Raw genomic sequence first — 72089 nt, forward strand, 5'->3', positions numbered from 1 at the left:
GTACCCTGTAACTTTCACTTTGGCTGGGTGAATTTTAGATTTTACTCTAAAAGTCTTATAGTCTTGAAACAATATTAAATCCACCTGCGCGCCAGTATCAAGCTTAAAGGGAATGACAATCTCATTCACAGTTAAAGGGACAATCCATTCTTTCTTATCTGCACTGCAAAGTTCAATGCAATCCACAAAGAATTCCTCTGTTTGTTTAATAGCATGCACTTTGGTTTCACTTTTTATTTTACAGCATTGGCAAAGTGATTAAGTCTACCACATTTCATGCAGGTTTTACCATAAGCAGGGCACATTTTAAGATTGTGAGCATTTCCACATCTACTACACATTTCCTTATTAGACTGTGGCTTAGACTGCTTCATTCTTGAGAATGGAGGTTTGCTTGGCTCTGTTTTCTGCACAACATGGACAGCAGCATAAACATCCTTGTGTAACGTTTTGGCTTGAAATCTAGTTATTTCTGCAGATCTACACATAGTCACTGCCTTGTCTAGTGTTAGGTCTTGCTCTCTCAGCAATCTCTCTCTGAGTCCATTATCAGGTATTCCACAGACAATACGATCTCTAATCAGTGAATCCTTTAAATCACCAAACTCACAGGTTTTACTGAGTGATTGCAGCTCTGTAACATACTGATCAAACCCATCTACAGACTTCTGATCACATGTGAAAAACTTATATCTTTCATATGTCACATTTTTCCTTGGCACAAAGTAATCTTCAAACTTTTGCATTTTAGAAGATAGCACCATATTCTGCCCCTCATCAAACTGAAAACTATTATAAATGTCCAGCACATCCTCTCCTATCACATGGAGGAAAATGGATGCCTTCGTTTTGTCAGCCTCTGTATCAGCTCCACATGCAGAGGTATGCAGGGAATGGGGGGAAGGGGATATGTTCTGCACCAGCTATTGAATTATAAATATTTGTAAGAAGAGGCCCCAATAAATGTCCATCAGTTACATTAAGTATTAATTGTAGGACGTTCGGGGGTGCTACCAGAGACAAGTAATGTTATGCGGGAAAAGGAGAAGAGAAAAGAATGTCTCTTTTGCTGGCGCACAAATGATGATTTTAAAAATTAACTTTTAATAAATTAATTAAAATTGTCTAAACACGAAATAAAGTACAATAAGTTTGTGTAATGTAATTACCATATATAGTAAATGGAAATAATCTTATTAATATCAAGGTTCGCTACCTGTGTCGTGTCTTTATTGATCCAAATTGACTATATCAATTAGTCTGATATTGAATTACTGGACACTATATAATATTAATTGAATGTATATTAGTAATTCACTTGACAAATGTCAGAACCTGGCAATAGTTCTACATATTATACACTTGCAGCATTCTTTCCAAAATATTTTCCCTTATTCCAGATCAAATAGTGTAATCCCCTACAGTAATTATTCCTGTTATAGTATAGTACAGTATGGTTGCTGGGGATGGCTTTAATTAAAAGAAAGGGAACATCTAATGTATCTCCTTATGGGTAAAATACTTGCAAGCTAAGTGCTATGAATAGCACCAGCATGTAGATGAATGCTGAGTGTTAAGTGAGTAATGCAGATAAATAGGGATATCTAATAATTCTCCCACTATTCTATACTTTTTGCACATGTACATATATCTTCATAATTAGTGTTATTCATGTGTCCCCACTAAAACAATTATATGTGCATTTAAGCATGTCCCTATATGTTTTTCAAGGAGATGGGACACTGAAAATCACCATTATATTTGCTATAGAAAATGCTTTGAGTGGGAAAGGATATAGTTTTCCACAAAAGCTATATTTATTAATAACATGTAGCAACTGAATTGTAATGACTCCCTAAATTATGAGTCAGTTAATATAATGTTCCACAGTAGTTGTTATTATTGTTGTAATTAAATACAATATAGCTGCTGGGGAGAGCTTTTCATAAACAGGAAGGAAGCACCATGTGTGCCTGCTTATAGAATATTTGTAAGCTAAATTGTTATTAAGTTTCTCTATAGTGCAGCCTGTGAATGCATTTATTCTGCTGGGAGAATCACCTTAAATAAGTGGAAACATATTATGCTACAGTAACTACATTTATTACCATGGATACCATGTAACTATTGTATCACACTAATGTGTGTAATCCTTGTAGTTCAGTAGCTGTATGGTAATTCAATTATTCCTATCACTAATTGATACACATGAGAGCACATAAAGTTAGAAAAGTATACAATTCTGATCTCTCATTAATTTTAAAAGAGATCTAATACAAATTGTATATTGTGATTCACATTTACGTTTGCTAGAGATAGCACTTAAATAGAGGAGGAGATAGCTCTCCACACTGACCGGCAGCAGTGGCTTCCTTAGCTGCAGGTCAGTTAATATGATCTCCCACAGCAGCTGTCTCTCATATATAATATGCTGCTCATGCACATCAATGGTAATGCTGCAGTACCCTAGTTCCCTATTCCTTCTCTGCAGTAAAAACTATGCCATTAGATATCTCTGTTACAAATCTAAATACATTCTTTTTGTGACCAGGTAGCGGCCATGACGCCGCCAACACGTGTTTCGTGCAATTAAGACTTTTTCAGGGCTTACGACAATAATAACAACTACTGTGGAACATTATATTAACTGACTCATAATTTAGGGAGTCACTACAATTCAGTTGCTACATGTTCTTAATAAATATAGCTTTTGTGGAAAACTATATCCTTTCCCACTCAAAGCATTTTCTATAGCAAATATAATGGTGATTTTCAGTGTCCCATCTCCTTGAAAAACATATAGGGACATGCTTAAATGCACATATAATTGTTTTAGTGGGGACACATGAATAACACTAATTATGAAGATATATGTACATGTGCAAAAAGTATAGAATAGTGGGAGAATTATTAGATATCCCTATTTATCTGCATTACTCACTTAACACTCAGCATTTATCTACATGCTGGTGCTATTCATAGCACTTAGCTTGCAAGTATTTTACCCATAAGGAGATACATTAGATGTTCCCTTTCTTTTAATTAAAGCCATCCCCAGCAACCATACTGTACTATACTATAACAGGAATAATTACTGTAGGGGATTATACTATTTGATCTGGGATAAGGGAAAATATCGTGGAAAGAATGCTGCAAGTGTATAATATGTAGAACTATTGCCAGGTTCTGACATTTGTCAAGTAAATTACTAATATACATTCAATTAATATTATATAGTGTCCAGTAATTCAATATCAGACTAATTGATATAGTCAATTTGGATCAACAAAGACACGACACAGGTAGCGAACCTTGATATTAATAAGATTATTTCCATTTACTATATATGGTAATTACATTACACAAACTTATTGTACTTTATTTCGTGTTTAGACAATTTTAATGAATTTATTAAAAGTTAATTTTTAAAATCATCATTTGTGCGCCAGCAAAAGAGACATTCTTTTCTCTTCTCCTTTTTCAGCTCCACATGCAGCAAGATATATATTAAACCTTTGCTTAAATCTTTTCCAGTTTTCAGACAAGTTACCAGACATCAGCATGCCGGTTGGAGGAGCCAGTTTATCCATGGTTACTCACTGTTTGAAGAGAGGAGCACACGGCAGGCTATGCAGACACTGAGTATCACAGCATTACAAACTTCTGCAGGATTCTTTCACACTCTGAGAGCACTAGCAGTCCAAGTTAAACTTCTTCTGACACCATGTTTTGTTCATATGTTTGTAAATCCAGTCATCAGGACACAGAGACATGTGAGTTCACTGCTGTGCTGTTTATTCCATCACCAACTCCAGACACACTGCACAGTGGACCACCCACTTCCCAGCATCCCCCTGGTCCTAGGGACCATCACTGAAGATTCAGACTTACACATATTAGTGAGGGAATGTCTACAAATATTAAGCATTCTAATACACTAACATCACAAGAAGTAACCCCGCTACACAACTACAAGCAGACAGTGAGACATATAAAAGGGTGGCAGAGCTCCGGCATGTGCCGGCTGTCAGTGTCTCCTGCTGTCGCCTCTGGCCTATTCTGTTCCCTATCTAGCCTCCGAGTCAGTGTCCTTCCCCTCTGCTTCTCCTCCTCCTGCTCTGCGGCTGTGTGTACAGTGGCCCGCAGTATAGTGGACGGAGGGAGGGCGGTGGTCAGGCGGTGGTGCACCCTCTTACTTTTCCAGCGCCCGGAGATCACGCTCCACTGGAGCCACCCTCGATACACCCCTGCTCCCAGTAAGTGGGAGGAAAAAATTAAGGGAGCGCCAACCAGCGGAAGGAGACCAGTTAGTGCAGAGAAAGACAAATACCGCAACGGGAGAGGTTAGTACATCCCAAACTCTCCATTGCGGTTGCTCAGCGCTACGCTTCCCTTGTCTGTCATGCATGCGCATATGACACTGCATCCTGACATGCGTACACTGGCATGGGGAGCGCAGTGCTGAGCAACCGCAATGGAGAGTTCAGGTCAGAATGGCCGTGGTGGTGAGGAGGCAGAACGTAGTGATGTCTAGCAAGTGAGAGGAGAAAACTAAGGGAGCGACGGCAGCGCAAGGAGACCAGTTAGCAAAGAGAAAGACAGATACCGCAGCGGGAGAGGTTAGTACATCCCGCCCTTTGTTTGTTTGATTTGGTTCTCTTTACTTTTAGGACTGAAGGGTTCACAAACTTTCAAGCACCACTGTTGTTGGATGCATGTCTGTTTTTCTGTGACTTATGATGCAGATTGACCTCTCATGGCATAATAATGAAATTAAACACTTTTTATTACACTATTAGACTGTGTACAAATAGCATAGTGGCACACCTGCATTGACTGCAGCCTCCTGCAGCACATCGCATCTGCCAACACCCACAAGCGGGCGGTCCGATAGCATGATTTCGCTGAATTGTGTCATCAAGGCCCTGTCCCCTACCTCACAATGCCGGTAATCTTTGCAGTGTGCAGCGGAGGTATGGCTATGATCAGGCCCGGTACTAACCGCCAGGGCCGGCCTGACGCATACGCGGGCTACGCAGCCGCGTCGAATGCCAGGCAGTGGAGGGCACTGCTGCAGACAGTGAGTCACAGTGACTTCACTCTCTACAGCAGCGGTGCCAGCAAGCGGCTCGATCCGCTCCCGGCCACCGCTGCCCAGCATGCACAGATGTCTCCGGCTGCAGTGACTATCTTAAATTCGGCGCCGGCCGTAGGCAAATCAGAGCTCGTGGACTGGCAGCTAAGGCTTCTGATTGGCTGCCAGACCACAAGCTCTGATTGGCTCACGGGCCGGAGCCGAATTGAAGATAGACACCACCGCAGAAGACTGAGGGCCCGGGGCAGGAGAGGCTCACGCTGTGCTCTTCTTCTCTCACAGCAGCGTGGTGAGCAGCACTTTTGGGGAGGAGGCGCTGTGGGGATATGTGTATCTGCGCTGGGGGCATATTTGGCGCTGTGGGGGCATGTGTATCTGCACTGGGGCATATCTGGTGCTGTGGTGATATGTGTGTCTGCACTGGGGGCATATCTGGCACTGTGGGGGCATGTGTATCTGCACTGGGGGCATATCTGGCACTGTGGGGGCATGTGTATCTGCACTGGGGGCATATCTGGCACTGTGGGGATATGTGTATCTGCACTGGGGCATATCTGGCACTGTGGAGAAATGTGTATCTGCACTGGGGGCTTATCTGGCACTGTGGGGATATGTGTATCTGCACTGGGGGCATATCTGGCGCTGTGGGGATATGTGTATCTGCACTGGGGCATATCTGGTGCTGTGGGGATATGTGTATCTGCACTGGGGGCATATCTGGCACTGTGGAGAAATGTGTATCTGCGCTGGGGGCATATCTGGCGCTATGAGGATATGTGTATCTGCACTGGGGGCATATCTGGTGCTGTGGGGGCATGTGTATCTGCACTGGGGGCAAATCTGGCGCTGTGGGGATATGTGTATCTGCACTGATGCATATCTGGCACTGTGGAGAAATGTGTATCTGCGCTGGGGCATATCTGGCACTGTGGGAATATGTGTATCTGCACTGAGGCATATCTGGCACTGTGGAGAAATGTGTATCTGCACTGGGGCATATCTGGCACTGTGGGGATATGTGTATCTGCACTGGGGCATATCTGGCGTTGTGGGGATATGTGTATCTGTACTGGGGGCATATCTGGTGCTGTGGGGGCATGTGTATCTGCACTGGGGGCATATCTGGCACTGTGGGGGCATGTGTATCTGCACTGGGGGCATATCTGGCACTGTGGGGGCATGTGTATCTGCACTGGGGGCATATCTGGCGCTGTGTGGACATGTGTATCTGCACTGGGGGCATATCTGGCACTGTGGGGATATGTGTATCTACACTGGAGGCAGGGCCGTAACTACATGTGTGCCAGGTGTGCCTGGCACACAGCGCAGTTGCCCTGAGGGCGCAATGGCCAGCGGCATGTAAGGAGTCAAACTGACTCATTACATGCCGCCTCTGCTGTGTGACATGTGCCGCGCTGGAGAGGAGAGAGCAGCGCCGGGCAGCGGAGAAGGAGGAGGAGGGAGGGGGACTGGAGCCGCAGCAGTGCTATGTAATTGGTAGTAGCTCCGCTGCAGCAGCCCCTCTCCTTCCGTATTGGCTGCCCGGCGCTGCTGTGAATGCTGGGATGCAGTTCCTCCATCCCAGCATTCACAGCAGCGCTGGGCAGCCTATACCGAAGGAGAGGGGACTGCTGCAGTGGCGCTACTACCAATTACATAGCGCTGTTTCTGCGGCTCCAGTCCCCCTCCCTCCTCCTCCTTCTCCCCTGCCTGCACCGAGGGAGCTGCCAGCACGAGGAGCCTGACTGCCAGCGGGGAGATGGTAAGTATCTCTCTCTCTCTCTCTCTCTCTCTTTCTTTCTCTATCCTTTCTGCCGCAATGTGTAAAAAAGGGGACACAGTCTGCCGTAATGTGTAAAAAGGGGGACACCTTCTGCCGTAATGTGTAAAAAGGGGGACACCGTCTGCCGTAATGTGTAAAAAGGGGGACACCGTCTGCCGTAATGTGTAAAAAGGGGGACACCGTCTGCCGTAATGTGTAAAAAGGGGGACTGGCTGCTGCAATGTGTAAAAAGGGGGACACTGTCTGCCGTAATGTGTAAAAAGGGGGACTGGCTGCCGCAATGTGTAAAAAGGGGGACGCTGTCTGCCGTAATGTGTAAAAAGGGGATGCTGTCTGCCGTAATGTGTAAAAAAGGGGGACGCTGTCTGCCGTAATGTGTAAAAAGGGGGACTGGCTACCGCAATGTGTAAAAAGGAGGACGCTGTTTGCCGTAATGTGTAAAAAGGGGACGCTGTCTGCTGTAATGTGTAAAAAGGGGACGCTGTCTGCCGTAATGTGTAAAAAAGGGGACGCTGTCTGCCGTAATGTGTAAAAAAGGGGACGCTGTCTGCCGTAATGTGTAAAAGAGGGGACGCTGTCTGCCGTAATGTGTAAAAAGGGTAATCTGACTGCCGTAATGTGAAAAAGGGGCACTGGTGGCGCTACTGTGCGGCGTAATTTGAATAATGGAGACTACTGTGCACCATTGTATGAATTGGTATTATTTTGTGGCCACACCCCTTTCCCGTGAAGCCACGCCCTATATTTTTTGCACGCGCCTACGGCGTGCACTACCGCCAGTTTACGTTAAGGGGGCGCCGATGCCGTTTCTTGCACACATCGCTAAAATGTCTCGTTACGTCACTGACTGGAGGTATATCTGGTGCTGTGGAGACATGTGTATTTGGCACTGGGGACATCAGTCACCCACTATCTCAATGTCATCCTGTCTCAGTCACCCACCATCTCCCTGCCACCCTTGCCTCAGGCACCCACCATCTCCCTGTCACCCCTGCCTCACCAGTAACCTATTATCTCCCTGTCACCCACTGTCACCCTGTACCACGGGGAGTACAATTGTGTAGCCACACCCCTTTCTTGTAAGTCCACTCCCCTTTTATCCCATCAAGGGGCGCCAAAATAGATTTTTGATTACTAAAAAAAATAAGCTTGGGCCGGCCCTGCTGACCGCTGCGCAAAGGGATACAAACCAGGTAGGCACCAGGCTGGAGAGGCGCTCTCCCCACTCTGCATTCCTGTGCTGAGCTGCTGTCCCTGCTGCTGCCGGCTGCTGCGCCTGTCACACTCTATGACAGACAGCGGCGCCGGCATCATGAAGCCTCCTCTCCCCCTCCCCTGTCACAGACTCACACTGCAGTGTGCTGGGTGGATCTAAAGGGGGAGGAGCTACATGGGACCAAGCTGCAGCCTGCAATACAGGAGGACGAGTTGCCAGACTTCCTTATGTAAGTGGCTGGAAAGAGTGAGAGAAAGTGTGTGTGAGTGTATATGTATACAGTATCTGTGTGTGTGTGTGTGTGTGTGTGTGTGTGTGTGTGTGTGTGTGTGTAATCTATGTACAGTATGTGCGTGTGTGTATGTATATGTGTATGTGTGTGTATGCGTGACTGTGCGACATAATGTGTGTAAGCGTCATTGTAACAGTAAGCATGTGCAAGCATCACTGTTACATGTGCAAGCATTACTATTACAGGGGGCATTGCATGTGTAAGCATCACTTGTGCAGGGGGTGTTACATGTGCAAGCATCACTAGTACAGGGGCATTATGTCTGTAAGTGTTACTGGTACAGGAGGCATTACGTCTGTAAGTGTCACTGGTACAGGGGGTATTACGTGTGCAAGCATCACTGCTACAGGGTGCGTTTCGTGTGAAAGTGTCACTGCTACAGGGTGCATTATGCGTGTAAGCGTCACTGCTACAGGGTGTGTTACGCGTGTAAGCATCACTGCTACGGGGTGCGTTACGCGTGTAAGCGTCACTGCTACAGGGTGTGTTACGCGTGTAAGCATCACTGCTACGGGGTGCGTTACGTGTGTAAGCATCACTGCTGCAGGGGGCATTACGTGTGTAAGCGTCACTGCTACAGGGTGTGTTACGTATGTAAGCGTCACGCTACAGGGTGCATTATTTGTGTAAGCATCACTGCTGCAGGGGGCGTTACGTGTGTAAGCATCACTGCTGCAGGGTGCGTTACATGTGTAATCGTAACTGCTGCAGGGGGTGTGTCACTGCTACAGGGTGCGTTACATGTGTAAGCGTCACTACTGCAGGGGGCGTTACGTGTGAAATCGTCACTGCTATTGCTACAAGGTGCATTACATGTGTAAGTGTCACTACTGCAGGGGGCGTTTCATGTGTAAGTGCTACTACTACAGGGGGCGTTGTGTATAAGCGGCACTACCACAGGAGGCATTGTGTGTAAGGGTTTGCAGGGGGCCGTCGAACACCCTAGCACTGGCCCTGGCTATGATGATGCAATTACATGGTAACAAATAGCAACACATAGGGCCGGATTCAGTTAGTCGCGGTAATTAGCCATGGGCTATTTGGTCTGATGGGATTATTCAATTACAGCCCGCTGTAGCCTGCGTTAACCCATAGCTCCAGGTGCTTATCCTGGCAACCTACTGGTTGATGCATGTCAGCTGTGAATTTCCCGCACAAGAAAAAGGGCCTGTAAATGAATAGCCTTCTGCGTAAAAGCCAGAAGATACCACCCTGTTTTATTACTGTGGGTTTTTAAGGGATTTCCCTCCCCTACTCCTCCCAGCACTGCCGATGACATGGCTGCATTCATAGCCAGATTAAGGGGGGGATGCAGGGCATACTGTACCCCTGGCCCCCTTTGTCAGGGGCCCACCCGGCCAGAGCACACTAGCTTTCCCTCTTAAGCAGTGCAGAACCGTCAGCCAGAATGCGAGCAGGACAGTATGCAGTGCAGGCAGAGACACAGGAATATCATGTTACATGAGCTACCGACAGAGGTTTCTGACGAGAGGAATGATAGGAGGGTGGAGACAGCTGTAAGTGACACAGGGATCCCAGCTTCTCCTCCTCCCCACCTGGGAGTCTGAGTCCTGTGTAAACTGTTATGCAACTAAATCATTTAGGTCTAGAGATAGAGACAAACACAGAGAGTTCTCCTGAGTCCTGTCACAGTGTGTAAGTAGTACAGAGGCTGCTGCAATTCTTGCATGTGACAAGATAAATTATTATATTTTTGTATGTGTATTTTAAGGTTAAGTTGTCTTTGTTACGCCACAAGAAAAGTTTATAAAATAGTTGTCTTTCATTTAGGTGGAGCTATAAACATTACCCAGGCATTATTAAACTAAAACAATATACACCATTGGTTTAAATTTAATATACACAATCTGTACCTCCCACCATGACCCATTCCAGGAGCGTCAACATGCTCTCTACCTGAACTTCCTTCTTAATTTATGATTGCAATCACCTGTGTTGAAATCCTTTCTTAACAATTAAATAGTTCAACACAGGTGACACCAATCATATATTAAGTGGGAAGTCCAGGTAAAGAGCATTTTGTCCCCCCTGGAATGGATCATGTTGGGAGGTATGCACAATTTAATATACATCCCCGACCATCCATCGGGGCCCCGATGTTTTAAGTGCTCCAGGCCCCCAAGGCTTAATCCGGCCCTGGCTACATTTACTGTCTAATTATATATGAGTTTCTTTTTTGAGCATGTAATAATATTCAAATATACTGTACTTACCTCTGATATTGGTGCTACTCTCCTTGTCCTTCCATCCAGCAGCCATCCAGCATTTGCCAGTGCCCTATACTAGAATGTAGTGCTGCAGCGATATTGAGCTGCTGCGCATGTGCAGAATGATTGCCAGTAAGCAGAGCAGAACACATGCAGAAAGTAGTGATGAGCGGGTTCGGTTCCTCGGGATCCGAACCCCCCCGAACTTCACCCTTTTTTGCACGGGTCCGAGCAGACTCGGATCCTCCCGCCTTGCTCGATTAACCCGTGCGCGCCCGAACGTCATCTTCCCGCGGTCGGATTCTCACGAGATTCGTATTCTATATAAGGAGCCACACGTCGCCGCCATTTTTCACTCGTGCATTGGAGATGATCGTGAGAGGACGTGGCTGGCGTCCTCTCAGTTTCTATGTTCAGTGTGCTGCAAATATCTGTGCTCAGTGTGCTGCAAATATCTGTGCTCAGTGTGCTGCAAATATCTACGTTCTCTGCCTGAAAAACGCTCCATATCTGTGCTCAGTGTGCTGCAAATTTCTGTGCTCAGTGTGCTAATTGCTTTATTGTGGGGACTGGGGACCAGCAGTATTATAAAGTAGGAGGACAGTGCAGAGTTTTGCTGACCAGTGACCACCAGTATACGTTCTCTGCCTGAAAAACGCTCCATATCTGTGCTGCATTGTAGTATATAGTAGGAGGACAGTGCAAAATTTTGCTGACCACCAGTATATATATAGCAGTACGGTACAGTAGTCCACTGCTCTACTTCTGTGTCATCAAGTATACTATCCCATCCATACCTGTGGTGCATTTAAGTTTTGCACAGTATATATATAGTAGGAGGACAGTGCATAATTTTGCTGACCACCAGTATATAATATATAGCAGTACGGTACAGTAGGCCACTGCTCTACCCACCTCTGTGTCGTCAAGTATACTATCCCATCCATACCTGTGGTGCATTTAAGTTTTGCACAGTATATATATAGTAGGAGGACAGTGCATAATTTTGCTGACCACCAGTATATAATATAAAGCAGTATGGTACAGTAGGCCACTGCTCTACCTACCTCTGTGTCGTCAAGTATACTATCCCATCCATACCTGTGGTGCATTTAAGTTTTGCACAGTATATATATAGTAGGAGGACAGTGCATTATTTTGCTGACCACCAGTATATAATATATAGCAGTACGGTACAGTGGGCCACTGCTCTACCTACCTCTGTTTCGTCAAGTATACTATCCATCCATAACTGTGGTGCATTTCAGTTGTGCGCAGTATATATAGTAGTAGGCAATTGCTATTGATATATTACTGGCATATAATTCCACACATTAAAAAATGGAGAACAAAAATGTGGAGGTAAAATAGGGAAAGATCAAGATCCACTTCCACCTCGTGCTGAAGCTGCTGCCACTAGTCATGGCGGAGACGATGAAATGCCATCAACGTCGTCTGCCAAGGCCGATGCCCAATGTCATAGTAGAGAGCATGTAAAATAAAAAAAAATAAAGCTCAGTAAAATGACCCAAAAATCTAAATCAAAATCGTCTGAGGAGAAGCCAATGTGCCATTTATGACACGGAGTGGCAAGGAATGGCTGAGGGCCTGGCCTATGTTCATGGCTAGTGGTTCAGCTTCACATGAGGATGGAAGCACTCATCCTCCTGCTAGAAAACGTAAAAGAGTTAAGATGGCAAAAGCACAGCAAAGAACTGAGCATTCTTCTAAATCACAAATCCCCAAGGAGAGTCCAATTGTGTCGGTTGCGATGACTGACCTTCCCAACACTGGACGGGTAGAGGTGGCGACTTCCACCATTTGCACGCCCCCTGCAAGTGCTGGAAGGAGCACCCGCAGTCCAGTTCCTGATAGTCAAATTGAAGATGTCACTGTTGAAGTACACCAGGATGAGGATATGGGTGTTGCTGGCACTGGGGAGGAAATTGACAAGGAGGATTCTGATGGTGAGGTGGTTTGTTTAAGTCAGGCACCCGGGGAGACACCTGTTGTCCGTGGGACGAATATGGCCATTGACATGCCTGGTCAAAATACAAAAAAAATCACCTCTTCGGTGTGGAATTATATCAACAGAAATGCGGACAACTGGTGTCAAGCCGTGTGTTGCCTTTGTCAAGCTGTAATAAGTAGGGGTAAGGACGTTAACCACCTAGGAACATCCTCCCTTATACGTCACCTGGAGCGCATTCATCAGAAGTCATTAACAAGTTCAAAAACTTTGGGTGACAGCGGAAGCAGTCAACTGCCAACTAAATCCCTTCCTCTTGTAACCAAGCTCCTGCAAACCACACCACCAATTCCCTCAGTGTCAATTTCCTCCTTAGACAGGAAAGCCAAAAGTCCAGCAGGCCATGTCACTGTCAAGTCTGAAGAGTCCTCTCCTGCCTGGGATTCCTCCGATGCATCCTTGAGTGTAACGCCTACTGCTGCTGGTGCTGCTGTTGTTGCTGCTGGGAGTCGATCGTCATCCCAGAGGGGAAGTCGGAAGACCACTTGTACTGCTTCCAGTAAGCAATTGACTGTCCAACAGTCCTTTGCGAGGAAGATGAAATATCACAGCAGTCATCCTGCTGCAAAGCGGATAACTCAGGCCTTGGCAGCCTGGGTGGTGAGAAACGTGTTTCCGGTATCCACCGTTACTTCACAGGGAACTAGAGAATTGATTGAGGTACTGTGTCCCCGGTACCAATTACCGTCTAGGTTCCATTTCTCTAGGCAGGCGATACCGAAAATGTACACAGACGTCAGAAAAAGAGTCACCCGTTGTCAGGCCCGGGTGTTTTTGTGAATCCGTTAACCCGGGACCAACCACAGGTGTAGGTGCTGGGCTATGAAGAAAGCAGGGAGGACGAAGAAAGTTCAGATTCATATATTTATTCAAAATAACAATTCAGTAAAGAGTTAACTGACAAGTTGTTAATCATCATATTATACTGAAGTATTGCAGGAATAATATGCAAGAGAAAACTCAAAAATACATAAAAGAAATGTTCATGGAAACATATGCAAAACAAGCTGATGAATAAATGTTGGATTGTCCAAATATAAACGAGCTTTGATGCTGAACTGCAGAATATGATTAACTGGATAATGCAGACATGAAGAGATAACTGTAAGGATTTGCAATGGAGTTTTGAGAGTTAACTGAGAGACTGTGAAGAATTATCCTTGTTATGACAACATAGCAAATATAAACAAGCTTTGATGCTGAACTGCAGAATGTTATTAACTGGATAATGCAGACATGAAGAGATAACTGTAAGGATTTGCAATGGAGTTTTGAGAGTTAACTGAGAGACTGAAGAATTATCCTTGTTATGACAACATAGCAAATATAAACAAGCTTTGATGCTGAACTGCAGATTGTGTTTAACTGGTTAATGCAGACATGGAGAATTAACTGTAAGAATTGGCAATGGAGCTTTGAGAGTTAACTGAGAGACTGTGATGAATTATCCTTGTAATGACAACATAGCAAATAAAAGTACTGAATTGGGTTACTTGCGGGTTCCGGAGATCACTGTGAAACTGTAGTAGAAGACAAGGTGATGAATGGGTTAAATGCAGAGTTGAACAAACGAACAGCTGAGAGAAACAGAATCCTCCAGACTTTGAATGATAGGCAGACTGACAAGGTAACCTCATGCAGGACACTGGGAATCCAACTATTTCCAATAGGAGTGCAATTAACTGACAGCACAGCAGAGAGCCGGTGGATCTTTCAGCAGTGAAGGCTGCAGACGGACCTCTGGGAACGGAGGCGATATCTGGACCACGGGAATCACACAGGAATGCACGGAGAGAGCTCAGAGCTAGAGCACAGCTTTGATACAACAAAGCACTGGCCCAGAGTAACATAATCCCAGCTTACTTAAAGGCAGCACAAGCACGGGATTGGCTTACACCTGCCCACAGGTGTTTTCACAAGTGCTCTGTATTAGCTATTTGGTCTCCAACATGGCCACCTCCTATACAGCAGACACACCGCAGTGCCTTAGGCCATTTGGTCCCCGCACTCACAGTTCCCAGACTCTGCATTACCTGTGCCATTGATCACGCCGTGTCCCCACACGGGCGCACAGCACCGCGAGCAACCGCACTGGCAACGGATGAACCCCAGAACCCGCAAAGGTGAGAGACCGGTTCGTGACAGTACCCCCTCTTCTACAGGTGGTCTCCGAACACCTTTGAACCTTGTCAGGATTTTTGGAGAAGTATTTCTGTACCAGACTTGGAGCTTGAACATCTTCAGAGAAAACCCAGGATCTCTCCTCCGGACCGTAACCCTTCCAGTCGACCAGAAACTGTAAACGTCCATATCGGAAACGTAAGTCCACAATCTCTTTAACTTCAAATTCCTCATTCTGCAAAGAGTGAACTTTAGGAGATTTGGACTGGGTAGTACGGAACTTATTGAGAATCAAAGGCTTCAGTAAAGATGTATGAAAGGCGTTAGGAATTCTCAAAGACGGTGGCAACTTGACTTTGTATGACACAGGGTTGAGTACCTTTACAATGGGAAATGGACCAATGAACTTGGGAGCAAATTTCTTAGAAGGAACTTTGAACTTGAGATTGCGCGTAGAAATCCAAACTTGGTCTCCCACTTTGTAATTCGGTACAGTTTTACGTTTTCTATCTACAAAAGATTTATAACGAGCGAAAGTTTTGACCAAGGACTTACGTACACAACTTCAGATGCTAGATAGACGTTGAAGCTCTTGATCTGCTGCTGGAACCTCTAGGGCTGGCAATGGATGAAACCCTGGTGGAGAACTTCTTGGACTCTTATGTTGGGCACATTTAGGACATGCTGCTATAAACTCTTGGACATCGGCTTTGAGACGTGGCCACCAATAAGACTGTTGAATAAATTTGAGAGTCTTTAGAACCCCAGGATGACCCATGAAGGAAGAGGAGTGAGCCCAGGTAAGCAGCCGTTCTCGAAGACTTGTGGCGACAAAGGTCTTGCCAGGCGGAGGAACTGGAGAGGTTCGAGTCATTAAGAAGGACGTAGGATTCACAATGGCTTGATTCGTGGTAGCATCATTTAATTCAGAAGAAGCAAAGGACCGGGAAAGGGCATCTGCCTTTTTGTTCTGAGACCCTGGACGATAGGTGAGTTTGAAATCAAATCGTGAGAAGAAAAGCGCCCATCGAGCTTGTCGTGGATTCAAACACTGAGCTGACTGCAGATACAGAAGATTCTTATGATCAGTATAAACTGTAATGCGATGTTGAGCTCCTTCTAGAAGGTATCTCCACTCCTCAAATGCTAACTTGATGGCAAGTAACTCTTGCTCACTGATTGCATAATTACGTTCTGCCGGGAGGAACTTACGGGAGAAATATCCGCAGGGATGGACCTTTTTATCTTCAAAGACTTGTGACAACACAGCTCCTACTGCTTCTGTAGATGCATGCACCTCTAGTAGAAAGGGACGATTCAAATCAGGCTGTCGAAGAATGGGGGCTGACACAAAGGCTTGCTTTAAATCAGAGAAGGCTTTGATTGCTTCAGAAGACCAGTTCGTAGGATTTGCTCCCTTGCGAGTTAGGGCTGTGATAGGAGCAGCTAACGTAGAATAATTCTTAATGAATCTCCTATAGAAATTAGCAAAGCCAAGAAATCGCTGAATCCCCTTGAGAGTTGTAGGAGTGGACCAATCCCGGATAGCTCGCGTCTCTGGGATGGATAGCGGATGAATTTGTCCCCTAGGAGGGGTCTTGCCCGGAACCAGGACGACTGGGCAGTCCCATTCACGATGAGGAGGTAGAGAGTCTGCTGCTTGCTTACTGGAAACATCCGCAAGGGATTGATACACCAGAGGTAGATCGGAAAGGCTAATTGACCGAAGAGGTACAATTGTAGCTACACAGTCCTTGGTACAAGATTTACCCCATGAAAGGACTTCCATGGTTTGCCAATTAAGTTGAGGATTATGTTTCTGCAGCCAAGGTAAACCAAGTATCACATCTTGAGAGGCTTTGGGAATCACGTAGAAGGGGAGGTATTCGGAATGGAGCTCACCAACTTTCATCTTGAGACATACGGTTCGATGAGTAATTATACCATCTGGAATTCGACTTCCATCCACTGCTGTAACAGCAACTGCTGCTTCCAGGGGCATGGTTTGAACTTTAGACCGTATGACAAAGGCTGAGGAGATGAAGTTCTTGGCTGCCCCGGAATCTAGGAGGGCTGAAACTTTCACTGTAGAACTTGGAACTTCTAATTGAATAGACAAGGTTGGCTCTTTCCCAGAACGTGATTCTAAAGTAACTCCTAGCTTAACCTCTCTTGAATAAGCTAGGAGGCGAGAGTTTCCCGGTCGGAGTTTGCAGAATTTAACTAAATGTTCGGAGGACCCACAGTACATGCAGAGGTTACCCTGTCGACGACGAAGTCGTTCCTCCTCTGTGAGGCGAGAGTGCCCAATCTGCATAGGTTCTTCAGTCATTACTGGAGACTGTGATGAAGAATCTTGTCGAGGTCTAGGATGATCACGTGGACTGGATCGCTCTGCCCTGGATTTCTCTAAACATCGCTCACTGTAACGTAGATCAAGTTTGTTACAGAGAGAAATCAATTCATCCAGTTTAATTGGCACATCCCGGATAGTTAAATCATCCTTGATTCTTTCTGAAAGTCCATTCCAAAATGCGGCGATCAGGGCCTCCTCATTCCAGTTTAACTCTGAAGACAACGTGCGAAACTGAATAATATATTGACTGACAGGACGTAAACCTTGACGTAGACGGAGAATCTCCAAGGATGCTGAGGTGGTCCTGCCTGGTTCGTCAAAGATTCTCCGGAAGGAAGATACGAACTCTTTGTAATTAGAGAGGATAGGATCACCTCTCTCCCATAATGGTGATGCCCACTCCAGAGCCTGACCGGAGAGGAGGGCAATAATATATGCAACCTTAGAACGAGCTGATGGGAAACTGGCAGACATCAGTTCAAACTGGATCTCGCATTGATTCAGGAATCCTCTGCAAAGTTTTGGAGTTCCGTCAAACTTACTCGGAGAGGGTAACTGCAAGCGGGACGTAGGCAGCGTCACAGGAGAAGCTGTAGTGGTAACTGGGACATCTGGGGTTGGAATCTGGACTTGGAACGTTTTAATAGCCGTATGAAGAGTCTCTAAACGGTCTGCCATAGTTTGCATAAACTGCACTATTTGTGTCTGTATAGACTCCTGGTTTTCCAGACGGGAAAGGATATCTGACGTAGCACCGCCTCCTGTGAATTGGTCACTTGACGGATCCATGTGGCCAGTGCTTACTGTCAGGCCCGGGTGTTTTTGTGAATCCGTTAACCCGGGACCAACCACAGGTGTAGGTGCTGGGCTATGAAGAAAGCAGGGAGGACGAAGAAAGTTCCGATTCATATATTTATTCAAAATAACAATTCAGTAAAGAGTTAACTGACAAGTTGTTAATCATCATATTATACTGAAGTATTGCAGGAATAATATGCAAGAGAAAACTCAAAAATACATAAAAGAAATGTTCATGGAAACATATGCAAAACAAGCTGATGAATAAATGTTGGATTGTCCAAATATAAACGAGCTTTGATGCTGAACTGCAGAATATGATTAACTGGATAATGCAGACATGAAGAGATAACTGTAAGGATTTGCAATGGAGTTTTGAGAGTTAACTGAGAGACTGTGAAGAATTATCCTTGTTATGACAACATAGCAAATATAAACAAGCTTTGATGCTGAACTGCAGATTGTGTTTAACTGGTTAATGCAGACATGGAGAATTAACTGTAAGAATTGGCAATGGAGCTTTGAGAGTTAACTGAAAGACTGTGATGAATTATCCTTGTAATGACAACATAGCAAATAAAAGTACTGAATTGGGTTACTTGCGGGTTCCGGAGATCACTGTGAAACTGTAGTAGAAGACAAGGTGATGAATGGGTTAAATGCAGAGTTGAACAAACGAACAGCTGAGAGAAACAGAATCCTCCAGACTTTGAATGATAGGCAGACTGACAAGGTAACCTAATGCAGGACACTGGGAATCCAACTATTTCCAATAGGAGTGCAATTAACTGACAGCACAGCAGAGAGCCGGTGGATCTTTCAGCAGTGAAGGCTGCAGACGGACCTCTGGGAACGGAGGCGATATCTGGACCACGGGAATCACACAGGAATGCACGGAGAGAGCTCAGAGCTAGAGCACAGCTTTGATACAACAAAGCACTGGCCCAGAGTAACATAATCCCAGCCTACTTAAAGGCAGCACAAGCACGGGATTGGCTTACACCTGCCCACAGGTGTTTTCACAAGTGCTCTGTATTAGCTATTTGGTCTCCAACATGGCCACCTCCTATACAGCAGACACACCGCAGTGCCTTAGGCCATTTGGTCCCCGCTCTCACAGTTCCCAGACTCTGCATTACCTGTGCCATTGATCACGCCGTGTCCCCACACGGGCGCACAGCACCGCGAGCAACCGCACTGGCAACGGATGAACCCCAGAACCCGCAAAGGTGAGAGACCGGTTCGTGACACCCGTGTCCTAAAAAATGCAGTTGTACCCAATGTCCACTTAACCACGGACATGTGGACAAGTGGACCAGGGCACACTCAGGACTATATGACTGTGACAGCCCACTGGGTAGATGTATTGCCTCCCGCAGCAAGAACAGCAGCGGCGGCACCAGTAGCAGCATCTCGCAAACGCCAACTCGTTCCTAGGCAGGCTACGCTTTGTATCACCGCTTTCCATTAGAGGCACACAGCTGACAACCTCTTACGGAAACTGAGGAACATCATCGCAGAATGGCTTACCCCAATTGGACTCTCCTGGGGATTTGTGACATCGGACAACGCCAGCAATATTGTGCGTGCATTACATCTGGGCAAATTCCAGCACGTCCCATGTTTTGCACATACATTGAATTTGGTGATGCAGAATTATTTAAAAAACGACAGGGGCGTGCAAGAGATGCTGTCGGTGGCCCGAAGAATTGCGGGCCACTTGCGGCATTCAGCCACCGCGTGCCGAAGACTGGAGCACCAACAAACACTCCTGAACCTGCCCTGCCATCATCTGAAGCAAGAGGTGGTAACGAGGTGGAATTCAACCCTCTATATGCTTCAGAGGATGGAGGAGCAGCAAAAGGCCATTCAAGCCTATACAGCTACCTACGATATAGGCAAAGGAGGGGGAATGCACCTGACTCAAGCGCAGTGGAGAATGATTTCAACGTGCAAGGTTCTGCAACCCTTTGAACTTGCCACACGTGAAGTCAGTTCAGACACTGCCAGCCTGAGTCAGGTCATTCAGGCTTTCGCAGAAGAAGCTGGAGTGATTGAAGGAGGAGCTAAAACAGTGCGATTCCGCTAGGCATGTGGGACTTGTGGATGGAGCCTTAATTTGCTTAACCAGGATTCACGGGTGGTCAATCTGTTGAAATCAGAGCACTACATTTTGGCCACCGTGCTCGATCCTAGATTTAAAACCTACGTTGTATCTCTCTTTCCTGCAGACACAAGTCTGCAGAGGTTCAAAGACCTGCTGGTGAGAAAATTGTTTAGTCAAGTGGAACGTGACCCATCAACAGCTCCTCCTTCACATTCTCACGCAACTGGGGCTGCGAGGAAAAGGCTAAGAATTCCGAGCCCACCCGCTGGCGGTGATGCAGGGCAGTCTGGAGCGAGTGCTGACATCTGGTCCGGACTGAAGGACCTGCCAACAATTACTGACATGTTGTCTGCTGTCACTGCATATGATTCTGTCACCATTGAAAGAATGGTGGAGGATTATATGAGTGACTGCATCCAAGTAGGCACGTCAGACAGTCCGTACGTATGCTGGCAAGAAAAAGAGGCAATTTGGAGGCCCTTGCACAAACTGGCTTTATTTTACCTAAGTTGCCCCCCCCCCCCCCAGTGTGTACTCCGAAAGAGTGTTTAGTGCAGCCGCTCACCTTGTCAGCAATCGACGTATGAGGTTACTTCCAGAAAATTTGAAGAAGATGATGTTCATCAAAATGAATTATAATCAATTCAACCGTGGAGACATTCACCAGCAATTGCCTCCAGAAAGTACACAGGGACCTGAGATGGTGGATTCCAGTGGGGACGAATTAATAATCTGTGAGGAGGGGGATGTACACAGTGAAAGGGGTGAGGAATCGGACGATGAGGAGGAGGTGGACATCTTGCCTCTGTAGAGCCAGTTTGTGCAAGGAGAGATTGATTGTTTCTTTTTTGGTGGGGGCCCAAACCAACCAGTCATTTCAGTCACAGTTGTGTGGCAGACCCTGTTGCTGAAATGATGGGTTTGTTAAAGTGTGCATGTCCTGTTTATACAACATAAGGGTGGGTGGGAGGGCCCAAGGACAATTCCATCTTGCACCTCTTTTTTCTTTCATTTTTCTTTGCATCATGTGCTGTTTGGGGACTATTTTTTGAAGTGCCATCCTGTCTGACACTGCAGTGCCACACCTAGATGGGCCAGGTGTTTGTGTCAGCCACTTGGGTCGCTTAGCTTAGTCACACAGCTACTTCATTGCGCCTCTTTTTTTCTTTGCATCATGTGCTGTTTGGGGACTATTTTTTTGAAGTGCCATCCTGTCTGACACTGCAGTGCCACTCCTAGATGGGCCAGGTGTTTGTGTCGGCCACTTGGGTCGCTTAGCTTAGTCACACAGCTACCTCATTGCGCCTCTTTTTTTCTTTGCATCATGTGCTGTACTATAGTGCCCTGAGGAAGTGTAACGATTTCTAGAGTTCTCTGTGTGTGCGTGCTTGGAAAGATGTCAGCTGAAGCCAGGTGAAAATTAAGTAAAGTTTATTGTGGAAAAAGTGGTGGTAAAAATAAATATAAACTGGATGCTTGATTACATGGAACAAAACACGATAAATGGAATATTTCAGGTTAAACATAGATGCAAAATAAACATGAAGAAATCCGGGTTTAAATCAAGCAGGGGAAAAATAACATACCCAAAAATGAAGTGATCAGGCAGGAATGGAAACAAACTGCAAATAATAGTCCAGAAATGTAGATGTTGAACCGGCAGGGTAAGAAGTCCAGAAGCAAGGCACATGCGTTTTAGCAAACTGCAGGGAAGTCTCCAAGAAGCAAATAAGGCAGAATCTGGACAGGGTTACTGGAGAGAGCCCAGTCTCACTCCATACGGAACCGCAATGATCTGCAACTAGGTGCCTGTGAGCTGGAGTTAAATAGCAGCAGGGTGTTGGGCTCCAGATGCACACAATCAGGTAATTACCCTGCAGAGGCAGTGTGCAACTGCCATTCAGACCTGAGACAACAAGTGAGACCCCTAGAGGCAGGAATGAGGTAATGCAAGGCAAAACAAACACAAATATTCCTAACATTATCCCCCCCTTTAAACAGGCGGATTCCAGACGCCTCAAAGTTCATCTTCTCTTCTTTTTTCCTCCTTTCTTTTTGGGTTGCCTAGACTTACTAGAAGGTGTCACAAAGACACTACTTGGCAATACAGGTCCATCAATAACAAGTCTAGGATCATACAGAAGCTCACTCTCAGAGTCGGAGCCACAACCCAGCGGTAGAACTGACTTCTTATTTTCCTGGATGGAATCAAGAACGGAAGGTAAATTTGAAGATGCTAAACTTGCCGAGCAATCTGCGTGAACACCTAGAGATACCTGCCCACATCTGAAAAACTGAGGGTGCTCCCCAGACTGCAAAGGCAGGTTCTCAGACGGGCACACCTTTATAGACTCATCTAGGAGAGTGAGGACAGTTGATGGACAGAATCTTTCGGTCACAGCCTTGAGGAAACCGGGCAAATCTTGTAACACTGGATCTCCCTTATCTATAAGACCATTTACCCACTTCAAGGCCCTCCCTCTGAATCTCATACATACGTTAGCAATGATATCAATAGGGGACAAGTCATCAAAACTCAGATAATATCTGAAGAGAGCTAAACAGTGAGAGATATTTCCATAAAAGTAAGGCAGATCCTCTGGCAAATCTTGGATCTCGGGCATGGTAGGCACCTCTATCTGGTGTTGGACAGGCGGAACCCCCTCCTGGGGCTGGACAGGCGGAACCCCCTCCTGGGGCTGGACAGGCAGAACCCCCTCCTGGGGCTGGGCAGGCAGAACCCCCTCCTGGGGCTGGGCAGGCAGAACCCCCTCCTGGGGCTGGGCAGGCAGAACCCCCTCCTGGGGCTGGACAGGCAGAACCCCCTCCTGGGGCTGGACAGGCAGAACCCCCTCCTGGGGCTGGACAGGCAGAACCCCCTCCTGGGGCTGGACAGGCAGAACCCCCTCCTGGGGCTGGACAGGTCTTGGCCGGACCTCTGGCAAGGTGGACACCTCTCGGACCTCTGGCAAGGCGGGCACCTCTCGGACCTCTGGCGAAGCGGGCACCTCTCGGACCTCTGGCGAAGCGGGCACCTCTCGGACCTCTGGCGAAGCGGGCACCTCTCGGACCTCTGGCGAAGCGGGCACCTCTCGGACCTCTGGCGAAGCGGGCACCTCTCGGACCTCTGGCGAAGCGGGCACCTCTCGGACCTCTGGCGAAGCGGGCACCTCTCGGACCTCTGGCGAAGCGGGCACCTCTCGGACCTCATGCCGTGAGGCAAGGGCAACGGGGACCTCATGCCGTGAGGCAAGGGCAACGGGGACCTCATGCCGTGAGGCAAGGGCAACGGGGACCTCATGCCGTGAGGCAAGGGCAACGGGGACCTCATGCCGTGAGGCAAGGGCAACGGGGACCTCATGCCGTGAGGCAAGGGCAACGGGGACCTCATGCCGTGAGGCAAGGGCAGCGGGGACCTCATGCCGTGAGGCAAGGGCAGCAGGGACCTCATGCCGTGAGGCAAGGGCAGCAGGGACCTCATGCCGTGAGGCAAGGGCAACAGGGACCTCATGCCGTGAGGCAAGGGCAGCAGGGACCTCATGCCGTGAGGCAAGGGCAGCAGGGACCTCATGCCCGAAGGCAAGGGCAGCAGGGACCTCATGCCCGAAGGTAAGGGCAGCAGGGACCTCATGCCCGAAGGCAAGGGCAGCAGGGACCTCATGCCCGAAGGCAAGGGCAGCAGGGACCTCATGCCCGAAGGCAAGGGCAGCAGGGACCTCATGCCCGAAGGCAAGGGCAGCAGGGACCGACACCCCTCCTGGGGCAGCAGGGACCGACACCCCTCCTGGGGTCGCAGGGCCGGACACCCCTCCTGGGGTCGCAGGGCCGGACACCCCTCCTGGGGTCGCAGGGCCGGACACCCCTCCTGGGGTCGCAGGGCCGGACACCCCTCCTGGGGTCGCAGGGCCGGACACCCCTCCTGGGGTCGCAGGGCCGGACACCCCTCCTGGGGTCGCTGGGCCGGACACCCCTCCTGGGGTCGCAGGGCCGGACACCCCTCCTGGGGTCGCAGGGCCGGACACCCCTCCTGGGGTCGCAGGGCCGGACACCCCTCCTGGGGTCGCAGGGCCGGACACCCCTCCTGGGGTCGCAGGGCCGGACACCCCTCCTGGGGTCGCAGGGCCGGACACCCCTCCTGGGGTCGCTGGGCCGGACACCCCTCCTGGGGTCGCTTGGCCGGACACCCCTCCTGGGGTCGCTTGGCCGTACACCCCTCCTTTCGAAATTTGAGCACCACAGTGGCATAACTGAGCAGAATTTGGCACTATGGCAGAATGAGGAAAGCTCTTTTTATGTTTGCGAGCAGGACATAACTGAATAAAATGTCCCGACCTGCCGCAATAAAAACAGAGCTTCTTATCCCTTCTATGTCTCCTTTCTTCCTCAGAGAGACTGGGTCGTGGAAAACTCCAAAACTTGCCTTTGCTTACGCTAGAAAAACAGCAGCCAGAATTGAGAGCACCAGACTGATCTTTTCCCCTTTTTTCCTGCGTCTCCTTAAAGGGAGCAGGTAATCTTACTGAATCTTCAGGCAGAGCAGACAGTATCTCTGAAGATAGGATTTGAATACCCTCCAGTTTCTCTCTGAAATCCACCAGCAATGCAGAACTCAAAAACGGCAAAAACTTGAGAGGCAGGGAACCTTTCTGAAGTGAAGCCATTGTATGAGATTCAGCTGAATCAAAACAAAACTCCTGCACACGTTTATTTTGGCAGATCATTCTGTAACGATTTCTAGAGTTCTCTGTGTGTGCGTGCTTGGAAAGATGTCAGCTGAAGCCAGGTGAAAATTAAGTAAAGTTTATTGTGGAAAAAGTGGTGGTAAAAATAAATATAAACTGGATGCTTGATTACATGGAACAAAACACGATAAATGGAATATTTCAGGTTAAACATAGATGCAAAATAAACATGAAGAAATCCGGGTTTAAATCAAGCAGGGGAAAAATAACATACCCAAAAATGAAGTGATCAGGCAGGAATGGAAACAAACTGCAAATAATAGTCCAGAAATGTAGATGTTGAACCGGCAGGGTAAGAAGTCCAGAAGCAAGGCACATGCGTTTTAGCAAACTGCAGGGAAGTCTCCAAGAAGCAAATAAGGCAGAATCTGGACAGGGTTACTGGAGAGAGCCCAGTCTCACTCCATACGGAACCGCAATGATCTGCAACTAGGTGCCTGTGAGCTGGAGTTAAATAGCAGCAGGGTGTTGGGCTCCAGATGCACACAATCAGGTAATTACCCTGCAGAGGCAGTGTGCAACTGCCATTCAGACCTGAGGCAACAAGTGAGACCCCTAGAGGCAGGAATGAGGTAATGCAAGGCAAAACAAACACAAATATTCCTAACAGGAAGCTCATTAGGAGTGAAATGCGCATAGGCTTTTGCAATGTGTTCCCGTATTAGTAACAATGTTTAATATGTGCAAATGGTATACAACATACATGTGAGACCTATAGTGTATTATTAGGAGCCAAACCTGCTCATGTTAGAGAGGAGTCTTTGAACGCATTCATATTCACCTGAAACTCTATCCATATGCTGTGGGTTAGCTTACATTAATATCAAATAAGAGAGACAACGGGGGTTAATGCCAGATACAAGATTGTCTCTGTGTTTAGCGGATATTTATTGCTATTGTATGTATACTGCAGTCAGTCGATAAACAGGGGCACGATCCTCTGGTACCTATACAATTTATAACTTACTTGAACATGACTAGCAATATTTAAGTGCTATTAATATGTCCTGCATGGACACATTTTAATATTGCTGAGTACCAGTAACGACTGCTGCTAAATTAATACATAATACCAACCTATACATACGGTGTAGAACACTGTGGACTAACATCATATGGGATATACTAAACCCATCTTTCCTGCACATTTATTTATGCATCATTAATAGCAGTAGTTGGTGTCAGAGATTATTAAGATTTATAAAATAGACAGCCTTTAACACAGGGTAGTGAAATTATTTACCCAGGCTCATCCCCATTAGTTCTCTCTAACACTGAGTTTATTTATACAATATCATACTAGCATTTTCTGCACTATATGGCACTCTATGATTTCAGGCATAAGTTACATATTTAGCAACATTGTGTCACTCCTCAATTTATAACATTAGAATCAAGTTACTATAATCACAGCCTTTAGGGCAGGAGTGGAGATCTATTGTTGCATATTTTTAAAAAACTTGGTTACAATTCGATGTAACATTTGGTAACTCTAAAGTAAGACAGCATATTCCCTCTATTGCAGCATAACAGGCTCTAATGAATATGATAACTGCAGGTCTCATATGAATATAGCACTGATACAGTGCTGCACAAATATATGTATGTGAATGCACAATTGAAATAAACACAGGAAAATATATGAAGGGAAAAACATATTAGCTTTGTTTTTAAATCTTTATTCACATATAGTTCAATTTCTGTCACCTTCTATTCTCTGTCTCTTATTCTATGAATTTTAATATTTCGCTCTATTTTCAATAAAGGACAATTAAGTCCCATATAAATGAATAATAAAATAAACCTCTACATCAATTTAGGTTATTGAGCATTTAAGCCTTTATTTGGTATTGCTGCTGTGGATATACATGTTTCACATCAACAATCATATCAATGATTTAGTAGTTGGATGAGTGCACCTTAAATTTATCTGGTTTCTTTTCCTTTTCCGCTTTCTATGGGGATTTGACTCCATATCCTTGTTTAAACCAGTTGGTAGCACCTTTATGAGCCTTCAAATCTTTTCTCATATACATATATATATGCGAATCCCTAAAATAGGGTTTAATTAGATATGATAATAGGCACTCCAACTTTGTGATTTACATCATAACTTACAAATCTCGGTGCGGGTTACCCTCCAGATCTGGTGGAAGTTTTTTGCTTGACTAGTATTGGAACTTTTGGATGAGCTACCTCATTGCGCCTCTTTTTTTCTTTGCATCATGTGCTGTTTGGGGTCTATTTTTTTGAAGTGCCATCCTGTCTGATGACACTGCAGTGCCACTCCTAGATGGGCCAGGTGTTTGTGTCGGCCACTTGGGTCGCTTAGCTTAGTCACACAGCTACCTCATTGCGCCTATTTTTTTCTTTGCATCACGTGCTGTTTGGGGACTATTTTTTAAAGTGCCATCCTGTCTGACACTGCAGTGTCACTCCTAGATGGGCCAGGTGTTTGTGTCGGCCACTTGGGTCGCTTAGCTTAGTCACACTGCTACCTCATTGTGCCTCTTTTTTTCTTTGCATCATGTGCTGTTTGGGGACTATTTTTTTGAAGTGCCATCCTGTCTGACACTGCAGTGCCACTCCTAGATGGGCCAGGTGTTTGTGTCGGCCACTTGGGTCGCTTAGCTTAGTCACACAGCTACCTCATTGCGCCTCTTTTTTTCTTTGCATCATGTGCTGTTTGGGGACTATTTTTTTGAAGTGCCATCCTGTCTGACACTGCAGTGCCACTCCTAGATGGGCCAGGTGTTTGTGTCGGCCGTTTGGGTCGCTTAGCTTAGTCATCCAGCGACCTCGGTGCAAATTTTAGGACTAAAAATAATATTGTGAGGTGTTCAGAATAGACTGGAAATGAGTGGAAATTATGGTTATTGAGGTTAATAATACTATGGGATCAAAATGACCCCCAAATTCTATGATTTAAGCTGTTTTTGAGGGTTTTTTTGTAAAAAAAACCTCCCGAATCCAAAACACACCCTAATCCGACAAAAAAAATTTCAGGGAGGTTTTGCCAAAACGCGTCCGAATCCAAAACACGGCCGCGGAACCGAATCCAAAACCAAATCACAAAACCCGAAAAATTTCCGGTGCACATAACTAGCAGAAAGCTGTGTTTTCCGCAGCAGGTACATATTCGCCGGGACAGAGCTTTCCGGCAAGCTCTGTCCTGACACCTGTATCTGTGTATATACTTGCAATACTTATATATATATATATATATATATATATATATTGCATTGCAAGAACAGAGGAGTTTTTCAGGTCACAACCACATTATAGAGTGTTATGCATTGTAATAAATGGGGCCCATAGTATTTTACTGCTGACGTTACTACAATATTGCCTTTATTTACTTTTTTTTTTTCATGTTGACATTTATTCCTGACTCTACTTTTCTTTTATATCTGTATCTGTATCAGTATTGAAATATTTAAGTGACTACACTCAGTTATTGAAGATCTCTAATACTTGCTCAGATGATAATGAACATAATAGTTTTGACGCAAATCTTGGATGGTTTTCAGCCTTTTATGCAGGGGTGTATCTAGGGGTCCGAAAGCCCCTGGCAAAGTAAGAAACTGGTGCCCCCCCCCCCCCTTCAGATTTGATGTTCGGAAGGCTGAAAAAGGCGCGTGGCCACACACTAGAACCCCCAATCAAAAATTGCACCACACAGTAGTACCGCTTACTCACATTACACCACACAGTAGTACCCCTCATTCACATTACACCGCACAGTAGTACCCCTTACTCACATTACACAACACCACACAGTAGCGTTCATCATTCAGTGCTGTATAAACTATACATTTTGGTGCTCTGTGCAAGAAAGAGAGTTAGTAGCCTTCCCCCCATACCTGTAGCAGGGATAGAAACAGGGATAGCAAGCACTACAGGCATGTGCCAAAAAGAAAGGGGCGTGGAGGAAGGGGAGTGAAAAACAATATAGTACCAATTCACATTACACTGCACAGTGGTACCACTTGTACACATTACACCTAACCATACAGTAGGGACACTGCAGGAGACACTACATACCTCACAACCCCCCCCCCCGCGGCTGGCCACCCCACCCACCCGCGCCCGCGAGAGACACTAACTCCATCCCTCTGCGGCTGCCCACCTGCACAAAACAATAACCTCCCCCTCGGCTACCCGAGAGGAACGCCCCCATCCGCACGCAAGAGACATTAACTCCCCTCCGCGGCTGCCCGCAAGAGACACCCTCCCCCTCCGCAATAGACACACTGGGGTGGCCAATAGGCGTCGCTCACAGATCTCCTTCACTTGAGTGGCCAGCACATCACTGGCTCACGGGATCCCCCTTCACTGTCCCGCGAGACTACCTGTGATTGGAGGAGCACCTCGCGGCAGCTGTTACTGAACAGCTGAGCCGCCGGAGGGAGACTCCTTCAATAGACAACGTACAATGTGGGGGCCCCGGGACTGCCGCCCCTGCCTTAGTCTAGCCATGCCCATAGGCATTACCTGTGTAGCATAGCAGATAGCAGCCACTGGGACTTGAGCCCGAGTCCAGCACAGCGACCGCACTACAGTGAGGAATGGAAACTCTGAATAAACTACAGTTCCCAGCAGTCATTGCTGCCATGAGGTCCCGGCAGCAAGGGCTGCTGGGAACTGTAGTTTAAATCGAGTTTCTTCACTGTAGTGCGGCCGCGGCGCCGGACACCGACTGAAATTCCAGTGGCTGCTATCTGCTGAGCTACACATGTACTGCCTCTAGTAATTGATTCTACACCCTGGCTGCGGGTGTTACCACCAGGCGGTGCCCCTCCTCTGCCGGCGCCCCTGGCGATTGCCATCCTGGCCAAGGCGCAGATACGCCCCTGCTTTTATGTTACAATGTGGTACATGTGTGACCATATAATACAGGCCACCAAGAACTTTGCAATCTGGTAGACCATTATGCAATAGATAACATGTTACATATTCTTGTTTATCAGTCCCTTTTTCCCTATAGATTGTAATACCCCTTTTCCACTAGAGTAGCACGGGTCGCAGCCGTGTCGCCTGACACGGCTGCGACCCGTGCTACAGCCCCCTGCAGACAGCGCTCACCAACCCGGCAATTGCCGGGTTGGTGACGCGCTAGTGACGCGGCAGGTGCGGCGCTGGGAGATCACATGATCTCCCAGCGCCGCCCTCCCTATGCACTGTGAATGGGAGCCGTGTCGCCTCGACACGGCTCCCGTTCACACTAGACAGCTAGCCGGGTTGAACACGTGTTCAACCCGGCTAGCTACCAGGGTAGGATTCCCGGATCACTTGATCCGGGAATTTGCCGGGGGACCCGTTTCCACTAGGGAAAAACACGGGTAAATGCGCGCCCCCGCGCATTTACCCGTGTTTTAAGGAGCTAGTGGAAAAGGGATATAAGCTTGCGAGCCTACCTCTATGTCTGTCTGTTATTACCCAGTTTTGCTTTATCACTGTTGTTTCCAATTGTAAAGCGTGACGGAATTTGCTGCGCTATATAAGAAACTGCTAAAGTATAAATAAATAAATAAATAATATCACTGGAAGGGAAATACAGTAACATTATTTTAATAATATTCAAATATTGCTGGGTGCTGAAATATAAATATGGTAGAAAGTAAACGCAGTAATGGTGTGGGTCAGCTTAATCAACTAACAGAATCCACTGCTTAAGATAAAAATAAATAAATACATCAATAAATAAATAAATAAATAAATACGGTATTTACAAAGTCTGTGAGCCCTATGATCCAGAAATAGGGATCTGTGCTATAATTGGTCATTACACGTCCTTTGCTCTTAAGTGATCCTGTAAAATAGCTTTGTAGCCAATAATGCAGGGTTTAAAAAAAAACAAAAACACTAGTAGTGCTCTAAAGATTAAAGGGAGGGACACAGTGTAATAATGTTTATTTAGTGACAGATGCACTTAAATAGATTATACTCCCAGTGAAGAGCTAAATAAGAACATGTATAATCCAGTACACATGGGAATGATATCCTTCGGCATCCGCATTTATTGCATATGATGTCATTTGTAAACCAAGATTTCCAACTAGTTTCATCTGCCATCAAATCATCTACATATAGGGGGTCATTTCGAGTTGATCGCTAGCTGCCGTTGTTCGTAGCACAGCGATCAGGTTAAAAATCAGCATTTCTGCGCATGTTCCGCAAAGCGCACGTGCGACGTATGGGTACAAAGGCATTTGTTGATTAGTACAGGTTTTAGCAAAGTTTTCAGTCGCTCTGACAGCCACATGAAGATTGACAGGAAGGGAGCGTTTCTGGGTGTCAACTGACCGTTTTCAGGTAGTGTTTGCAAAAACGCAGGCGTGTCTGAAAAAACGCAGGCGTGGCTGGGCGGGTGTATGACGTCAAATCTGGACACGAATAGGCTGAAGTGATCGCAAGCGCTGAGTAGGTTCAGAACTACTCAGAAACTGCACAAATTGTTTTTGCAGATCTCGGCTGCACAGGCGTTCGCACTTCTGCTAAGCTAAAATACACAGTGGGCGGCGGCATAGCGTTTGCACAGCTGCTAAAACTAGCTAGCGAGCGATCGACTCGGAATGACCCCCATAGTCATTGGGGATACAACAATTAAGCTAAATCTAAGACAAATCCAAATCTCTCTGCACATGTTACATATGTCCCACCTGCAGTGCACATGGTTTTGCCCAATTGCTAACTTTTTTCGTTTGCTAACAACTCTGAATAACCCCTATAGTTCATATAAATAATACTGTACTAGCATATGTGACAATTAAGAGATCTCCGTCACCCCTACACTTGCCCTGGCTGTGCCATCTTTTAGCCGAACCCTGGTTCCTAGCCTTGTCGCATCTTACCCCTTTCTCCTCGATGTCCCTTCACTCCATTAACTGCAGTGAGAGCCATTAGCAGGGAAAGGGCATTACCACTGCACGTGCCGGAGATGGGACAGACCATAGCAGATAATCATATAGATGCACAATGTGACGCTTTGAAATGCTAAAATTAATAAGGTTAAAAGTTAAAGCCAAAAACATACCATTCTTAAGGCTTATAGGCCATATCTATTATAAGATTATCGTTAATGCTATCACTTTACTTCTACTTCAGGACACTTCCGCCTTCTTGCGTAGTATACAAACTCCTTATGCGTCAGTGGCCATTATTCGGGAGGGTTCCTATGGATCCTTCTCACAGTAAATGTTGTGATGTGCAGCATAGAGGCTGTTGAAAGAAGAGTGCACTACTACCACAGTCTGCATGTCCTCCAGAGAGGCTTCATGCCTTTTCCCAAGATGGCTACTGATATCACTACTGAGCATGTGCAGGGGCCATCTTGTCTTGTCTTTTCTGTGTAGAGTGATATGGTGGGAGACAGGGTTTCTCCTGCTTAGCTCCTGTGAGCATTAATATATCTATAATGGGTGCAAGGTGTGCGGTACACACAGGCCCTTGGGTCCAGGGGGCCGCTCACCCTGCACCCATATAAATATATGGGGACATGATAGAAACTCTCAAATATATCAAGAGTATTAATAAGGTACAGGAGGGAAATATACTTCAAAGGAAGAGAGGTATTAGAGCATGAGGACATTCGCTGAAACTAGGGGGAGGTAGGTTCAGTGGAAATTTGAGGAAAAATTACTTGATAGAAAGGGTAGTGGACATGTGTAAATATAAATAGCCTCCCATCAGAGGTGGTAGAGGCTAATACAGGAGAGCAATTTAAGTATGCTTGGAATAGACATAGTAATAGCCTTTAATAGAACTAAGGATCTAATAAGATTTGAGATAACAATAATATTTAAAGAGGATGACCAGCCTAGATGAGCCAAGTGGTCCTTATCTATTGTCAAATTCTATGTTTTTATGTTTTACCCTTCTGGAGTACAGTGGAGGCCGGAACTGCAGACAGAAATCACTGAGATAATCTCTCAGCTGCCATTTTCCCTGTGATTTGCCCATGTGCAATAGAGATGTCCCTGGCAACAAATTGCAGGCACCATTTTGCTGGAGACCTGCGCATGTGCATGTGTGGATGTCCACAAAACCAGCATCTACTGTGCTGCGAGAGAGGAGAGGGCACACACAGAGCCTGCACACAGGCCCTCTTCTCTCGTATAAGGTTCCTGCTTATGAGAGACATGGTTGATACCTGCTATAAAGCTGTTCCAGCATTCATGCACCCATTTGCAGCATACACTCACCAGCTGGTGAATGGTATGAAACCTCACTCCTCTCAAGCTTTGCTTCTACACCAGTGTACATGTAACAGTGAGTACAGCGGTACCTGTTCTATATCAATACACCAACACCACAGGCTACAGTAAGTAACATAATGTGAGTCATCCACTGGTGTGTGCCTATATAATTCTGCAATATCAACACCTGCACACATATAATTTCCTACATGCTACGAGGGTTGGACTGGCCCATAGTGGTACAGAGGAAACCTTGAAAACAGTGTAACGTGGCATTTCGGATGCAGTTACAGACGCTATTACACACAGAATATAGGCATGCCGCATATCATTTTAATTAGCAGAAGCTTCCTGTGCGTTCTATTACATTACTGTGCGTCTATGACTTATTTTCATGTGGAAAAAACACAAAAAAAGATGCTCGGCTCTACCGAGTCCTGTCACGTCATTGCACCACTTCAAGGGCTGTTTAGCGTTACTGCAGCAAGGATGTAAGAGGACACATCTGCATGGTGTATTCACTACAGTGCATTGGTGTTATTAATCTGCTACATTATCATGCATGCACTAGCAGTATTTACTATATTTACAGTATTTATAAGGGGTCCCGAATCATACATCTCTGATAGTTAGCCAAGCCTCTGCGGTGGCTGGCCACACCCCTAAGCATGGGCCCCTATCACTACATTCCCCCGGTGGGCCCTTCATGCCCTAGTCTGATACTGCATGTTACAATGACTAATGCCATCTGAAAATGGCTTTAGCTACTGTGGCCAAACGGCAAAATAGAGTACTTTGCATTTTGGAACTTGGTAAAATTGGCATTGAAGCAACCTCCAAGTATACTTATGGGGCTACTTTTCCTGTTGAAAATGGGGATTGCAGCAGACAAGTCACCCATAGATACATTCAGGTGGTACTTACCATTTGCGGTTAATGTAAGTTATTCACTAAGTCCTCTTAATTGTAGTTATTACAGAACAAACTGTTCCATTTATTAATTTCAGCGGGAAAGTGTGTATAATGTACTTATATCTGACTGAGCAGGGCAGGCACAGTATACAGAACAAGCATGTTACAGTCACTATGTATCAGTGTATCCGATCAGAGGGACAGTGTGTATAATGTGCATATATATGACTGAGCAGGGCAGGCACAGTATACAGAACAAGCATGTTACAGTCACTATGTATCAGTGTATCCGATCAGAGGGACAGTGTGTATAATGTGCATATATATGACTGAGCAGGGCAGGCACAGTATACAGAACAAGCATGTTACAGTCACTATGTATCAGTGTATCCGATCAGAGGGACAGTGTGTATAATGTGCATATATATGACTGAGCAGGGCAGGTGCAGTATGCAGGACATGCATGTTACAGTCACTATGTATCAGTGTATCTGAATCAGGCCACCGACAGGGGGGGTCAAAGGGGACACCTGTACTGTCTCTGATGTTGTGAGGAGCCCCAAGATTCTTCTGAGGGGCAGTCAGTCTGGATGCGGCAGCAGCGGCAGGCCGGCACCTCTAAAAATGAATTTGTTCTAGTGTTTTGCACCACCCACCCGCCTTGATGAGACTTCAAAGCAGAAGAGATCCTGTGTCAGTCTCTGCTCATCCGGACCCCTTCACTGCCAGGCCAATTCATGTAAAGTTGAAGCTGTCACAACCAGAGCTTCTGCACATGAGAAGCTCACTCAAGCTGCCATAGCTGCGGTGATGAACTGCTTAGTGCTCACTGCTGTACTGACCTTGCTCCTTCTCCCCCAGATGCCGCACTCATTGTCTGGCTGCTGAGTGCCATGGGTGAGGAGCCCTGCGGACCGACACAGCTGGTGGGTAAGTATACTGTGCTGGGGGGGTTGGGAAGAGGGCATCTTCCAAAACACAGAAATAAGTATATGATGTTATATGTATGGGTGTGGGGGCTGCTATATAAAATTATTTGTACAGGGGGCTACTACTGTGTGGGCATAGTGTTTAAAGGGCACTACTTCTGTGGGCATAATGTGCATAAGCGGCACTACTTGGGGCATTAAATGTATGAGTGGCAATACTGTGTGTGCTATGTATATTAGTGGCACTACTACTATGGCCATTATGTGTATATGTGGCATTACAATTGGCATTATGTGTATAAGTGGCAATACTGTGGGCATTATGTGTATAAGTGGCACTACCATTAGCATTATGTGTATATGTGGCATTACTACAATTGGCATTATGTGTATAAGCCGCAATACTGTGGGCATTATGGGTATATGTGGCATTACTACTATCAGCATTATGTGTTTAAGTGGCAATACTGTGGGCATTATGTGTATATGTGGCATTACTGCTATCGGCATTGTGTATAAGCAGCAATTCTGTGGGCATTATGTGTATATGTGGTGTTACTACTATCAAAATTATGTATAAGCAGCAATACTGTGGGCATTATGTGTATATGTGGTGTTACTACTATCGGAATTATCTTTATAAGCGGCAATACTGTGGGCATTATGTGTATATGTGGCACTATTATTGTCATTATGTGTATAAGCCACAATACTGTGGGCATTATGTGTATAAGTGGCAATGCTGTGGCCATTATGTGTATAAACATCAATGCTATGGACATTATGTGTATAAGGGCCAATATTGTGGGCATTATGTGTATATGTGGCACTACTAGCAGCATTATGTGTATAACCAGCAATACTGTGGCCATTATGTGTATAAGTGGCAATACTGTGGGCACTGTGTGTATAAGCAGCACCACTGGGGTGGGCATTATGTGTATAAGGGGCACTACTGTATATTATGTGGATCTGACTTTTTTTAAATGTATTTTATGTTGGATCTTGCTTTTAAAATGTAGTTTAGGTGGATCTGGCCCTTTCAATGTATGGTATTACAGTGTCTTATATTTGGTAATACATTTATTGGCACATGAAGGGGAGGGATGTGTGGGTCTGGGGTCAAGTGGGGGGAGGGGCCCATAAAAATTATTTTACGAGGCCCAAAGATTTCTGTTGCTGGTCCTAATCTGAATAGGGGGAACAGTGTGCATAATGGACCTGATTCAAGGTTGATTGCAAAACAACATTTTCCTCTAAGGGGGGTGGGGGGGGGGGGCAAAACCATGTGATCTGAAGGTGGGGCAGATATAACATGTGCAGAGAGACTTAGATTTGGGTGGGTATTTTGTTTCTATGCAGGGTAAATACTGGATGCTTTATTTTTACACTGCAATTTAGATTTCAGTTTGAACACACCCCACCCAAATCTAATACTATCTGCACATGTTATATCTGCCCCAACTGCAGTGCACATGGTTTTGCCCATTAGAGGAAAAAATGTTTTTTGCAATCAACATTACATTTGGCCCAATGTGACTGAGCAGGAAAGGCACAGTATACAGAACACGTAAGTTACAGTCACTATTTGTCAGTTTATTCGATCTCAGATGATCATTGTGCTCCGTTCTCTCCACTTTCAGTGTGATGAAATTTATTCAATCTCAGATGATCATTGTGCTCCGTTCTCTCCACTTTCAGTGTGATGAAATTTATTCAATCTCAGATTATCATTGTGCTCCGCTCTCTCCACTGTCGCAGTGTCACAGAGTTGGTAGCAAAATACAGTAGGTGTAAATTACTCAAAAATAAGTGCCTCAAAAAATAACATATTACTGTAGTTATGCTTAGCTGTGTACATCTGGAGAGGCATCAGCAACACATGCGCCTTGTGTGCTACAAGTCATCATCACCATGTGTATGTTCCATACATAATCACAAGTTCGGGTTCAAAACAGGCACGACAGGGATGAACTGCAGTCAGCCCTAGCAGAAGAAATATCTATCCAGCATCCAATCATCTTTAGATGCCTTTTTTTACAGTGATACCCTGGAAAGGAGAGCGATATTGGGCTTTGTTCTTCCTGATCAGAGGCAGACGAGATTAAAGTACTCTGGAAAGAATCAGTATAATATGCCGGCTGTCAGGTTCCTGGCGGTGAGCTGTCCGACGCCAGAATTCTGACAGCTGGTATACCAGCGGCGAGCGCAGTGTGCCCCCTTGCAGGCTTGCTGTGATCGACGCGCTTTAGGCCTGGTGGCCCCTAAAGCGAGTGGGGATTATGGCATTTCACTGGGTACCGGGATTCCAGTGTTGGTATCCTGACCACCGGGATCCCAACAGCCAGCAAATTGATTGCCTCCCATCTGGAAGAGGTGTTATCTAATTACCTTATGGAACTGGACTAATAAGATGCTGTTTACTTTCCGCCTTGTAGAGATGGTGTCGGGACATAAAAGAAGGGTGGAATGGCTAGGAAAACTGTAAAAAAATCCATATTGCTGGAGTGTAACCTGCTCTCCGGATGCATGGTGGAGATGGAACTAGGGGAGGAAATCTGAGCAGATGGGTTGCTAGGTGTGCGACCAGCTAGCTGGACCCCCTGATGTTGTAGATTGGTGTTTGGTTTGGCAGAAAGTTTAGCAATGCTGCCTCACAGCATTAGGGCAATTTGCTTGACAGAGGCACTACCTGTGTGGACTTTGTATGTTCTCCCCAAACAAAAACAAAACATAACTTGTGTGTGTGTGTGGAGTCCTCAAGAATGAAAGGGAGGCAAAGTGTTCTGGAAGTGAAATAACTATGCGTTATGCTAAAAAATGACATTAATACAGTATGGAGTGTGGTGCTGAGGTAATGGTCTTTTCACTACTTGGCAGCTCCAGAGTACGACTTTGATGAGGTTGAGGCCAACTGATACAGTGTTCTTAGAGATAAAATGGTGGCTCATCTGCTGGTTCAAAATAGGACTTTCTCTGATTGGCATCATTGTCAAGAGGGTGTCCAGCTGGATCACAGAGCAGATGTTCTTCATATTCCAGTCTGGGATGCAAAACTAAAAGTCATGAGTGTTGTGACTGGCTATCCTGGTTCGTGCCATGATGCCTACATTCTCAGCAATTAATCCCTGTCTAAAAAATTTGAGGTAGGTCAAATGCCAGAGGGATAGTTGTTGTTTAAGTTACCTGTATGTGTTTATGAAGCAGTTAATAGTACTTGTTACTATATTGTTTTTATTCATCCCATCCCTCCCTCCCCCCAACAGTTCATTTAGGATATGGCTGTTGCTCCTGGTTTCTGACTCTATTGTCAGATCAGCAATTTCCTGCTGAGCATAAGTATAATGAGGCACATATAGCCACTCAATCCATGACTTAATGCACCTTTGGGCTATTAAAAACAAGGTTGAGAAATCGGGAGTAATATTATTATATCATCTGGCAAAAGTGTCCGATATTGTGCTCTGCTGCTGTCTGCTGCTTAACCGTGCAGTAAATCAACCACTGCCCCCCAGATTATGCAATAAACAGCGAGCAGGCAGAGGTTTTGTTACCCACAACTGAGCACAGAAAGTGGGAAGCAGGCAGGGAGACAGATTGGGGATATGCTTATTGCCAGCTATTTCAGCTATAAGTTTTCATTTTTCTTTATTAAATACCACAACATTTTTTTCTTCAGTTTGGTATTCATGTATATAACACTGTAAAGAGAGAGTTTCCCCTTTAATTAGTGTGCATGTGATACATTTATGCATTTGCTCTTAATGGGGATTTAAGGTTCGATTTTGGAAAGAAATTTATAAACTGATCACAAAATCCTTTCTTAAAATTGATCAAAATCAAATTCAATCTAAAAATCGAATGAATAATATATTATTAGTAAATGAGTGGTTTTTTAAGGGATTTTGCAGTTTGATTAGACTTAATCTTAGTCTATTTTTAAGATTCATAAAATGAATCCCTAGTTGAACTTTAGTAAATTTTGCCACTGGTCACTATTTTATTAGCTGTGGGGTTCAGAGAAATTTCAAAAGAAGACAGAGCTCTGCGAAACGCATCGATTTGCTGTGTCCTGTGGCTACCTGCTATCATTATGCTATTTATGGTATTGATTATCTTGTCCTTTGGAAAACCCTATTTAGCAAAGAATGCACTGCCCAGGAACACAATAATGAAATAATCCTTATCCTTTTGAAAACCCTCCCAAATGTGATTACTAATAGAACAGCAATTGCACATGTTGTTCTTTATGCGGAGTAACCCTTTAAACAATTTCTGGATTTCAGTTCAATGCATACTAATGTCTCTGTGGGATTACATGTTTTACATGTTTCCAAGATACAGTAATGTTGTGTTTTTTCTCTTTACTGTTATACCCCTTAAATGAAGAACATGGACAATGTCAGGAGTGTTACTCCATGGGATCCTGGTATGAGGTGGACTCATCAGTAGAGCAGTAGAGCGATGTTTTACCAATGCGCATGTGTCACACCACACCATCATCCTGATTTTGTATGTACAGAGTTGCAGTACAGCTGTGTACTCATGGTATCAGAAAAGTGAGGGGCGTCCTGGCTGATGACTGGGAGGTAAATGGGGGGTGGATAAAATATGTTGCATCTTTTTGGAGAGTTGCTGGAGTGTTGCAGGTACTGTATGTCACTGAAAGCGGAGGCATACAAAGAAGCTGAAGTGCTCACATAGCAGGTGTTATGAACCACAGGTAGTGGTTCATTCCTATTTTATGTTTATAGTTGTCTTGCAGGCCAGGTTTTCCGTTGCTCTGGTTTAAGAATATTCTTGTTTGCTGCCAGTGGTGAGTCTGTGTAATTGCAGTTTGTTCCCATGTGTTCAGCCTCACCTGTCTGTTGATTGCACCTCTCAGTTGTGCAGCAGGGCAGCTGCACGACATAATTAATTAAGACTCTCTGTTATATGCTGGCTCAGTGCAATTCACAGACGCCGGTGATATTTCCTGGGTTCCAGAGTTCTTGAGTACTGAGCTAGTCTCTGCCAGTTCCTGAGCTCCTGTCTAGCAGTGTCTGTCTTGCTGCTTCCAGTGTTGGTTCCTGTGTCGATTCCTGTGTCGGTTCCTGTGTCCTGCTGTGAAGTGTTCCTGTCCAGAAGTCCTGTGGCTTTGTCTGTGCCTAGTCGAGTTTCTGGCTTCTTCATGTCCACCGGTCTGTCGTTTGGGATTCTGCCTGTCCTCCGGTTCTGAGAGTCTGTGTCGGCTACATTGGGGGTTCCTGTCCGTTTGCCAGTGTTTATACCGGTTCCGTGAGTAGCGGCTTTGCCGCGTCCGTCGGCCGCAGTATTCTTTGGTTATATTTTGTTACTGGTGTTTTGCAGAGGGTTCTGCTTATGCTGTCACCGCCGGTACACAACAGTATTGTGTCGGTGAGTGGACAGCATTTCCTTGGTTGTTCTTTTCCTTTGGCGGCGTGCCGCACATTTATTTAATTTTAGGGTAGTTAGTAGCCCCTAGCTTTCTGTTGTTTTAGTCAGAGGTCCCCTTGTTATTATCCTGTCTCGGTTCACGCCTTGTCTCACGCTAAGACCTGGGGGCATCGGAGTTGGGCAGACATAATCCGCCCTTCAAACGTGGCTGCCGTGGGCCCAAGAAACCATAGTCACTCAAGCGTGAACTGACCGCACGGGTAAAACAACGGAGCTAGGGTGCTAGGGGCTATTTCCACACCACACCTTATTTCAGCGTCACGTTCTGGTGCTCAGGACTCACTACGCAACATCTCCCTTGTTCTGAGCACCAGGAACCTAACATTAGGAGAAGCTGCCAGCTTCCCAAATGGATGGGATCCCAGCGCTGGAAATACTGACGCCGGAACCCTGTACACCTCAGGAGCATTGGCATCTAAAGCTTGACAGGACTCGGGATTCCAGTGTCTAAATACCGACGCCCAGAATCCGATCACCCTTTCAACGGGACACGCTCGCAGGGTTAGGGTTAGGCACTACCGAGAAGTGTTAGGCACCCACAAGGAAGAGTTAGGGTTAGGGTAGGGAACTGGTCAGGGTTAAGGGGCTTACTGGGGTCTGTTGGGATTCTGATGGACGGGATGCCACTGCCAGTATTCTGACCGCCAGCATCCTGTCCATCGGGAAATCATACTGAACCCCATAGAAGGCCATACTGTACTCAGAGTGAGACTTTGCACCTGCCATAAGATTGGTGTAAGTTTGATGGTGCAATTAATGACGCACCCGGAGTTATTTTAGCATATGTGGACTGACAGTGGTCGTCGCGGTCCTTGCACATTCGGACCCATGAATGTACCTCAGGGAAGGACTTTGTAGTGTCAGTAGCATAAAGACTCAGACTCAACTGTGGCAAAAGACACATCCGACTCTGAATCAGGCCCTATGTGTGCTAATCGACAGACTAAATAGGAGTGAGGGGTTATATGTAAGTTTCCTATAGTTTCACCACTGCATGGAACCTGAAACTTTCCCCTTGTGGGCAATGATATGTTTACATATATACAGTATCTATATCTGTCTGTGAAACAGATGTAACAAAAAGATTTTCAAAGAACTAAAGAAATCAGCATGTAGACCTATGCAGTCCCTAACAACAGTCCCCGTGTGCATAAGTCTCAGGGTGGTGCTACTCATAGATACAGGCCTCCTGTACATGTGGACCAGTCTATAGTGTGTTGCCAACCAACCGGAAGCTTCCCAACAATGGCCCTGCCACACATCTGGCTGACACTGCGTCATCCAACCCAGTAGATGGCTTCCAGTGTGGCAATACTAGGACATAGGCTGACAACCCGTGGCACTCCAGCAGCTGTGGAACTGCGCAAATCAGTCTTGTGAATGTAAAGGTTGTATATCAATTAGATATGGACAGGCGCATATATGGGTGCTTTCTTCTAGCAGCTGTATTGGGAGATAGTCAGTCTCCCTGAAGGTAAATATATAGTAGCAAAAAAACAGCGCTCATAAATAGTAAAAAGATATGAACAATTTAATCCACATATAAATAAAAACAATTACTGTATGTAGGAACGTATCTGTTTATGGTAGACAGGTATTTGTTAAGTCTCTGGATGCAATCCACCAATAAATGCACTCCTTTGTAATGTATTGTCCGATATATAGTTGTGGTTACTCACACATGGCCATGTTTAACCAGCACTCAGATTTTTTCAGCGTTTCCAACCTGTGTTCCAATGGAGGAATCCAGATGACATTAAGCTCGTTCAGTGATGGCAAAGGCAATGATGGATCCTGGTTCACAGAGAGATTTCGCTTGGTTTGCTGTATGGCTGGAATTTCTTAATCATCGGATGGTGCTAGGTGGAGAGTTCCAGTACCTTGTGTACACAGACCTTTTCAAAGTTCCAGTACATTGTATACACAGACCTTTTCCACCTTTGAAAAGATCTGTGTACACAAGGTACTGGAACTCTCCACCTAGCACCATCCTGGAATACACGGTGTATTCCAGGACAATGCTGAGAGGCACCTGGCTTTCTGTACCTACACATAAAAACAATTCCCTTGCACAAAGACAATGGGCCTAATTCAGATCTGATCACAGCAGCAAATTTGTTAGATAATGGGCAAAACCATGTGCACTACAGGGAGGGCAGATATAACATGTGCAGAGAGAGTTATTGCCCCCATACACTTGTGTGATGCCTCGCGACGCGACATCTCGGGGCATTGCACCGGCAGTTCAGAAATCGCACCTGAACTGCCAAAGTGATTACCATGCGATCATGTAATATATTGCATGGTAATCACGTGATGGGCACGTCACCGCCGAGTGTGAGCGGCCTCTGGCCACTCCCGGTGGGTGCCTATCGCACATTGCAGTGCGATATATTGCATGTGTTAAAAAAACACACGCGATCGCACTGCGATGCGAGAAAATTTATGTGCAGCACATACTCCCCCTGGCTGTGCTCCCACTGCCCGTCCCTGAGGAGGCTCACTGATCGGCGGGTGATTGGGCAGGCGGCGGTCGCGGTCAGAGCCTCCAATCTGCGGCGCTGCGCTCCTCCGACGGCTCCCTGTAGGTTGCCATTGCAACCGAACAGCAGAGGCTCCAGCACCGCATAGAAGTACAGGACAGCTGAGCGACGGCTCAGCTGTCCAATGGTGTTAAGGTGCAGCCTGCCGCTCAGTCATTGGCTGGGCACGCAGGCTGCAGGAAAGAAGAGTTTGTGGAGCCAGCCAGCAGAGTGCCACAAGAAGCTTGCCAGCTGCAGAGAAAAAGTAAGCCAGCTGTATTTTTTTATTTTTTGTTTAAATCATCCTGCTGTTATAATGTTGTTGTTTTTATTATGCTGCGGGTTTATAAAATTGGAATTTTTGGCTCTCTGTGTTGCTTTATGTGTGTGTCTATGTATGTAATGTGTGTGTGTGTGTGTGTGTGAGTGTGTATATGTGTATATATATATACGTATGTTTATATGGGACGCTGTCTGCCGTAATGTGTAAAAAGGGGGACGCTGTCTGCCGTAATGTGTAAAAGGGGGACGCTGTCTGCCGTAATGTGTAAAAAAGGGGACGCTGTCTGCCTTAATGTGTAAAAAGGGGACGCTGTCTGCTGTAATGTGTAAAGAGGGGACGCTTTCTGCCGTAATGTGTAAAAAGGGGGACGCTGTCTGCCGTAATGTGAAAAAGGGGCTCTACCTGGTGTAGTGGCGCTACTGTGCGGCGTAATTTGAATAATGGAGACTACTGTGCACCATTATATGAATTGTTATTATTTTGTGGCCACACCCCTTTCCCGTGAAGCCATGCCCCTGTATTTTTGGAGCTCGCCTGCGGTGTGCACTGCCGCCGGTTTACGTTAAAGGGGGGGCGCCGATGCGGTTTCTTGCACACAGCGCTAAAATGTCTAATTATGGCACTGATGAGACACGACATTTGAGCGGTGTGCCCGCGCATCGCGTCTCATGGAATCTTTAATGTGCATACAATCCTTCGATTTCTCTCACAGATGCGGTCAAAATCGAAGGATAGCACCTAATATCTCACAAGTGTATGGGCACCATTAGATTTGGGTGGGGTGTGTTCAAACTGAAATCTAAATTGCAGTGTAAAAATAAAGCAGCCAATATTTACCCTGCACAGAAACAATATAACCCACCCAAATCTAACTCTCTATGTAGGTTATATCTGATATTCTGGAGTCTCCCGAACATTCCTGGAGAGTAGGTAAGTATGTGTCAGAGTCAGTGGGTTCTTCATAGACTGGATTACAGTGTATGTCCTTTCCCAATGTACAGTATATTTCTCTGGCTGGGTCCACAGGTTATCCACAGGATAACATTGGGATATGCCGGAGCGACAGCGGAAATGGCACCAAATGGTCACAAGCTTTCTGGCCTCCCAGGATGCATCGGGGCTTCACCATATAATCCCGCCCACTGACTCAGTCAAATCAGTTTATTGTTTGCTGCGGCAGGAGCCGGACCATGGTCACAGGGCTGCTGTCAATAGCAGCCTGAAGCTATTATTATTTTATTTTTATAGTCTTACTATGTTTTTTTCCTGAGTGACTTTTCTTAACAGCGTCTTAAACACATACTAGAAAGAGTCGCTCCAACAACTCTCCACCGGGTCGCAACAACGCTTACCTTCGCGGTATAGTGCTGTCTCGACGGGCGTCTGTGTCGGATGATTCTAGCAGGTCCAGCAGATGTAGCCAGGCTGTGGCCAGAGCATGGGGAGAAGGTAAGTCATCGGTTTCCTCTTACTAGGGGTTCCGGACACAGCTACACTGTATTGGAGAAGACTACAAACAGTGGTTGATGCGCCGCCACTCTTAAATGCAACAGCGCTACGCTTTAGGGATCATAGGTGCCAGGACTAGGTGAGGCCGCTATCCTTAGAGTTTAAGTCAACAGGGGGAGTTAGACGCTCTCCTGGCCACCCCTCCCCAAAGTTCATGACCAGTTTCCGTGCATCTCCCGTCCATGAACTGATGACCTCACTTCCGGCTCAGACGCTACCACGAGGGTACTTGGTCGCAGCTTAGATGCTGCGATGGTGTACACTAGACTTTCCGCTTAGACCCGGTCGCAGACAGGAGCGTCTGCATACACTTATCGTTCAATGGGCGTCTGTGTCCAAAAGAGCGTCTGTGTCTCTCATCAGTCATCAACAGCGGCTGTGTACACTGGTAGTGTCTGAATCCACTCAGCGTCTTGCGAGCGTATTGATGGATATGGAAGTGTGGTGAGTCTCCCTGTATCCCACTCTATGGAGAAATGGGTTATACAGTACTAAAAATTCTCTCTACTTGTTAGTTTGAATTGTTAAGTTTTGGTACATATTGCACATGAGACCTGTATATTACTGTTGTTTTCTGCATGATATGTTTGAAAAAAACAGAAATACAATTGTCCCACTTACTTGTAAGTTATTATGATGGTGATTGTATTCTCATATGACAATGTCTAATATTTTAACATGTGACTGACTGCTAGTATGTGTGCTGACTTTTATATGTTGTCAGTCCTGTTCTGAACCTCAATTCAGGTGCACGGTTGTGGTTAGATTGATCTCACTTCTATATATTTAGATATAGGTGATTTTCAGTCACAAATTGTGTAGTCATAAACAGAATATTACCATGTCTGTGAGCGGCAAAAGTGACGAGGAGAATTTATCAGGCACTCCTACATCCTTAACATGTTTATCTTGTAAAACAGGGTTAATTGGAATAGGCCAGTTGGTCACTTATGAGGGGTTATGTGCAAACTGTTTTGCTTTTCAGCAAAGTAAAAAACAGGAATTGGTTCAACAACCAGCAGAACCACCATGGAGTATGTGCGCACAGACTTTGTCTTCAATAGCGGACAGATTAACTCCTGCAGCGCCACCCCAGGAAATAGGTTACTCTATTAACCCATACATGCAGCTTCCTTCCTATGGTTTGGTTCCAGTAGCTTCTACAAGTAACCAGGCTGTTAACCAAGGTGCAGGTAAGACTAAAATGGATACATCTATGTTGCAGACTACACATGATACAACAGATGATAATACAGTATATTCAAATACTCCGTATGATGATCAATCGCAGAGTTTCAGCTCAGAGGATGTAGCTGAACTTATTGATGTAATGAAGGCTGTTCTCTCCTTGGAAGAGTCAGCCAAAACAGTGTCAAAATATAAAGCACCTGTGTTTAAACGAACAAAAACAGTTAAGACTGAATTCCCAGCATCAGAGGAAATGATGGAAGAATCCTGGGCGACGCCCAGTAAAAAGTATAAGATTCCGAAAAAATGGGATTCTTATTATCCATTTCCGGCTGCGGATTGTTCAAAAAGAGAAGTTCCTCCTAAAGTAGATGCACATGTACTGCGACTTGTGCATAAATCTGCTTTGCCATTGTCGTCTACCTCTTTAAATTATGTCACAGACAGAAGGGTAGATAGCTTTTTGAAAAATATATTTTCTCTCTCAGGAGCAGTGGTAAGGCCTGCTATGGCTTCAGCCTGGTTCGCAAGGGCAATGGTAGAATGGATGGAGGAACTAGAGAATGGCCTCTCCCCTCCTAATAGGGAGCAGGAGTATCATCTGGGCCGTTTAACACAAGCTGCCCAATATTTGGAAGAAGCAGCAATTGATATGGGTACGATTGCTTCTAAAGCATCAGCCTTGACAGTAGCCGCTCATAGAGCAGTTTGGCTACGCACTTGGAAAGCAGATGCAGAATCCAAGAAAGAATTGGAAGCATTGCCTTTCATTGGTAATATATTGTTTGGGAAATAATTGTCAGATATTCTAGAATCGGAAGCTGAATCCAAAAAAGGTCAGATTTCCGGCTAGTTATAACCTAAGACTAGGGGTTCAAAGTTTTGGCCATTTCGATGGCAAGGCAAAGCAAAAGCTAAAGAGAAGTCTAAGCAACCCCAGTTCAATAGATCAGCTAGGGGTAGGAAGCAATGGGCTAGTAGAAAGCCAGCTTCCAAGCCTGAACAGAAACCATCAGCCTGAAGAGACGGGCCTCCGCCTGGAGGATTCCAGGGTTGGGGGCCGACTCCTTCATTTTGCACACATATGGCAACAGTCGATGACAGATGCTTGGGTGCAGAAGGTGGTATCTCTCGGTTATGGGTTCCCATTCAGGAGGCAGCCTCCTCAAAGGTTTTTTTGCACCAGCCCGTCTGTATAGAGTCGAAGGCCAATGCCCTGCAAAAAGCAGTTCAGAAATTGCTTCAGTCGAGTGTGATTATCCCCGTACTCCCATCACAACGGGGAAAAGGTTTTTACTTCAATCTATTTTTGATTCAGAAGCCAAATGGGTCATTCCGACCAATTCTCAATCTCAAAATGTTAAACAAATACATTTTGATTCCAAGTTTCCACATGGAGACGTTACGCTCCATAGTGTTGGCTATGGAACCGGGAGATTACATGGTATCTCTGGATATACAGGATGCTTACGTACATGTGCCTATAGCAAGGTCTCATCAATGTTACCTCAGGTTTGCCATCCTCCAGCAACATTTTCAGTTCCAAGCCTTGCCCTTCGGGCTAGCAACAGAACCCAGGGTGTTTACCAAAGTTATGGTGGTTATGGCAGCTTATCTCCGCAAGCAGGGGATAAGAATATTTCCATACCTCGACGACCTTTTAATCCTAGCACATTTGCAGGAATTACTTTTGAGCCATCTTCAACAGACAGTAGTTTGTTTATAGAGACACGGGTGGCTCATAAACTGGGAAAAGTTGTCTCTGAATCCATCACAGCGGATGGTTCATCTGGGGGCCATATTGGATTCAGGTCTACAGAGAATTTTCTTACCAGAGAAAAAGATAGTCAAGGTACAGGTCATGATTCAGGAGGCGTTGCACACTCAGACAATGTCAGTCCATGCAGCAATGTGTATTGATTCGTGATTTTTTCCTAGGACTTCCAAAATATTACGAATGCCCTCATCACTGCCGTGATTTTTGCTTAGTAAATTACCGAGATGACACTTTGAAGAAAAAACGGCATCTCAGTCAAAATCGGGACCTTAGTAAATATACCCCATTGTGGCAAGCAGATTCTCAGTTTTTACACATTGCGGCAGGCAGATTCCCCCTTTTAACACATAGCGGCAAGCAGATTCCCCCTTTTTACACACTACGGCAGGCAGATTCCCCTTTACACATTGCGGCAAGCAGATTCCCTGTTTTTACACACTACGGCAGGCAGATTCCCCCTTTTTACACATTGCAGCAAGCAGATTCCCCCTTTTTACACATTGTGGCAGACAGTCCCCCTTTTTTGAAGAAAGAAAGAAAGAAAGAAAGAAAGAAAGAAAGAAAGAAAGAGAGAGAGAGAGAAAGAGAGAAAGAAAGAGAGAAAGAAAGAAAGAAAGAAAGAAAGAAAGAAAGAAAGAAAGAAAGAAAGAAAGAAAGAAAGAGAAAAAGAAAGAAAGAAAGAAGAATTATACTTACCCTCTCCGCTGGCTCAGGCTCCTCAGTGCAGCGTCAGACGATTTCTGGGCAGGAGAGAAGGAGGAGGAGGGAGGTGGAGGAGGGAGCCGCAGCAGCGCTGTGTTATTGGTGGAGGCGCTGCTGCTGCTGCCCCTCTGCTTCACTATAGGCTGTTCTCGGAAGACAGCCTATAGTGAAGCAGAGGGGCAGCAGCAGCAGCGCCTCCACCAGTAACAAAGCGCTGCTGCGGCTCCCTCCCCCGGCTCCCTCCTCCTCCTTCTCCCCCGTACCGCTGCTCCTCTCCTCTCTGGGCGGCTGTGTGCTGCGGGCAGCGGTTGCCGGCAGCGCACAGCGGCATGTAATGAGTCAGTTTGACTCATTACATGCTTTGGGCCCCTGGACAGAGGCGGGCCCCAGTGCAATGCACTGGTTGCACTGGCAGTAGTTCCGCCTCTGTGCAGGATATACATATGTACCCCCAGTGCCAGTTACAGAAATGCACTCACAGTGCAGGATACACATATGTGCCCCCAGTGCCAGTTACACAAATACCCCCACAGTGCAGGATATACATATGTACCCCCAGTGCCAGTTACACAAATGCCCCCACAGTGCAGGATATACATATGTACCCCCAGTGCCAGTTACACAAATGCCCCCACAGTGCAGGATATACACATGCCCTCACAGTGCAGGATATACACATGCCCCCACAGTGCCAGTTACATATGTACCCCCAGTGCCAGTTACACAAATGCACCCACGGTGCAGGATATACATATGTACCCCCAGTGCCAGTTACACAAATGCCCCCACGGTGCAGAATACACATATGTGCCCCCAGTGCCAGTTACACAAATGCCCCCACGGTGCAGAATACACATATGTGCCCCCAGTGCCAGTTACACAAATACCCTCACAGTGCAGGATATACATATGTACCCCCAGTGCCAGTTACACAAATGCCCCAACAGTGCAGGATATACATATGTACCCCCAGTGCCAGTTACACAAATGCCCCCACAGTACAGGATATACACATGCCCCCACAGTGCCAGTTACACAAATGCCCCCACAGTGCAGGATATACACATGCCCCCACAGTGCAGGATATACACATGCCCCCACAATGCCAGTTACACAAATGCCCCCACAGTGCAGGATATATACATGCCCCCACAGTGCCAGTTACACAAATGCCCCCACAGTGCAGGATATACACATGCTCCCACAGTGCAGGATATACATACCCCCCCCCCCACAGTGCCAGTTACACAAATGACCCCCAAAGTGCAGGATATACATATCCCCCCCACAGTGCCAGTGTTATGATTCCAGCACTCTGGTCAGAGGAGATCTTATGGCAAGGACCGGAGCACTGGAACGGAATGCTGGGGAAGGGAGCAGGACAGGAAAATAGCCCCTTGCGCCCTAACTCTGTTGTCTCACCCGTGTTGTCAGAAAACCCCTGCGAGACTATGGTTTCTTGAGCCCTTGGCAGCCGCGTTTGAAGGGCGGATTATGTCTGCCCAACTTCGATGCCCCCCGGTCTTAATGAGAGACAAAGGGAAACCCGAGACAGGATGATAACAAGAGGCCCTCTAACTAAACAACCAGGCCAGGGGCTAAGCAAACTCAAAACTATAATATGTGCGGAGAAACCGCCAGGGAAAAGGACAACCAAAATATCCACTTGTCCAATTCTCCTACCCGGCACCGCCGAGTACCAGAGAGGACTTGTGGAAGCGGAACCCTCCGCAAATGCTCCAAACACAAAATATAAAAGGTAAAGCGGCTGAGCTGCAACACACGGCAGAGCCGCAACTCACGAACACCACTGGATATAAAACGGTGATCAGTCAGGACTCCAGGGAACCAAACGACCTCTTGGGATGAGATGACAACTCCCGAATACCGGACTTCTGAGGACTGGAATGACCGGATACAGCAGGACTGGAAACAGACTCTCAGCAAACAAAGGCAGCATGCAGGAAGCTATTACCGGCGTCTGTGAGAAGCCCTGGGAGTGTATTTAACAAGGAGTCCTCCAATCAGCTGCTAAAGGCTGATTAGAATAAATGCCGTGCAGCTGCCTTGCTGCACGGCCAGAGAGCAGGTGAATATCTAATTTCCTAAAGCCTAGCAACGGGGAACGCGGTCCGCCAGTGGCGTCCCCGTTGCTAGGGTCCGTGCGGCTCAGCGCGCCCGGCGTCTAGCGTTGCTAGGGAGCCGGCGGCTGTACGTGCACGGCGTCTCTAGTTGCTAGGCGCCGGGCCGCGCAGACCATCAAGCGGACCCCGGCGCCAAACAGTACCCCCCCCCCCCTTGAGGAGGGGTCAAGCAACCCCTAAAGCCAGGTTTCTGAGGAAATTCCTGAAAAAATGCCCTCTTGAGCCTCGGGGCATGAAGATCCTTATCCAGGACCCAAGACCTTTCCTCCGGACCATAGCCTTTCCAGTGAACCAGAAAATACAGCTGATCCCGGGACAATTTGGAATCGAGAACCTTCTCTACCAAAAACTCCTGTTGTCCCTGTACATCCACTGGAGATCTACCCTGAGAGATCTTCCGAGGAAATCTGCTGGAAGAAACGTATTGTTTCAACAGGGAACAATGAAACGTATTTCCAATCCTGAGAGATCTTGGTAAACGTAACCGAAAGGCAACTGGGTTGACTCTTTTAATAATAAGAAATGGCTCAATAAATTTGGGTCCCAGTCTAGCCGAGGATTGTCAAAGCCTGATGTTGCGAGTCAACAACCACACCCTATCTCCCACCTTAAAAGTGCAAGGACGTCGGAGCCTGTCAGAAAATTTCTTCTCTCGAATGGCCGCTTTTCTGAGAGCAAGGTGCACCTTTTTCCAAATGGCTCTGAGATGGGAGGTTAAGGTAAGCGAGGAGACTGAGGAATGATGAAAAAAAGAATTAGATCTGGGGTGAAAACCAAAAACTGAAAAGAATGGAGACTCTTTAGTGGAGGAATGACAAGAATTATTGTAAGCAAATTCAGCCAACGGAAGAAACTCGGACCAATCATTCTGGAGTTTGGCTGAATACAAGCGCAAATATTGTTTCAATGATTGGTTAACTCGTTCGGTTTGCCCGTTGGATTGTGGGTGGTAACCGGATGTTAACGACAATTTCATCTTCAATGAGGCACAAAAACATTTCCAGAATTGTGCGATGAATTGTGGACCCCGATCAGAAACAATATCAGTATGCAACCCATGAAGCCTGAATACATGGCGGAGAAACAAAACTGCCAACCCTTGGGCAGAAGGCAATCGGGGAAGAGCAATAAAATGAGCCATTTTACTAAAGCGGTCCACTACCACCCATATGACTCGGAATCCGGCTGAAAGGGGAAGGTCAACCACAAAATCCATGGAAATATGAGACCACGGCCTGAGAGGAACATTTAAGGGCATAAGTTGCCCGATGGGCAAGGAACGGGGAGCCTTATGCTGTGCACAAACCTGACATGAATAAACAAATTCCTTGACGTCTTTAGAAAGACCAGGCCACCATACTGAGCGAGAGACTAACTCCAATGTCTTAGAGACCCCTGGATGCCCTGAAACTTTGTTATCATGGAATTCCGTTAAAACAGTAGCTCTCAAAAACTCAGGGACGTAAAGACGACCAGCAGGAGTAATTCTAGGAGCTTGGTGTTGAAGCTGTTTTAACTGGGTAAATAAATCTTGTGTGAGGCCCGCCCAGATGACCGAAGATGGAAGTATGGGGGTAACAGGATTGTTATTGTGAACCGGAAGAAAGCTACGTGACAGGGCATCAGCCTTAGTATTCTTGGAACCAGGCCTGAAAGTGATTATAAATTTGAAACGCGTAAAACATAATGCCCAACGTGCCTGCCGGGCATTAAGCCGCTTAGCCAATTCAATGTATTGCAGGTTCTTATGGTCAGTCAATACCGAAATAGTATGTTTTGCTCCCTCCAGCCAATGCCTCCACTCCTCGAAAGCCCACTTTACCGCCAGTAACTCCCGATTTCCAACGTCATAGTTGGATTCAGCGGAGGAGAATTTCCTGGACATAAAGGCACAAGGATGTAACTCCAGAGACTCCGGATCCTTTTGAGAAAGGATAGCCCCCACTCCAACCTCCGAGGCATCAACCTCCACCACAAAGGGCAATTCCGGATTAGGATGTCTGAGGAATGGAGCCGAGACAAAGGCTTGTTTCAAGGCCCGGAAGGACAACTCAGCTTCACGCGACCAGTTGGTAGGATCCGCTCCTTTCTTTGTCAGAGCTACAAATATGTCCTCTGTATATTTATACATGTGTTTTTAACCTTATACTCTCTCTTTCTTCTTTCCTTTTACTCTGAGTGATATGTGGAGCTACATTTGTTGGTAAAATTCCATCGAAATAATATGAAAAATTGAGTGACCCCACTCGGGTAATAGGGAAGGACTAGTGGGAATATATAGTACCACAAAGTTTGGTCAGAGTGGGTGTCCTCCATAAAATATTTTTGAAGAACACGATGGAATTAAATCCCTGTGAAATCAATAGTATGGAAAAAGAAAATCTTTCCAGTAATAAAGATGGCCGACGGGGATCCGACAACTCTCTACAAAGAAAATCCTGGATCCAATAAACCCGTGGAAACCTTAGTATACTCTACATACAACAGAGAATAAAATGGAAGGATAATCAAAGAACTTTGATATTGAAAAGAGAACGCGGCGGCCGGGACAGTACTTCCGGTAAAGCATTGATACGCATACTACCAGCTGGCGGTGGAACGCATATCGCGTCATTTCCGGCGGGACGAGCCGGTGACGCGACGCGCACGACTAACGCAGGTGATAGGAATGGAAATCACCTGTATGGGTATAAAAGGTCTACCCAGGCACAACATCCTCAATCCAAACTTGAAAAAGGTCACAATTAAATGACCGAAACGCGTTGTATCTGGATAGAGGACTGGACTGAGGAGCGGTGACATCATTAAAGGGATCCTTAAGCCTGATTCATGCCCTATGCGGTGGTGCCGGGCTAAATCAGCACCGGACCATTCTTGCTTTTTCCATAAGCTAGCCCACCGCAGGGCCAACAGATGGTGAGAGATTTGATCACTATTTCCACTGCACAAGCACTTTTGATCCAGCCACTGCCTCACAGTCCTACCGAGCATTAATGTGTCTATATGTTTTTTAAATATGTTTTTAATTTGTCCATATTGTCCATATATGTTAGTGTTTTTTGTTATTATTAAATGCACTTTTTTCCAACCCACTCTGGTTTGGTGTAGTACATCCCTCGAATTCATACAAGGGATACATCTTACGGCTTGAGCGCCAATGTATGCTGCATATTTCCACTTCCTTTAAACATTTAGGGATTCATGTGTTTGTCCCTCCAAGTGCAGTAACTAGGCAGCTCAGTCTTGTTTAATTGCGCACCTATTGTCAGTGCATACCCCTTTTTTTCCTGATTCTTGGTATCTAAACACTAGTGCATGATAAGGGCCCTGCAGAGATGTTTGCATTTAGAGAAAATAGAAGAAATTCATCCAAAATCTTCCTGAACGAAAATTCGGAGGATATCAATGTAGAGGATGAAGATCTTACCACTGTATTAACTAAATTAGAGAGAATTATGTTAAAGGAAAATCGCTTGTGGTGGGAGGTGATTGCATTAGAGCATTATCTAACACACCACATCATTCCCAAAGGATTGAGGATTATTAAAAAACCTTCCTTTTCCAATGGGAATGAATCATTCCACAATGAGTGGGATAAAATCCTCACACACTGTGGTTTATCTCTAGTTGAACTTATAATTAAGGAAAGAAAGGATAATCTCATAGAAGCCAACCAGGAGATAGAAATATTGAAAACTTGTATCGACCCATTCCGTGATTTAGAGGAGGTGAAAGTTAAAGAAAAAATCATACTAACCAAATTAGAAAAAGAGACAAATGAACTCAAAATTAGGAAGAAAAAGAAATTTGCTAGGGACTCCACAGTGCTCCCACCTGAGGATCCTCTAAAAGGGAATGAGGAGGAACAAGCTCTCATGAGGGAACCAATTAGGATACCGAATTGGAGGAAAAAAGGTAAACAATATAACCATCTATCAGAAAAAGTGAAGGGGAAAAAACCTTTCTATAAATCTTGGAACAACATGCCAGACAGGCCCCTTAGAAAGGAAATACATCCATACAGACCAACATTGTGGAACAGGAAGGAAAACTGGGATAATGATGCATGGAGACCCCTAGAAAAAAGGAATGAAAATTGGAGAACACCGAAAGAATGGGGTCGGGGGTATGGTACCTATCAGGCACCTGCGAAACCCCAAAGAAAGATACCCTATAGAGGGAATCAATATCGGGATAATAAGCCCGATGGCGAAAGTGCATGGCAGACACCACGTAGGAATCACAGTTTTTTAGAACAGGATTTTCGGTCACAAAGAAACAAATAAATGATAAGCCAACTAGGAGGGGGAAGAGAGGTGGGCTTCCGAAAAAGAAAAACATGATGAAAAAGAAAATGAAACATACACCACCTTCTAGTCATCCCCTTGAGAGTCCGAAACTAGACACAAGTAAGTCTATTAAGGAATCTACCATAAAAATCTTCAATCTGAGCGACCATACACTATCAGATGTGGAGAAATCTGTTCTGATGAAGGGGCTTAAATTTGCCCCTTCTTGTGACCCCAATCCCTTCGAATTGTTTGTGGACCTACAAAAATATGTAAGGAAATTAAGCCTGAAAAAATTCTTCCAAGGGAAGGATACTAATGCTGAGGCCCCAATGACCAATGGGAAGAGTTTTAAGAAGAAGTCACACTTTTACCCCCAACACGTAAAAGGAGGGAGTATAGAGTGCTTTAACTCCATCGTAACAAAAGAACTCAGAAAAATTCCTAAAACATTTGCAGGAATTACTTTTGAGCCATCTTCAACAGACAGTAGTTTGTTTATAGAGACACGGGTGGCTCATAAACTGGGAAAAGTTGTCTCTGAATCCATCACAGCGGATGGTTCATCTGGGGGCCATATTGGATTCAGGTCTACAGAGAATTTTCTTACCAGAGAAAAAGATAGTCAAGGTACAGGTCATGATTCAGGAGGCGTTGCACACTCAGACAATGTCAGTCCATGCAGCAATGTGTATTGATTCGTGATTTTTTCCTAGGACTTCCAAAATATTACGAATGCCCTCATCACTGCCGTGATTTTTGCTTAGTAAATTACCGAGATGACACTTTGAAGAAAAAACGGCATCTCAGTCAAAATCGGGACCTTAGTAAATATACCCCATTGTGGCAAGCAGATTCTCAGTTTTTACACATTGCGGCAGGCAGATTCCCCCTTTTTACACACTACGGCAGGCAGATTCCCCTTTACACATTGCGGCAAGCAGATTCCCTGTTTTTACACACTACGGCAGGCAGATTCCCCCTTTTTACACATTGCAGCAAGCAGATTCCCCCTTTTTACACATTGTGGCAGACAGTCCCCCTTTTTTGAAGAAAGAAAGAAAGAAAGAAAGAAAGAAAGAGAGAAAGAGAGAAAGAAAGAGAGAAAGAAAGAAAGAAAGAAAGAAAGAAAGAAAGAAAGAAAGAAAGAAAGAAAGAAAGAAAAAGAAAGAAAGAAGAATTATACTTACCCTCTCCGCTGGCTCAGGCTCCTCAGTGCAGCGTCAGACGATTTCTGGGCAGGAGAGAAGGAGGAGGAGGGAGGTGGAGGAGGGAGCCGCAGCAGCGCTGTGTTATTGGTGGAGGCGCTGCTGCTGCTGCCCCTCTGCTTCACTATAGGCTGTTCTCGGAAGACAGCCTATAGTGAAGCAGAGGGGCAGCAGCGCCTCCACCAGTAACAAAGCGCTGCTGCGGCTCCCTCCCCCGGCTCTCTCCTCCTCCTTCTCCCCCGTACCGCTGCTCCTCTCCTCTCTGGGCGGCTGTGTGCTGCGGGCAGCGGTTGCCGGCAGCGCACAGCGGCATGTAATGAGTCAGTTTGACTCATTACATGCTTTGGGCCCCTGGACAGAGGCGGGCCCCAGTGCAATGCACTGGTTGCACTGGCGGTAGTTCCGCCTCTGTGCAGGATATACATATGTACCCCCAGTGCCAGTTACAGAAATGCACTCACAGTGCAGGATACACATATGTGCCCCCAGTGCCAGTTACACAAATACCCCCACAGTGCAGGATATACATATGTACCCCCAGTGCCAGTTACACAAATGCCCCCACAGTGCAGGATATACATATGTACCCCCAGTGCCAGTTACACAAATGCCCCCACAGTGCAGGATATACACATGCCCTCACAGTGCAGGATATACACATGCCCCCACAGTGCCAGTTACATATGTACCCCCAGTGCCAGTTACACAAATGCACCCACGGTGCAGGATATACATATGTACCCCCAGTGCCAGTTACACAAATGCCCCCACGGTGCAGAATACACATATGTGAGCGAGAGACTAACTCCAATGTCTTAGAGACCCCTGGATGCCCTGAAACTTTGTTATCATGGAATTCCGTTAAAACAGTAGCTCTCAAAAACTCAGGGACGTAAAGACGACCAGCAGGAGTAATTCTAGGAGCTTGGTGTTGAAGCTGTTTTAACTGGGTAAATAAATCTTGTGTGAGGCCCGCCCAGATGACCGAAGATGGAAGTATGGGGGTAACAGGATTGTTATTGTTAACCGGAAGAAAGCTACGTGACAGGGCATCAGCCTTAGTATTCTTGGAACCAGGCCTGAAAGTGATTATAAATTTGAAACGCGTAAAACATAATGCCCAACGTGCCTGCCGGGCATTAAGCCGCTTAGCCAATTCAATGTATTGCAGGTTCTTATGGTCAGTCAATACCGAAATAGTATGTTTTGCTCCCTCCAGCCAATGCCTCCACTCCTCGAAAGCCCACTTTACCGCCAGTAACTCCCGATTTCCAACGTCATAGTTGGATTCAGCGGAGGAGAATTTCCTGGACATAAAGGCACAAGGATGTAACTCCAGAGACTCCGGATCCTTTTCAGAAAGGATAGCCCCCACTCCAACCTCCGAGGCATCAACCTCCACCACAAAGGGCAATTCCGGATTAGGATGTCTGAGGACTGGAGCCGAGACAAAGGCTTGTTTCAAGGCCCGGAAGGACAACTCAGCTTCACGCGACCAGTTGGTAGGATCCGCTCCTTTCTTTGTCAGAGCTACAAATATGTCCTCTGTATATTTATACATGTGTTTTTAACCTTATACTCTCTCTTTCTTCTTTCCTTTTACTCTGAGTGATATGTGGAGCTACATTTGTTGGTAAAATTCCATCGAAATAATATGAAAAATTGAGTGACCCCACTCGGGTAATAGGGAAGGACTAGTGGGAATATATAGTACCACAAAGTTTGGTCAGAGTGGGTGTCCTCCATAAAATATTTTTGAAGAACACGATGGAATTAAATCCCTGTGAAATCAATAGTATGGAAAAAGAAAATCTTTCCAGTAATAAAGATGGCCGACGGGGATCCGACAACTCTCTACAAAGAAAATCCTGGATCCAATAAACCCGTGGAAATCTTAGTATACTCTACATACAACAGAGAATAAAATGGAAGGATAATCAAAGAACTTTGATATTGAAAAGAGAACGCGGCGGCCGGGACAGTACTTCCGGTAAAGCATTGATACGCATACTACCAGCTGGCGGTGGAACGCAGATCGCGTCATTTCCGGCGGGACGAGCCGGTGACGCGACGCGCACGACTAACGCAGGTGATAGGAATGGAAATCACCTGTATGGGTATAAAAGGTCTACCCAGGCACAACATCCTCAATCCAAACTTGAAAAAGGTCACAATTAAATGACCGAAACGCGTTGTATCTGGATAGAGGACTGGACTGAGGAGCGGTGACATCATTAAAGGGATCCTTAAGCCTGATTCATGCCCTATGCGGTGGTGCCGGGCTAAATCAGCACCGGACCAGTCTTGCTTTTTCCATAAGCTAGCCCACCGCAGGGCCAACAGATGGTGAGAGATTTGATCACTATTTCCACTGCACAAGCACTTTTGATCCAGCCACTGCCTCACAGTCCTACCGAGCATTAATGTGTCTATATGTTTTTTAAATATGTTTTTAATCTGTCCATATTGTCCATATATGTGAGTGTTTTTTGTTATTATTAAATGCACTTTTTTCCAACCCACTCTGGTTTGGTGTAGTACATCCCTCGAATTCATACAAGGGATACATCTTACGGCTTTAGCGCCAATGTATGCTGCATATTTCCACTTCCTTTAAACATTTAGGGATTCATGTGTTTGTCCCTCCAAGTGCAGTAACTAGGCAGCTCAGTCTTGTTTAATTGCGCACCTATTGTCAGTGCATACCCCTTTTTTTTCCTGATTCTTGGTATCTAAACACTAGTGCATGATAAGGGCCCTGCAGAGATGTTTGCATTTAGAGAAAATAGAAGAAATTCATCCAAAATCTTCCTGAACGAAAATTCGGAGGATATCAATGTAGAGGATGAAGATCTTACCACTGTATTAACTAAATTAGAGAGAATTATGTTAAAGGAAAATCGCTTGTGGTGGGAGGTGATTGCATTAGAGCATTATCTAACACACCACATCATTCCCAAAGGATTGAGGATTATTAAAAAACCTTCCTTTTCCAATGGGAATGAATCATTCCACAATGAGTGGGATAAAATCCTCACACACTGTGGTTTATCTCTAGTTGAACTTATAATTAAAAAAAGAAAGGATAATCTCATAGAAGCCAACCAGGAGATAGAAATATTGAAAACTTGTATCGACCCATTCCGTGATTTAAAGGAGGTGAAAGTTAAAGAAAAAATCATACTAACCAAATTAGAAAAAGAGACAAATGAACTCAAAATTAGGAAGAAAAAGAAATTTGCTAGGGACTCCACAGTGCTCCCACCTGAGGATCCTCTAAAAGGGAATGAGGAGGAACAAGCTCTCATGAGGGAACCAATTAGGATCCCGAATTGGAGGAAAAAAGGTAAACAATATAACCATCTATCAGAAAAAGTGAAGGGGAAAAAACCTTTCTATAAATCTTGGAACAACATGCCAGACAGGCCCCTTAGAAAGGAAATAAATCCATACAGACCAACATTGTGGAACAGGAAGGAAAACTGGGATAATGATGCATGGAGACCCCTAGAAAAAAGGAATGAAAATTGGAGAACACCGAAAGAATGGGGTCGGGGGTATGGTACCTATCAGGCACCTGCGAAACCCCAAAGAAAGATACCCTATAGAGGGAATCAATATCGGGATAATAAGCCCGATGGCGAAAGTGCATGGCAGACACCACGTAGGAATCACAGTTTTTTAGAACAGGATTTTCGGTCACAAAGAAACAAATAAATGATAAGCCAACTAGGAGGGGGAAGAGAGGTGGGCTTCCGAAAAAGAAAAACATGATGAAAAAGAAAATGAAACATACACCACCTTCTAGTCATCCCCTTGAGAGTCCGAAACTAGACACAAGTAAGTCTATTAAGGAATCTACCATAAAAATCTTCAATCTGAGCGACCATACACTATCAGATGTGGAGAAATCTGTTCTGATGAAGGGGCTTAAATTTGCCCCTTCTTGTGACCCCAATCCCTTCGAATTGTTTGTGGACCTACAAAAATATGTAAGGAAATTAAGCCTGAAAAAATTCTTCCAAGGGAAGGATACTAATGCTGAGGCCCCAATGACCAATGGGAAGAGTTTTAAGAAGAAGTCACACTTTTACCCCCAACACGTAAAAGGAGGGAGTATAGAGTGCTTTAACTCCATCGTAACAAAAGAACTCAGAAAAATTCCTAAAATAAAGAAAAACAACCTCACTCAAAAAGAGAAAACTGCCTTGATATCTTTGCAGAACAACAAAGATTTAATCATAAAACCCGCAGATAAGGGTGGGGGGGGGGTTGTAATTATGAGTAAATCAAATTACATCAAAGAAATTGAGAGGCAATTGGAAGATATGGAGACCTACAAGAAATTGAAGGCGGATCCTATTACCAGTATGACGAAGAAACTAGAAGACCTCACAAAGAGAGCTGTGGAAAGTGGTGCCATAACGACCACGGAACGGGACTTCATTCATATTAACAACCCCTCGACTACGACCATATATGTCCTGCTGAAAGTCCATAAGGACCCGGTGAATCCCCCAGGACGCCCCATTATCACGGGGACGAATAGTTTATCGTCAAATTTATCAGCCATGGTCGATTCTTATCTCCAACCCCTAGTTAGTAACACCCCTGCTTTCTTAAAAGACACAGGGGATGTGCTAAGAAAGTTGGAAGGAGTATCTTGGAATGAGGAGTGTACAATGGTAAGTGCTGATGTCAGCACTCTATATACCATTATCAACTGGAATGAGGGGAAAAAGGCCATTGAGCACTTCCTGCAAAAGAGCAACTATAAGGAAGAAGTTAGCTCATTCATTATTGAATCCATTGATTTTATTCTGACTAACAATTATTTTTATTTCAATGGAACCTATTATCTCCAAATCAGGGGTACCGCCATGGGCACCAGGTTCGCTCCCAGTTACGCCAATTTGTATATGGCGTACTGGGAGATGTTAATTGTGGACCCTTTGAGGGCATCTGGGGCGCACCTGGTGTCGTGGTGGAGATTCATTGATGATATTTTTTTCATCTGGAGAGGCACCAACGAAAGCCTACCTCCATTCCTAAAGTTTCTTAACCAAAATGATTTTAACATCAATCTAACTTTCTCCCAAAGTAAAGAGGAACTTGTGTTTCTTGATCTAAAGATCTATATCGAGAGAGAATGTATCTGTACCAAAACACATCGTAAAGCCACAGATTCCAATGCCTATATTAATATAGACAGCGAACATCATTATAAATGGTTGGATAATATTCCCATAGGTCAGTATAAACGACTTAAGAGGAATTGTACAGATCCAAAGATTCTTGATACACAGATGAAAGAAATGGGAGATCGCTTCCGTGAAAAGGGGTATCCAGAATCTATCTTGGATAAAGCAGAAAAACAGGTCAGATGTACAGACAGAAAAGAACTTTTAAAAGAAAAGGCACCCCTTGAAACAACCAAAAATCCTTATGAATGGGCCTTTGTCACCAAATATGGTGCATATCATAAGAAAATCGAATACATCTTTAAACAAAATTGGAGAATTTTACAGGATGATCCTGTTATTGGAAAAGTCATTCCCGATAAGCCAACGTTTATTTACAAAAAAGCCCAATCCTTGAAGGATCGATTGGTGAAGAGTAGTTTACCAGAAAAATCGTTGGCTAGAACGTGTAATCAAGGCTTCCACAGGTGTGGTGATTGTCTGATGTGTCGGACAACCACCAAAAAGGACCACGCAAATTCACTGAATTCACTGTCAATGGAAAGAAATATATAATTAAAGATTTCATTACTTGCCACTCACGAAACATCATCTATCTGCTTGAGTGCAAATGTGGGCAGTTATATGTAGGAAAAACATCCAGGCCCTTGAAAACTAGAATGGCGGAACATGTGTACAATATCCGCAAGGGCCTGGATAGTCATCCTTTTTCTGAACATTTCTCCAAAGTACATAATAAGTGTGAGGGTCATATTATTAGGTATTTAGGCATCCAACAGGTCAGGTCTAATTGGAAAAATAAAGATCTTGAAAAAAGTCTAGCTCAAAATGAGATGCGCTGGATGTTTAACCTTAATTCTTTAAAACCCCATGGTCACAATGTTGATTTTGAATTAAAATGGTTTTTAGATTGAATCTTTTTTTAATATGTCCTCTGTATATTTATACATGTGTTTTTAACCTTATACTCTCTCTTTCTTCTTTCCTTTTACTCTGAGTGATATGTGGAGCTACATTTGTTGGTAAAATTCCATCAAAATAATATGAAAAATTGAGTGACCCCACTCGGGTAATAGGGAAGGACTAGTGGGAATATATAGTACCACAAAGTTTGGTCAGAGTGGGTGTCCTCCATAAAATATTTTTGAAGAACACGATGGAATTAAATCCCTGTGAAATCAATAGTATGGAAAAAGAAAATCTTTCCAGTAATAAAGATGGCCGACGGGGATCCGACAACTCTCTACAAAGAAAATCCTGGATCCAATAAACCCGTGGAAACCTTAGTATACTCTACATACAACAGAGAATAAAATGGAAGGATAATCAAAGAACTTTGATATTGAAAAGAGAACGCGGCGGCCGGGACAGTACTTCCGGTAAAGCATTGATACGCATACTACCAGCTGGCGGTGGAACGCAGATCGCGTCATTTCCGGCGGGACGAGCCGGTGACGCGACGCGCACGACTAATGCAGGTGATAGGAATGGAAATCACCTGTATGGGTATAAAAGGTCTAAACAGGCACAACATCCTCAATCCAAACTTGAAAAAGGTCACAATTAAATGACCGAAACGCGTGGATAGAGGACTGGACTGAGGAGCGGTGACATCATTAAAGGGATCCTTAAGCCTGATTCATGCCCTATGCGGTGGTGCCGGGCTAAATCAGCACCGGACCATTCTTGCTTTTTCCATAAGCTAGCCCACCGCAGGGCCAACAGATGGTGAGAGATTTGATCACTATTTCCACTGCACAAGCACTTTTGATCCAGCCACTGCCTCACAGTCCTACCGAGCATTAATGTGTCTATATGTTTTTTAAATATGTTTTTAATCTGTCCATATTGTCCATATATGTGAGTGTTTTTTGTTATTATTAAATGCACTTTTTTCCAACCCACTCTGGTTTGGTGTAGTACATCCCTCGAATTCATACAAGGGATACATCTTACGGCTTGAGCGCCAATGTATGCTGCATATTTCCACTTCCTTTAAACATTTAGGGATTCATGTGTTTGTCCCTCCAAGTGCAGTAACTAGGCAGCTCAGTCTTGTTTAATTGCGCACCTATTGTCAGTGCATACCCCTTTTTTCCCAGAGCTACAATGGGAGCAACCAGGTCAGAAAAAGAATGAATGAACCTCCTATAATAATTCGCAAACCCTAAAAAGCGCTGAATTGCTTTTAAATTGGTGGGTTGCGCCCAACTAAGGATGGCCTGGAGTTTCTTTGGTTCCATGGAAAATCCCTGAGGGGAAATTATGTACCCTAAAAAAGATACTTCCGTGACATGAAACTCACACTTCTCCAGCTTGGCATATAAATGATTCTCACCTAACTTTTGAAGAACCAGACGCACCTGGGTAACATGTTGTTCCATTGATTCAGAAAAAATCAGGATGTCGTCTAAGTAAACGACCACGAATTTCCCTAGGAAGTCACGGAGCACATCGTTAATGAGGTCTTGAAAAACTGCCGGAGCATTGGACAGGCCGAACGGCATCACCAGGTATTCGTAGTGACCCGACTGAGTACTGAAGGCCGTTTTCCACTCATCTCCAGATTTAATTCGGATGAGGTTGTACGCTCCTCTAAGGTCAATTTTAGAAAAAATCACAGCAGAACGTAACTGATCAAAGAGTACAGAAATCAACGGCAAAGGATAGGTGTTTTTAACTGAGATCTTATTCAGGGCTCTAAAATCAATGCAAGGTCTAAGCGAGCCATCCTTTTTCTCCACAAAGAAGAAGCCTGCACTTAAAGGAGATTTTGATGGTCTAATAAATCCTTTCTCAAGGCTCTCCTTTACATAATCATTCATAGCCGCAGTTTCTGGCCCGGATAATGCATATAATCTTCCCTTTGGCAATGCGGCACCAGGAATTAACTCAATAGCACAATCATAAGGCCGATGGGGAGGCAGAATGTCCGCATTGCCTTTGGAGAAAACATCAGCAAACTCCTGGTATTCCACCGGAATTAGTTCTGGAATGATAGCTGCTACTCTGACTGGAAACGTGATACATTCCTTATCACAAAAAGTACCCCAATGTGAAATCTCCCCCGACCGCCAATCAATGGTGGGATTATGAAAGGCCAGCCAAGGGTGACCCAGAACAACTGGAACTGCTGGGCAATGTGTGAGAAAGAACTCGATTTTCTCGGAATGTAGAGCTCCTACTGTAAGTAGTACAGGGGGTGTACGGAGAGAAATAATCCCATTAGACAGCGGACTCCCATCTAAGCCATGCATGGTGACACACCTACCCAAAGGTAACTGAGGAATGCCTAAGGCCTTAGCCCAAGTTAAATCCATAAAGTTTCCTGCAGCTCCACTGTCAACAAAAGCCGACACCGAAGAACTGAGGCGGCCAAAGGAAACTTTAACTGGGACTAAAAGGGAGTTTTTCGAGGAGATAAGCTGCAGACCTAGGTGAACCCCCTCACAATTCACCTGGTCAAAACGTTTCCCGACTTGTTCGGACAATTACGAGCAAAATGTCCCTTCCCCCCACAGTACAGACAAAGACCAGAATTTTGCCTTCTGGCTCTTTCTTCAGGAGACAGCCGGGAGAGACCCATCTGCATGGGCTCCTCTACGTCTTCAGGAATGGAATATACACACGGACTTGACCTTACAGGTGCTCCTTTTTCAGCCCTCCGCTCTCTGAGACGACGATCAATCTTAATAGAAAGCTCCATGAGTTTATCGAGAGTCTCAGGAGCGGGGTACTGAAGGAGACTGTCTTTTATAGACTCTGATAAGCCGAGGCGAAACTGACTGCGCAGGGCTGGGTCATTCCAGCCACAGTCGTTCGACCAACGGCGAAACTCCGTACAATAACCCTCCGCAGGATTTCTACCCTGTCTGAGAGCGCGCAACTGACTTTCAGCGGACGCCTCTCTATCAGGGTCATCATACAAGAGCCCTAAGGACTCAAAAAAAGCGTCAACTGACAACAAAGCTGGATCCTCTGCTCTTAAACCAAATGCCCAGGTCTGAGGATCCCCCTGGAGCAAAGAAATAATAAACCCGACCCGCTGAGACTCAGTACCCGAGGAAGTCGGTCTTAAACGAAAATAAAGTTTACAGGATTCTTTAAAATTAAAAAACTCTTTTCTATCACCAGAAAAACGGTCAGGCAAATGCATCTTTGGTTCAGGGACTACCCTTGGGGAAGCTCGCAAAAGATCTTCCTGCGACTTCACCCGAAGAGAAAGATCCTGAACCATCTGAGTAAGTTCTTGAATCTGGCTGACTAAGAGCCGACCAGGATTTGACCCTAAACCTGTTGGATTCATGAGGCCGATAAACTCTCACAAAACTGAATGAGAAAAAATTAAACCCCGTTTCATTTTAAGTTTTGGTATGGCCGGTAATAATGTTATGATTCCAGCACTCTGGTCAGAGGAGATCTTATGGCAAGGACCGGAGCACTGGAACGGAATGCTGGGGAAGGGAGCAGGACAGGAAAATAGCCCCTGGTGCCCAAACTCTGTTGTCTCACCCGTGTTGTCAGAAAACCCCTGCGAGACTATGGTTTCTTGAGCCCTTGGCAGCCGCGTTTGAAGGGCGGATTATGTCTGCCCAACTTCGATGCCCCCCGGTCTTAATGAGAGACAAAGGGAAACCCGAGACAGGGTGATAACAAGAGGCCCTCTAACTAAACAACCAGGCCAGGGGCTAAGCAAACTCAAAACTATAATAATATGTGCGGAGAAACCGCCAGGGAAAAGGACAACCAAAATATCCACTTGTCCAATTCTCCTACCCGGCACCGCCGAGTACCAGAGAGGACTTGTGGAAGCGGAACCCTCCGCAAATGCTCCAAACACAAAATATAAAAGGTAAAGCTGCTGAGCCGCAACACACGGCAGAGCCGCAACTCACGAACACCACTGGATATAAAACGGTGATCAGTCAGGACTCCAGGGAACCAAACGACCTCTTGGGATGAGATGACAACTCCCGAATACCGGACTTCTGAGGACTGGAATGACCGGATACAGCAGGACTGGAAACAGACTCTCAGCAAACAAAGGCAGCATGCAGGAAGCTATTACCTGCGTCTGTGAGAAGCCCTGGGAGTGTATTTAACAAGGAGTCCTCCAATCAGCTGCTAAAGGCTGATTAGAATAAATGCCGTGCAGCTGCCTTGCTGCACGGCCAGAGAGCAGGTGAATATCTATTTTCCTAAAGCCTAGCAACGGGGAACGCGGTCCGCCAGTGGCGTCCCCATTGCTAGGGTCCGTGCGGCTCAGCGCGCCCGGCGTCTAGCGTTGCTAGGGAGCCGGCGGCTGTACGTGCACGGCATCTCTAGTTGCTAGGCGCCGGGCCGCGCAGACCATCAAGCGGACCCCGGCGCCTAACAGCCAGTTACACATACAGTGTCAAGTTACACGTTACTCACCACAGCCGCCCGGGCTCTGCTGCTGCTCCGTGTCTTTGGGCCGGGGAGGAGAGCGCAGCTTGCGCCTCTCCTGGCCCACAGTCCCACTTTTCGTGGGATCTAATTACCGCCGCCGCCCGGGCTCTGCTGCTGCTCCTGTGTCGGGGCGGGGAGGAGAGCGCAGCGTGCGCTTCTCCTTTCCCTCAGCTGACTCTGCCGGCCAGTGTGTGCTGCCGCTCTCTCTCCCAGGGCCACTGACGGCAGCATGTTACATGCGCCACTGCTCCAAGTTATTACAGTAGGCCCCACCCTCACATAAAAGAGGGTGTGGCCAAAAAATCAGTGGGGCCTACCGCTGGTTTCACCGGCTCCCCGGCGGCCCAGTCCGACACTGAGCACACATAGCCTACAGTTAAAACACAGTTTTGCTAGAGCCAGCCTGCATGCCAGCAGAGAAGTAAGCATGCATAGGGAACCAGCCCTGTATGAAGAATGCAGTCTGCCTTAAAGACATTATTTCACTTAAAGACACAGTTACAGTGAAAGTCACAGCCTCATCAAGAAGAAAGCAGCCCCGTGACTCACAGCATAGCGGGGGCCCAGGCAACTGCTCAGGTGTCCGAAGAGAGTAGCCCTGTGGACCGCAGTGCAGCAGAGGTCTGGGTAACTGCTCAGTGCCAGATCGAGACTGGGTGTAAATGGAAGACAGCATTCTTCAGCCGTGAGTAACCGTTATGCCCCGTACCTTGGTCCATTTAAGGGAACACCTTTAGCAGGTATAACTTATCCTCTTCATTTAATGGAGTCCTCCCATCTTTGCCTATAGCGAGAGACAATACACTTTGTGCGTTTATACACCAACATTTACGTTGCTATCCAAGGGTCCATTGTACAGTGTGTTACTTCATACTATTCTGCCACTTCTCCTTATTTGTATATTTCCAGAAAATGAACATTCCTGCTATTTCTCCTTTGCCATTGTGGAGTGACATCGCCTAATTTTAATTGCTCATGCAGTGACCCTTTGCCAGAATCCTGTGCACAGGTAGAGGAGGAACACTTTTGCAGGATGCTAGTTTCATAACGGGTACCCGACACCTATCCAGGTATATGGTTTGATTTATTGAATGTTATAATATTGCTGATACATATTATTGAGGAGTTTTGATGTATTTATGATACTGAATGTATTGTGGTCCATTATTGTCACAAATGCTAATGTGTTGAAAAGTACACTGTCATGTGGTGCGTATGCTTTAGAAAACCGTGATACAGTCTGCACAATCTATTTAGCCATTGTTATTTGCGATAGTGAATATCGGACTTGTATATTGCCTTAGTAAATGTTATCCCGCATTATACCGTGATTTGGTCAATATGCAGGGTAGTGCTTTCTGCTAGTTTACCGCATGCTTTATATGTGTGTCATGATCTGTTGGAAGTCTCTGATAAGTGTGTTGCTTAACCTCTGCCGACCCTCTAATAAACACTCATTCCTTTTGAGATGAGACCTGGCTCAGCGTGTCTTCAAGTATTCCCACAATTCTCACATCTCTACACCGGAGTGAAGTAACCAAAGCGGATCTCAAGGTAAACACACCTAACACATTACGTCCCGCCGTGTGGGGGTACTTCATACTGTCTTTATGCTCCAGATCACAGGCCATTAGTTTTTAACAAGTATAGGTTGAATATAACCGTTTAATCATTGATCTGTTTGTGTATGATGGAACCTCATGCTGTTTCCATCTTCACATCAAATGTCAGAACTGTTCCCCTTTCCTCCAGGCTCCAGCACACAGTGTGCTAAACACTATGTTGTGACTTCGCTGCAATCAGGCTTTATCCACTGAGAATGTCTTTAGCATCTAATGCAGGCATTCCCAACCGCGGTCCTCAAGGCACACCAACAGTGCAGGTTTTAGTGCTATCCAGGCTTCAGCACAGATGGTTAAATTAAAATAACTGAGGCACTAATTAAGTCACCTATGTTCAAGCCTGGATATCACTAAAACCAGGACTGTTAGTGTGCCTTGAGGACCGAGGTTGGGAAACAATGATCTAATGTGTTATAGATTTCCCCGATGGTGATTACACGGAACTCTCCCTCTATAACAGTAAAAGCCAAGTTCTATTCTCCAGCTGCTCAATGGATAAGGTGCAGCATAATAAAATATCTGGGCACTTCATTCTAAAAATATTGCATAACAATTGTATCCAGCTATTAGATTTATGCAGTAGAGTCGTTAGTCTAAAGACAAAGAACTGCACTTTGCCTTTCAGTGGTATCCCTGCTAAATTGCTGAGCTGTATTCATGGTGTGGGGCACTGTGGAACATTTAGCAGTATTTCAGTTATTTCACATCACAGGTGTTGGAGGCATTTATACACATTTGTCTAATACACGTATGTCTTATAAACGTACTGTATGTCTTATACATGTACTCTGTCTTCTAATACACGTATGTCTTGACTTATACACATATATCTTATACACTTGCTGTATGTTTTATACACGTATGTCTTATACACGTACTGGTTGTCTTATACACATGCCTTATACGTGTACTGCATGTCTTATACACGTATGTTTTATACATGTACTGTATGTCTTATACACGTATGTCTTATAAACGTACTGTATGACTAATACACGTATCTCTTATACACACACTAAATGTCTAATACAGAGGTTCTCAAACTCGGTCCTCGGGGGCCCACACAGTGCATGTTTTGCAGGTCTCCTCACAGAATCGCAAGTGAAATAATTAACTCCACCTGTGGACCTTTTAAAATGTGTCAGTGAGTAATTAATACACCTGTGCACCTGCTGGGTTACCTGCAAAACATGCACTGTGTGGGCTCCCGAGGACCGAGTTTGAGAACCTCTGGTCTAATACATCGTCGTATTTCTTATACACGTACTATATGTCTTATACACGCATGTCTTATACACGTACTGTATGTCTTATAGATGTACTGTATGTCTAATACACGTATCTCTTACACACGTACTATATGTCTTATACACAAATGTCTTATACACGTACTGTATGTGGTAATGTGTAAAATGAGTTTTCAAATATTAGCAAATTATTTTGCTGTAGCCTGCTAATACTTGTATCAGCACTTCCCCTGGTGTACAAGCGCCGTGGGCATGGTTGTGTCTATGTTACCTTCGTGCTCAGGACCTGGAAGTGACAAAACGAGAGGGCAGGAGAGAACTACCGCCCTTACAGCACCTAAATATTTTCTTCATTTTCGGTTAGTTTGGGGTCTTTTTTCTTTTTCTATGCAGCATTGGACCCTCGCGGGCTCGCTTCACTCGCCACGCTTCGGGCTTGGTGTCTCGCTTTGCTCCCCACACTTTACTATTCCAAATAGATTGTGACATGGACCCAGGGGATTATGGGAAAGGTCCTCTCCACGAAGAGAATCTAGACGCTACCTAGTGGGCACGTTCAAGCACTGATAGACCACTTGGAGCGTCTTTAGATGTGTAATACCGATAGGTATAGCCATTGCAACTCGCACCTGTCCCATACTAGGTGCAGACTCTCCATCAAAGTATGGACTCCATTGTGAGCGGTGAAGTATCTGAGTCCACAACAGAATAGCGACACGCACGCTGCACTTCCATAAGACCTGGGTTCCGGATAATAGATGGACAGTGATTAGGTCAGCAGACAATAGGTCGACACCATATGGTCAACATGCATTATGTGGATGGATACAAAAGGTCGTATAGATGAAAAGTCAACAGTGCGAGAGTTCAGTGGTACAAAAAGTCAACAGGTTCAAAAGGTCAACATAAATATGGTTGACGCACATATGGTCTACAGTTGTTTCTTGTTTTTTGTTTTCTTTTTTTTCAACTTATTTATAATTTATCATCCACGTGGACACTGATTGGGAATAGTAACCTTTCCACTAATTTGGCTTAGATATGGTTAAACATACAATATGCACCAAAGAAAAAAAATAAAAGGAAATTGTGTCGTCCCTTTTTTGTGTCACCCATTTCCATGTTAACCTTTTGACCCTGTCAACTTAATGCGTTTCGATCATATGGGCTTGACCTATTGACTGTCGACCTTTTATTTCAAACTTTTAATTCACACCTATAAGACGGACTACCTTCATGCATCTGAATAGCCGTCTCCCTGTCCCCGCCTATGAATGCCCTTGGATATTTCCAATACATTTCTGATACTGTGCTGTGAATCCTTTCTTTCTACAGTAGGTTTCTGTCTCCACTGCACTCGCCTTAGGACCCCTGCATTACGGTTTGACAGTCACCACCCCTGGCAAACTCCCCACCTGCCCCTGTGCTCCCCGCAACCCCCTCCCCCCAGTCACTGCGGCCTACAGATTATGTCTCCCCTGCGCTGTCTGATGGCTATGGAGGCCAGGTACCCATTTAACATCCCTGCTCCTGCAATCTAACTGCCAAGAGAGGTGTGGGGGAATGTTATTGAGTTGTTGCCACAATAGTATCCTTGAAAAAAATGAATAATAATAACATTATCAACTTACTCCTCCACTAAGGAATCGGACTCTTGCATTAAAAGTGATCATTTAATAGTTGTAAAGAAGCGCTCTGCTGTGTGCTTACAGTGTGTACATTGAATTACATTGTATATCTGTGAGATATAATATTGTATCGCCGGTGGGCTATACTACTGTCCCCAAAAAGCCGTCATGAGCCGCAGTTTATTTGGGATTTAGTTTCAGGCGAAACCAAAACCCCCAATAAGAACCAGCTTTTTGGGGACACAACATGAAAGTACAGGTTTCACTGAACCTGTGTATTTTTGCGGGAGAAAGTTTTTTTTTTGTTTTTTTTACGGGCAACCTAATAGGATAGCCTGTAATCAAATATCGGTGAAAAATCACGAAAAAGTTACGTTTTTTTGCACCCGATGATTTTTCACTGCTAATTGGATACCAGCCATATTGTGCTGGCAACCCAAATAGAATCACCCAGTGCTGAGTGATGGAAAGCATCTACCCATCTGACCAAAATGTGACATGTGCAGTACCATGGAGATCATCATTTATGGAATTTGTGTTTGAAAGTATCATTAACCAATGAGACCCAACTATGAAAATAAGGAGGATCAACCCCTAGCCATGTACATTACGAAATTAAAAGATTTCTCAAGGGAGAATCCAAAAAGACAGACAGTATGAGTGGGACAAGAGGGGGCAAAGCTGGTAAAGTAGTACGGAAATAGGGGGTCATTCCGATCTGATCGCACACTGCAGTTTTTCACAGCGGTGCAATCGGGTCTAAAGTGCGCAAGCACCGTAATGCGCAGGCGCATCGCTGCCCGGTGACGGGAAACGCAGGTCAGCGTGGGACCTTACGAAGAATGCGTTCGCAGCGGCGATCGCAAGGTGATTGGCAGGAAGAAGGCGTTTCTGGGTGGCAAATGACCGTTTTCTGGGAGTGCCGTGGAAAACGCAGGCGTCTACAGATGTTTGTAGGGCGGGTGTCTGACGTCAATTCCGGGACCTGACAGGCTGAAGTGATCGCAGTGGCTGAGTAAGTTCAGAGCTACTCAAACTACACAAAAACTTTTTTCACAGCTCCCTTGCACAAGCGA

This window comes from Pseudophryne corroboree, chromosome 4 (assembly GCF_028390025.1).
Source record: "Pseudophryne corroboree isolate aPseCor3 chromosome 4, aPseCor3.hap2, whole genome shotgun sequence".
Lineage (NCBI taxonomy): Eukaryota > Metazoa > Chordata > Amphibia > Anura > Myobatrachidae > Pseudophryne > Pseudophryne corroboree.